Source organism: Somniosus microcephalus, chromosome 19 (assembly GCF_052327205.1).
Source record: "Somniosus microcephalus isolate GS21.2 chromosome 19, FLI_Smic_1.0, whole genome shotgun sequence".
NCBI classification, from domain to species: Eukaryota; Metazoa; Chordata; class Chondrichthyes; order Squaliformes; family Somniosidae; genus Somniosus; species Somniosus microcephalus.
In genome coordinates, this window is record NC_141005.1 from 83628638 (window position 1) to 83700726 (window position 72089).

Consider the following 72089-nt stretch of genomic DNA (forward strand, 5'->3'; position numbering starts at 1 on the left):
AGGGGTACAGGGGGCGATGTGTGTGAGGGGAGAGGGGTTACGGGGGCGATGTGTGTGAGGGGAGAGGGGATACAGGGGGCGATGTGTGTGAGGGGAGAGGGGGTACAGGGGGCGATGTGTGTGAGGGGAGAGGGGGTACAGGGGGCGATGTGTGTGAGGGGAGAGGGGGTACAGGGGGCGATGTGTGTGAGGGGAGAGGGGGTACAGGGGGCGATGTGTGTGAGGGGAGAGGGGGTACAGGGGGCGATGTGTGTGAGGGGAGAGGGGGTACAGGGGACAATTGGTGTGATGGGAGAGGGGGTACAGGGGGCAATGGGATTGAAGTCTCTCAGAGGGAGGGCACGGATATGATGAACCGATTCTATGTTGACAGAGTTCTGCTGTGTCCCCAGGGTGTGATCTTCAGACAGACGCACCTGAAATATAATTACAGTTCCACTGCTTACGATTTGAGCCCTGAGACTATTGCTCGACTGCAGCACACAACAACCATCGCTTAAATTAACAAGAATCCTGCTTGTACAATGACTGCTCATTCCACACGCAAACCTCTTTCCCCATTACACTCGCTTGCTCAATTTCCAAAATTTTAAAACAGGAGCACATTTTATATTTTCTCAGCTTTAACCACTTTTGCTTCTCTGAATTTTCCTTGTGTCGTCAAGGTCAGGGTTAGAGTTAGTGTTACAATCGCCTTGTGCCGATAAGGTCAGCTCGGGTTAGGGTCAGAGTTAGTGTTACAATCGCCTTGTGCCGATAAGGTCAGCTCGGGTTAGGGTCAGAGTTAGTGTTACAATCACCTTGTGCCGATAAGGTCAGCTCGGGTTAGGGTCAGAGTTAGTGTTACAATCGCCTTGTGCCGATAGGGTCAGCTCGGGTTAGGGTCAGAGTTAGTGTTGCAATCGCCTTGTGCCGATAGGGTCAGTTCGGGTTAGGGTCAGAGTTAGTGTTACAATCGCCTTGTGCTGATCGGGTCAGCTCGGGTTAGAGTTAGGGTCAGTTCGGGTTAAGGTTAGGGTCAGTTCGGGTTAGGGTTAGAGTTAGTTAGGATTAGAGTTAGGGTCAGTTCGGGTTAGGGTTAGGGTGGTTATGGTTAGGGTAAGGTGGTTAGTGTTTGGGTTAAGGTTAAGGTTAGGGTTAGGGTGGTACTGACTGAACTCTAATCCGTGATCCCAGCAAATATCAACAGCCATTTTCTCCAGGTCATTAAACAGTCAGAAGTTTATAAGAATGACCCAAAAAACTCACTTTATTCCTTTTGCAATTTTTAGGAACAAGTTCAGCTGTAATTTAACGGAGACATTCAAGGGGATTCCAGACAACTGAAAGAGAAAAAAAACAAATCACCTTTAAAACATTTTGGCGTAAAAATTCATTGTAGCCACTTTTGGGGCGGTAAAGTCGGGCGGCCGCTAAAGTTTGCGCCCGCCGCCAAATCGAGGCCACTTCTCCGATATTCATTAGCTTCGCCCTAAGAGTTTGCTCGAGCGCTAAAACTGGCGCTGGACGCCTCTCTTTAGGCGCTAAGCCGGAGGTGCTGAGCGAGAGCGCCGAGGCCAGGCGCAGCGCAGGTGCGGCCATCTCGTGATGGACAGCAGACACCCTGGCGCCGGCCAGCTCTTAAGGGGTCGACTTGGCCTGCTGCCACGCCCTGGATAGTGGAGCCCTCCAGCTAGGCCTGAACACTGCTGCTGGACCCAAATAGCGCCTGAAGCCATGCAGAAGGCCCGTGAACGAGCGCAGCGCTTCTCAGAGCGTGATCTGAGTGTGCTGGTTGGTGGTGTGGAGAAGAGGCGCCATATTTTGTACCCGGACAATGGCAGGAAGGTGCCGGTCCGCGTCTACCAGAGAGCCTGGAGGCATGTCGCCAGCAAGCTGTCAGCAAACAGCGAGGTCCCCAGGACCGGTGTCCAATGCCGTAAAAAGTTTAATGACCTCACTCGGATTGTCAGGGTGAGTACCCTTTCCAGTGATCTCCTCATCCTTGCATGTGCACCTCACATTATGGGCAAAGGGACCTGAAAGCCCTAATGGCCAGCCCTCATCCAGCAGCTATGGGACAGGCATGAACATCAATTGCACATTCTGCACTTAACACACTGGCCAGGCTATTCCACCATGGGAGGCAGTGCACACAAGATCAGGGCTACACACTGTACTTAGAGGCCGTCCTTTCTCTTGCAGGCCAAGCTGGCCAATAACAAGAAGAGCCGGACTGCGACCGGGGGAGGCCAACCCCAGATCCAGCCGCTCACCGAGCTGCAACATTGCGTGGAGCGCATCATGGGTGGCCGGGTGATTGGCCCCGTTGCATGTGGAGATGCCGACCCTGTTCTGGGCACCAATGGTAAGGACATCACCTTTTGGACCTCTCTCGTCCCACTTGCGCATCAGATCTACATCCTTTGCCACTGTCCGACCAATTCGCTGAATGCCACCACTCATGCATCCCTCGCTGACGCCCTCTCCTCACTCTAAAGCTACTCTTGTGCCTTCCTGCTTTCAGATGGTGAGGAGGAGGTCCCTGAACTTGCCAGTGACAGCCCCTCAGAAGAGGAGGAGGAGGAGGAGCAAGAGGAAGGCGGCCCATCAGGGGAACCCTCAGCCGCGGCAACCCATGCGAATGTAGGGGACACGTCTTCCCTGGAGGGGAGCATGGCGGAAGTGTCGGAGGGGAGGGGAGCTCATGGGACCTGCGGCCTGCAGAAACGCGGGAAGGGGGTGGAAGCTCGGCGGCCTTCTCCCCAGAGGGGGGGAAGGGTCGGAGGGGAGTCCAATTGCTGGGCCCAGCGGCGTCCAGCAATGCAGGAAGGGTCGGCCAGCTCGGCCGCCTTCTCCCCAGAGGGAGAGTCCGGCCTCCAGTCCGGAGATGGTCTTCGCCGAGGAGATGGAACACCTCGAGGACTTGTCCGCGGACTCGGTGCGCCGGCACACGGAGCTCATGGGTGTAGTGGCACGGTTGCCTGAGGCCATCGAGTCCCTCTCTCAGAGTGTGACCGACGTCGGGGCCTCATAGGCCATCAGTTTGGCAGAATTCGGGGCAGAGCAGGCAGCGAGTTGGGCGGCATTCGGGGCAGCTCAGGCAGCGAGTGGGCAGCTGATCAGTGGTGCCGTGCAGTCACTGGGTGCTCTGATGAGGTCACTGAACATGTCAACACGGGCACTCACTGCTGCCACACTCGCTGTGTCAGCCAGGCATCGCCAGGGCACCCGGCGCGCTGCAGCAGCACAGCGGTCTGCCCCTCGGCAGATTGCTGCGCATGCTGCAGTGCTGGCCCGGGCGAGTGCCAGTGTCTCAGGTGACCAGCGAGCACCTGCCATCCGCCAGCTTGCCCCCATTCCTCCAGCCGCCACTGCCACTCCCCCAGTGGAGCTGGTAGGAGCTGCTGCAGCGACTGATGCTGGCCAGCTACATCTGCAGCATTCAACAGCCGCCCGCTCGACGGCCAGACCTCGACTAGGCCGACCCCCAAGGGCATCTGCCGTCATGACATGTGCCCCTCAGGAGCCTGCCCCCAGCCTTGCAGCAGCCAATGGCCTTACTTTGAGGAGGAGCAGCAGGGCGGGCAGGGGCCACACAAAGATGGCCAAGGCATCGCCCTAGCGGACCAAAAAATCAAATGTGTGGCCAGTTGTGTTTGTTTTTTGAGGCCGAGAATTGGATGTTTGTTTTTTGAAGGCCGAGAATTGGATGTTTGTTTTTTGAAGGCCGAGGATGTGATGTTTGTTTTTTACGAAGGCCGAGGATGACGGCCATTTTAGTTGCACTGTTTTGTTAATCCTCTCCAGGTTGTGGGAGCGAGTAATGTGTTTGAGTGTTTTTTGGGGGTTTCGTCTGTTTTTGGTTTTCATGTGGGAAGGGCCCTGAGTTTGTACAATAAAACATTTTGGCCTAGAAATTCGGTTGGGTTAGCGCCCAATTAGGGGCGGTATCGCTGCGCCCGAAATTGTGATGGGCCCTAACATCGGCGTTACCCGGTAGCGCTGCGCCGGCACTGCAGTGGTAATCCGGCCCGATGGCCAAATTCAGTTGCGGCCGCCTCGCCCGTGGCAGCCGCAAACAACGATTGTGGAACGGGATGTTGCAGCACCGTAAGGCCGGCGCATAAAGGTGGAGCGGCGGCCGGCCGCTTTCCCGGCGGCCGCCTGCCCGCACCTCCCCCCCGGACTCCTGCACCACCCCCACGCGGCACTGATGTGTGTGTCCCGCGAGCCCGGCACTTCTCCGAGGTGCCGGGCTCATTTGTCGGGGGAATCCATCGGTCAGCTGTCGGCTGCATGCAGCTCCTCCTTAAGCGAAGGAGGAGGCCTGCAGTACCCCAGCCTGCCGCAGCACCGCATCGGGTGCCGCAGCGGGGGATTAGCGCCTGAAACCTGCATTCAACGCCCATAGCGAGGCGCTAAAACCCTCCATTAGCGCCCGCCGCCGTCTGGGCCCGGGGCAACTGAATTTTAGGCGGGCGCAGCGGCAATTATGGCGGGTGCAAAATTTCGGGCGCTAAAGCCCTGGCGGACTCAAACCGAATTTCTAGGCCTTTATTTATTAACATTGTCCATGTTTGATCTTTGAAGTGTTTGTTGCCTTAACCGGCTGAGGGCTTGCGGAGCGGCTGCAATCATGTTCTTTCATTGGCACAAGCCATTCCCTGACAGGGGGCCTAGAAGTGACGTTCAATAAGCCGCCGACGGGCGGCCCTTGGACCTTGTGCCTCCCTCCTGGGCTGGTACTCCTCGTCCTCCTCCTCATGCTCCTCCTGCTCCTCCTCCTGAGGTGGTGGTCCAACGTGAGGTGGCAGTGCCTGAGTCCTGCGGATAGCCAGGTTGTGCAGCATGCAGCAAATGACGACGAATTGGGAGACTCGCTCCTGCGAATACTGGAGGGCTCCCCCGGAGCGATCGAGACAGCGGAACCGTTGCTTGAGGACGCCGATTGTTTGTTCTATGATGTTCCTCGTCGCTTGATGGCTCTCGTTGTATGCCTCTTCAGCAGGGGTCGTGGGCGCGCGGAGCAGGGTCATGAGCCAGGTACACAAAGGATAGCCTTTGTCCCCAATAAGCCATCCTCTTGGGGGAGGCTGTGCCTGGAACATGTCAGCCACAGTTGTCTGTCGCAGGATAAAGGCATCGTGGCTGCTGCCTGGAAAGCGGGCATTGACAGCTAGGATGTGCTGCTTGTGGTCACACACCAGCTGTACATTGAGGGAATGGTAGCCCTTCCGGTTGCGGTAATCCTCGGCATGCTCCAGAGGTGCCCGCAAAGCCACATGCGTGCAGTCAATGGCGCCCTGCACCATGGGGAAGCCCGCTATTCTTGCAAATCCCACTGCACGCTGCTGCTGCTTGTCCAGGGTCATGGGGAAGGAGATGAATTGATGTCTCCTTCTGAAAAGGGCTTCGGTCACCTGGCGGATGCAATGCACGGCGAACTGGGAGATGTTAGCGATGTCCCCAGCAGCGGATTGGAAGGAGCCGGTGGCATAGAAGTTGAGAGCCACCATCACCTTCACTGCCACCGACAGAGACGTCCTGCGCATCAGCTGTGGCTGCAGATCTCTGTGAAGCAGCTGGCAGATGTCTGCAACCACCTCCCTTCTGAATCGCAGCCTCCTAACACACATCACGGCAGACATGGTCAGATAGGAGGACTGCTGGCGGTATACCCTGGGTGGGTAAGGCCTCAGTTGGCGACGCCTGTTGCCCCCTCTGCGTCTAGCCAGGGCTGCCACTCTCTCACGGCGTCTGTAAGCCCTTCTGGCATAAGGCTGAAAGTCAGCGTTGGCACCCAATGCAGCCCCCATTATATGCTGGCAAACACTGAGCTCTCAATGAAGGCAAAGATAATTGCTAAGCTCTGGCCTGAGCCAAAAATACCTGTCCTAGTGTTGGTCCAAACCAGTAAGCTCTCCTCCTTGGTCTCTCTCCAAAAAACCGTTGCACAAGAGTGAATGCTGCAAAATGGCTGGCCTTTATAGTGCAGGGTAAGTGCCCTTTAATTAGCGCTCCCCGCGGCCCGCCTTGGCTGTGTACCGTTCCACTTCACAGTCGTTAGGGCCGCCCGGCGCACAATGGCCCGGCACGAGTGAAGTTCCGGTTCGGGGCGCACAAAGGGCGTTGCACTAGTAAATGACGTCATGATCTGCACGCGCAGCAGGGCGCACGCTAAGACTTTGCGCCGGCGCTAAATGCGTACTGAAGTTGGGGCGAGGCGCAGATCGCGCTGCGCCCGGGTGCTAAGCGCCTAGCGCTCGAGATCTACTCCTCCTAAGGCGCTAACGGCTGGTGCGCCCAACTGAATTTCTAGGCCTTTGTTTGCCATGTCCAATGGTTTACCAAGCTCAGTAACTGATCACGTTAAACAGCACCATCCTCTCCTTACACTTCATCAGTTCATCCTGCACTCGGTTGGCTCATTTAACAGTCAATTCGATCACTTAGTTGGACATAACTTTCACCCTCCCTTTTTCATATAAATCTGTGCCCCAGGACAAGCTGCTCAATGAAACTCGGACTTTAGCAGATGGAGCAATCCCAAATTTACTGTGCATCTTTCAAAATGTAGAGAGTTCCATTGATGAGCACAATTCATACTCCCGACACAAGACTTGCACTCACACCGTGCAATGTGACAGTGCTCACACTCGCTACTCACACTCCGATAGAGTTCACACTCAGTGGGGGGTATTGGAGCGGGTTAGTGGGGGGGAATTGGGAAGGGTCTGTGGGGGGAATCGGAGGGGGTCAGTGGGGGGGGTGCAAATTGGGAAGGGTCTGTGGGGGGGAGTGGAGAGGGTCGGAGGGGGCGTGAATTGGGAAGGGTCTGTGAGGGGAATCGGAGGGTGTCAGGGGGGGTGAATTGGGAGGGGTCTGTGGGGGGAATCGGAGGGGGTCAGTGGGGGGGTGAATTGGGAGGGGTCTGTGGGGGGAATCGGAGGGGGTCGGGGGGGTGAATTGGGAGGGGTCTGTGGGGGGAATCGGAGGGGGTCAGTGGGGGGTGTGAATTGGGAGGGGTCTGTGGGGGGAATCGGAGGGGATCAGTGGGGGGGTGCGAATTGGGAAGGGTCTGTGTGGGGGAGTGGGGAGGGTCTGTGTGGGGGAGTGGGGAGTGTTTGTGTGGGGGAGTGGGGAGGGTCAGTGGGGGGGTGAATTGGGAAGGGTCTGTGTGGGGGAGTGGGGAGGGTCAGTGGGGGGGTGAATTGGGAGGGGTCTGTGGGGGGGAGTGGGGAGGGTCAGTGGGGGGAATCGGAGGGGGTCAGTGGGGGGGTGCGAATTGGGAAGGGTCTGTGGGGGGGAGTGGGGAGGGTCAGTGGGGGGGTGAATTGGGAGGGGTCTGTGGGGGGAATTGGAGGGGGCCTGTGGGGGGTGAATTGGGAAGGGTCTGTGTGGGGGAGTGGGGAGGGTCTGTGTGGGGGAGTGGGGAGGGTCTGTGGGGGGGGAGTGGGGAGGGTCAGTGGGGGGCAGTGTGGAGGGTTAGTGGGGGGGGTCAGTGGGGGAGTGGGGAGGGTCTGTGTGGGGGAGTGGGGAGGGTCTGTGTGGGGGAGTGGGGAGGGTCAGTGGGGGGGAGTGGGAAGGGTCTGTGTGGGGGAGTGGGGAGGGTCAGTGGGGGGAGTGGGAAGGGTCAGTGGGGGGGAGTGGGGAGGGACAGTGGGGGAGTGGGGAGGGTCTGTGTGGGGGAGTGGGGAGGGTCTGTAGGGGGGAGTGGGGAGGGTCAGTGGGGGGGAGTGGGGAGGGTCAGTGGGGGGGGAGTGGGGAGGGTCAGTGGGGGGGAGTGGGGAGGGTCAGTGGGGGGGAGTGGGGAGGGTCAGTGGGGAAAATGCTAGCCAAGGCACTGTAGAGCAGGAGGCAGTGCAAGGGAGCGGGGAGGAATGTAATAGAAAGGTTGTAATTTGAGGGGATTTGATCATTAGTGGGATAGAGGGTACCTCCTGCAGTGGTGCTCGAGAGTCCAGGAGGGTGTGTTGCCTACCCAGTGCCAGGGTGAGGGATAACTCAAAGCAGCTGGAAAGGAACGTGGAAAGGGAATGGGAAGAATGAATTGCCATGATCCTTGTCGCAATGGGGAGTGTCCCTGCTAAGGAAGTATCAGGAGGTTGGCACTAAATTAAAAACCAGGACCTGTTAATGGGAAATGAACCGGAGCAGATAAGAGAAGTGAGTGTGGGGGTGCATCAAGGCAGTTGTGATCACAACATAATGACTGAGAGAGATAAATAATACAAAGACCAAAGCAATAGATTGGAAAAAAGCTAACTACTCCATTAATTTCAGCCAAACCCCTTATCTTGCTGAACTTTGCCTGATTTATGTCTAGCACCCTGATTTTTGACTCTTCCTTACCCTTTCTGTTCTTATATTGAACCTAACTAGTTATGGTCACTATTGATTTACTCTCACATCAGCTAGTTGCAATGCTCCATCTCCATGGGCGCACAGATTGCAGTTTTAGTGGCAGCAGGGAAAATAATAGATAGCACCCTGCACACTAGTTTCCAGATTATGGAGGCTGTGATGAAGGTTCCTGTTGTTCAGGGCTTTTAGGATCTGAAAGTTACCAATAGACCAGTCATCCTGCTGATCAGTGGGGCCACAGATCCAGAGCCAAGTCAAATGCTGGAGTCAACCTACCAGAGATGGCTGTCTCTCAGGACAACAACAAATACCACGGGCAGGATTTTCATTGGGCCATGGAGGTGGGATTGGAGGCGTGTGGGGGGGTTAAAATCTCAAAATCGGGTGGCACGAACCCATCACGCCCCCCAACCCGCCTCCAAGCCAGTTTCAAAGGAGGCGGATACCCAACCTGTGCTGGGAGCCGCCTCCCCGAGACGGGAAGGTGATTAGTGCCAATTAACCGCCTGTTAACAGGCAGTTTTTAGCCGAATCCCTATTTTTATTGCTGAAGTGTGGGATTCCCGATGGCTCCAAACCACGCGAGGCCGACCGTCGGGCTGAAGGGTTCGAGATGTCCGGTGTTCAGGTGAGTGGTGTGTGCATGAGTGCAAAGGTAAGTGTGTTTGGTGTGTGTAAAGTGTTTAAAGAAGTTTTACTTACCTTTACAGCCTTCCTTCCTTCAGGTCTCGGGAGTCCCTCATCTCACCGGCACAGAAAGCAGAATGGCCGCGAGCTGTCAAAAGTTGCAGCATTCTGCTTTCTGTTCTGGAGAGATCTCTAAATCAGCCTGAGAGGAAGGAATTAACTTAGAGTACAGATTGTCAGTGTTTGACAGCTTCAAAGAGCTGTCAAACACTGATATTTCATCTGTCAAAAGCTCTTGACAGATGAAATGTCAATCTGTGACGTCACCTGTCGCCGGGTGGCCCATAATTGGCCTGCTGAGCCCACTGGGCGGGCTCAACAAGGTCAATCAAGTGAAAATCGCATGGGTTGGCCACAACTCGATGGAGGCGGGACTACAACCCAAAAAGTGGGAGACCCGCCTCCATCACGCCTCCAGTATCAAAATCCAACCCGTGGTCTCTGGCCTTCCAGCTCAGAACATCACCCCAGTGGAATGTAGGAGGCGTCACCAGACTGTCCAAGCATCAGCTCTAGAGATGCAGTCTTCTGTGGCTCCCTTCCAGGAGCACGTTGCCATGAAAAAGTCACCTCAATCCCATGACCCTTCTGTAGCAAGCAGTCAGCTGTGGCTCCTTAGTATTGACCTGGTGATGGGTGTAGCGGGGACATAAAATCAGAATCTGCAGATGATACAAAAATAGAGCGAGTGGGTAATGGAGAAGAGGACTATAAGTCTTATCAAGAGGACATCGCTAGACCAATAGTTTGGGCAGATAGGTGTCAGATGAAATTTAATGCAGAGAAATGTAAGGTGATAATTTTGAGATGAGACTAAGGAGAGGAAATACAGCATATGCTAAATGATAAAGTTTAAAAGGAATACAGCAACAGAGATATTTAGGGGTTCAGATCAGTAAATCTTAAAAGCTATAAAAAAAAGCAAATGGTGGTTCCGAGGTTTTATAAATAAGGGCATCAAGAACAAAAGTGGAAGCTAATGTTAAATCAAATCATTGGTTCGGCCGCAGTTAGAATATTAAGTCCAGTTCTGTGCACCTTGCTTTAAAAAGGAAGTGAAGGTCATGGAGCGGGTTGTGAATATTCACCAAGATGATTCCAGGGATGAGAGGCTTTAGTTACGAGGAAATACTAGGGAAACTGAGGAACTATATTGCATTGGAACAGATAAGGATAAAAGATCTAACAGAGGTGTTCAAAATTAATTATTCCTTGCTGGGACTACAATAACTGCTCCGTGATGGGACCACAATAACTGCTCCGTGATGGGACCACATTAACTGCTCCATGCTGGGACCACATTAACTGCCCTGTGCTGGGTCCACATTATTTGCTCCGTGCTGGGACCACACTATCTGCTCCGTGCTGGGACCACATCAACTCCTCCATCACCATCCCCGAGTATGTCCGGTCCCACCAGCAGGATAGACCTACCAGGGGTGGCGGCACAGTGGTATACAGTCGGGAAGGAAACATAGAAGATAGGAGCAGGAGTAGGCCATTCGGCCCCTCGAGCCTGTTCCGCCATTTAATGAGATCATGGCTGATCATCCGAATTCAGTACCCTGTCCCTGCCTTCTCTCCATATCCCTTGATCCCTTTAGCCTTAAGAAGTATATCTAACTCATTCTTGAATATATTTAATGAATTGGCCTCAACTGCCTTCTGTGGTAGAGAATTCCACAGGTTCACCACTCTCTGGGTGAAGAAATTCCTCCTCATCTCTGTCCAAAATGGCTTACCACTTATCCTTAGACTGTGACACCTGGTTCTGGACTCCTCCGCCATTGGGAACATCCTTCCTGCATCTAGTCTGTCTAGTCCTGTTAGAATTTTATAAGTTTCAATGAGATCCTCTCTCATTCTTCTAAACTCTAGCGAATACAAGCCCAATCGACCCAATCTCTCTTCATATGTCATTCCTGCCATCTCAGGTATCAGTCTGGTGAATCTTCGCTGCACTCCCTCCATGGCAAGGAGTGGCCCTTGGAGTCCTCAACATTGACTCTGGACCCCATGAAGTCTCATGGCTTCTGGTCAAGCATGGGCAAGGAAACCTCCTGCTGATTACCACTTACCACCTTCCCTCAGCTGATGAATCAGTACTCCTCCATGTTGAACACCCCTTGGAAGAAACACCGAGAATAGCAAGGGAACAGAAGGTACTCTGGGTGGGGGACTTCAATGTCCATCACCATGAGTGGCTTGGTAGCACTACTGACTGAGCTGGCTGAGTCCTGAAGGACATAGCTGCCAGTCTGGGCCAGTGACAGATAGAGTCATAGAGTTTTACAGCACAGAAAGAGGACCTTCGGCCCATCGTGTCTGCGCCGCTCATCCATCCCTGTCCAGTCTAATCCCATTTTCCAGCATTTGGTCCATAGCCTTGTATGCAATGGCATTTCAAGTGCTCATCCAAATGCTTCTTGAATGTTGTGAGGGTTCCTGCCTCTACCACCCTTTCAGGCATTGAGTTCCACATTCCAACCACCCTCTGGGTGAAAAAGTTCCTCCTCAAATCCCCTCTAAATCTCCTGCCCCTTACCCTGAATCTATGCCCCCTTGTTATTGACCCCCCTACTAAGGGGAAAAGTTCCTCTTTATCTACCCTATCTATGCCCCTCATCATTTTGTACACCTCAATCAGGTCCCCCCTCAGCCTTCTTTGCTCCAAGGAAAACAACCCCAGCCTGTCCAGCCTCTCTTCATAGCTGAGGCGCTCCATCCCAGGTAACATCCTGGTGAATCTTCTCTGCACCCTCTCCAAAGCAATCACATCCTTCCTATAGTGAGGCGACCAGAACTGCACACAGTACTCCAGCTGTGGCCTCACCAGCGTTTTGTACAGCTCCATCATAACCTCCCTGCTCTTATATTCTATGCCTCGGCTAATGAAGGCAAGTATCCCATATGCCTTTTTAACCACCTTATCTACCTGTTCCGCTGCCTTCAGGGATCTATGAACATGTACACCAAGGTCCCTCTGACCCTCTGTACTTCCTAGGGTCCTACCACCCATTGTGTATTCCCTTGCCTTATTTGTCTGTCCAAAATGCATCACCTCACACTTTTCAGGGTTAAATTCCATTTGCCACTTTCCCGCCCATCTGACCAACCCGTTTACATCGTCCTGTAGCCTGAGGCTTTCCTGCTCACAATTTACCACCCCACCAATTTTCGTGTCATCTGCGAACTTACTTATCACACCTTTTACATTCTCATCCAAATCATTTACGTAGATCACAAACAACAAGGGACGCAGCACCGATCCCTGAGGTACCCCACTGGACACAGGCTTCCAGTCACAAAAGCAACCTTCGACCATCACCCTCTGCCTCCTGCCACTCAGCCAGTTTAGGATCCAACGCGCCAAGGCACCCTGGATCCCATGGGCTCTTACCTTCTTGACCAGTCTCCTATGCGGGACTTTGTCAAAAGCTTTACTGAAGTCCATGTAAACCACATCCACAGCATTTCCCTCATCCACCCCCCTAGTCACCCCCTCGAAAAATTCAATCAGATTTGTCAGACATGATTTACCCTTGACAAAGCCATGCTGACTATCCCCGATTAATCCTTGCCTCTCCAAGTGGAGACTAATTTTGTCCCTCAGAAATTTTTCCAATAATTTCCCTACCACAGATGTTAGGCTCACTGGCCTGTAATTCCCTGGTTTATCCCTGCTACCCTTCTTGAATAATGGTACTACGTTAGCTGTTCTCCAGTCCTCTGGTACATCCCCTGTGGCCAGAGAGGTTCTGAAAATTTGTGTCAGAGCCCCTGCAATCTCCTCCTTTGCCTCCCACAGCAGCCTGGGATACATCTCGTCCGGGCCTGGGGATTTATCCACTTTTTGGCCTGCTAAAACCGCTCGCACCTCCTCCCTCTCGATGCTAATATGTTCAAGTATGTCACAGCCCCCTTGCCCGATTTCTATGTCTGCATCGTCTTTCTCCATAGTGAACACAGATGCAAAAAATTCATTTAAAACCCCGCCTACATCATCTGGCTCTACACACAGATTGCCACTTTGGTCCCTAATGGGCCCTACCCTTTCCCTGGTTATCCTCTTGCCCTTAATATACTTATAAAACATCTTAGGATTTTCCTTTATTTTGCTCGCCAGTGTTATTTCATGGCCCCTCCTCGCCCTCCTAATTTCTTTTTAAGTATGCCCCTGCATTTTTTATACTCCTCTAGGGCTTCTTCCGTCTTTAGTCTTTTGTAACTGCCAAAAGCCCCCCTTTTATTTCTAATGCATTTTTATATATCCCTTGTCATCCAAGGTTCCCTTTGCTTGTTGGTCCCACCCTTGACCTTTACAGGAACATGTTGGCGTTGTACTCTCTCTATTTCCCTTCTGAAAGTCTCCCACTGTTTTGATGCGGATTTTCCTATAAGTAGCTGCTCCCAGTCCAATTTGGCCAGATCCTGCCTTATGATATTAAAATCGGCCTTCCCCCAATTTAGAACCCTTATTTCCGGGCCGTATTTGTCTTTTTCCATGACCATCTTAAATCTCACCGAATTGTGGTCACTGTCGCCAAAATGCTCTCCTACTGACACTTCCACCACTTGCCCGGCTACATTCCCCAGAATTAGGTCCAGTACCGCCCCCTCTCTTGTAGGACTTTCTACATGTTGGCTCAAAAAGCTCTCCTGGATGCACTTTAAGAATTCTGCACCCTCTAAGCCTTTCACACTCTGACTATCCCAGTTTATATTGGGGAAGTTGAAATCCCCCACTATTATTACCCTATTATTTTCGCACTTTTCTGAGATTTGCCTACACATCTGTTCCTCTATCTCCCCCTGACTGTTTGGGGGCCTATAGTACACTCCCAGCAAAGTGCTTGCCCCCTTTTTGTTTTTAAGTTCTACCCATATGGCCTCATTAGAGGAACCCGCTAATATATCATCCCTCCTTACAGCAGTAATTGACTCCTTAATTAATATTGCAACACCCCCTCCCCTTTTACACCCCCCTCTGTCTCGCCTGAAGATTCTATACCCCGGAATATTGAGCTGCCAGTCCTGACCCTCCCTCAACCATGTCTCCGTGATAGCAACAATATCGTACTCCCATGTGTTCAACAACAACTTCAGTTCATCCACCTTATTTGCAAGACTCCTTGCATTAAAATAAATGCCTTCCAGCCCTGCCATATTCTCTTTTGCCTTCACATATTTGCTTTGCCTTCCCAGCTGACTTGTTTTTCCCTCTGTATTTGGCTGTAAATCACCCCCTACTATAGCTCCACTCTGTACCCTATCCCCCTGCCAAGTTAGCGAGCAAAATAAAGGAAAATCCTAAGATGTTTTATAAGTATATTAAGGGCAAGGGGATAACCAGGGAAAGGGTAGGGCCCATTAGGGACCAAAGTGGCAATCTGTGTTTAGAGCCAGAGGATGTAGGCGGTGTTTTAAATGAAATTTTTGCATCTGTGTTCACTATGGAGAAAGACGATGCAGACATAGAAATCGGGCAAGGGGACTGTGACATACTTGAACATATTAGCATCGAGAGGGAGGAGGTGCCAGCGGTTTTAGCAGGCCAAAAAGTGGATAAATCACCAGGCCCGGACGAGATGTATCCCAGGCTGCTGTGGGAGGCAAAGGAGGAGATTGCAGGGGCTCTGACGCTAATTTTCAGAACCTCTCTGGCCACAGGGGATGTACCAGAGGACTGGAGAACAGCTAACATAGTACCATTATTCAAGAAGGGTAGCAGGGATAAACCAGGGAATTACAGGCCAGTGAGTCTAACATCTGTGGTGGGGAAATTATTGGAAAAAATTCTGAGGGACAAAATTAATCTCCACTTGGAGAGGCAAGGATTAATCGGGGATAGTCAGCATGGCTTTGTCAAGGGTAAATCATGCCTGACAAATCTGATCGAATTTTTCGAGGGGGTGACGAGTGGGGTGGATGAGGGAAATGCTTTGGATGTGGTTTACATGGACTTCAGTAAAGCTTTTGACAAAGACCCGCATAGGAGACTGGTTAAGAAGGTAAGAGCCCATGGGATCCAGGGTGCCTTGGCGCGTTGGATCCTAAACTGGCTGAGTGGCAGGAGGCAGAGGGTGATGGTTGAAGGTTGCTTTTGTGACTGGAAGCCTGTGTCCAGTGGGGTACCTCAGGGATCGGTGCTGGGTCCCTTGTTGTTCGTGATCTACATAAATGATTTGGATGAGAATGTAAAAGGTATGATCAGTAAGTTCGCAGATGACACGAAAATTGGTGGGGTGGTAAATTGCGAGGAGGAAAGCCTCCGGCTACAGGACGATATAAACGGGTTGGTCAGATGGGCGGAAAAGTGGCAAATGGAATTTAACCTTGAAAAGTGCGAGGTGATGCATTTTGGAGGGACAAATAAGGCAAGGGAATACACAATGAGTGGTAGGACCCTAGGAAGTACAGAGGGTCAGAGGGACCTTGGTGTACATGTACATAGATCCCTGAAGGCAGCGGAGTAGGTAGATAAGGTGGTTAAAAAGGCATATGGGATACTTGCCTTCATTAGCCGAGGCATAGAATATAAGAGCAGGGAGGTTATGATGGAGCTGTACAAAACGCTGGTGAGGCCACAGCTGGAGTACTGTGTGCAGTTCTGGTCGCCTCACTATAGGAAGGATGTGATTGCTTTGGAGAGGGTGCAGAGAAGATTCACCAGGATGTTACCTGGGATGGAGCGCCTCAGCTATGAAGAGAGGCTGGACAGGCTGCGGTTGTTTTCCTTGGAGCAGAGAAGGCTGAGGGGGGACCTGATTGAGGTGTACAAAATGATGAGGGGCATAGATAGGGTAGATAAAGAGGAACTTTTCCCCTTAGTGGGGGGGTCAATAACAAGGGGGCATAGATTCAGGGTAAGGGGCAGGAGATTTAGAGGGGATTTGAGGAGGAACTTTTTCACCCAGAGGGTGGTTGTAATGTGGAACTCAATGCCTGAAAGGGTGGTAGAGGCAGGAACCCTCACAACATTCAAGAAGCATTTGGATGAGCACTTGAAATGCTATTGCATACAAGGCTATGGACCAAATGCTGGAAAATGGGATTAGACTGGACAGGGATGGATGGGCGGCGCAGACACGATGGGCCGAAGGGAATCTTTCTGTGCTGTAAAACTCTATGACTCTATGACTCTATGACTCTAAACCCCCCCCAGCAGTGCTAGCAAACCTCCCCGCAAGGATATTGGTTCCCCTCTGGTTCAGGTGTAAACCGTCCGACTTGTACAAGTCCCACCTTTCCCAGAAGCAGACCCAGTGATCCAGGAAACTAAAGCCCTCCCCCCTGCACCATCCCTTTAGCCACGCATTCATCTGTTCTATCTTCCTATTCCTATACTTACTAGCACGTGGCACCGGGAGTAATCCAGAGATTACAACCCTTGAGGTCCTGCTCTTTAATCCTTCACCTCGCTCCCTAAATTCTTGCTGCAGGACCTCATCCCTCTTTTTACCTATGTCGTTGGTACCAATGTGGACCACGACCACTGGCTGTTCACCCTCCCCCTCCAGAATGCCCTGCAGCCGCTCAGTGACATCCTTGACCCTGGCACCAGGGAGGCAACAAACCATCCTGGATTCACGTCTACGGCCACAGAAACGCCTATCTGTTCCCCTACCACTATTGCTCTCCGACTCTTTTTCCCCCCTTCCTGGGCAGCAGGAGCACCGCCAGTGCCAGGAAGTTGGCTGCTGCTGCCTTCCCCTGGTGAGTCATCCCCCTCAACAGTATCCAAAGCGGTATACTTGTTTGAAAGGGGGATGTCCGCAGGGGTTCCCTGCACTACCTGCCTGCCTTTGTTGCTCCGCCTGAATATCACCCCCTGTGCTGCCCTACCTGGCGAGAGAAACAACACAAGGGAAAAACCTATGTGACCTCGTCCTCACCAATCTACCTGCCGCAGATGCATCTGTCCATGACAGTATTGGTGGCAGTGACCACCGCACAGTCACTGTGGAGACAAAGTCCCATCTGCACCCTCGATTGTGTTGTGTGGCACTACCACCACGCTAAATGGAATAGATTCAGAACAGATCTAGCAGCTCAAAACTGGGCATCCATGAGGCGCTGTGGGCCATCAGCAGCGGCAGAATTGTATTCCAGCACAATCTAACCTCATGGCCCGGCATATCCTTCACTCTACCATTACCATCAAGCCAGGGGACCAACCCTGGTTCAATAAGGAATGTAGAAGAGCATGCCAGGAGCAGCACCAGGCGTACCTAAAAATGAGGTGCAAACCTGGGGAAGCTGCAACACAGGACTCTCTTCTTAAGAACTACATGCATGCTAAAAAGCAGAAGCAGCATGCTATAGACAGGGCTAAGCAATCCCACAATCAATGGATCAGATCAAAGCTCTGCAGTCCTGCCACATCCAGTCGTGAATGGTGGTGGATCATTAAACAACTAACTGGAGGAGGAGGCTCAATGAATATCCCCATCCTCAATGATGGTGGAGCCCAGCACGTGAGTGTAAAAGACAAGGTTGAAGCGTTTGCAACCATCTTCAGCCAGAAGTGCCAAGTGGATGATCCATATTGGCCTCCACCATCACAGAAGCCAGTCTGCAGCCAATTCCGATTCACTCTACGTGATATCAAGAAACAGCTGAGCGCACTGGATACAGCAAAGGCTGTGGGCCCCGACAACATCCCGGCTGTCGTGCTGAAAACTTGTGCTCCAGAACTAGCCGTGCCTCTAGCCAAGCTGTTCCAGTACAGCTACAACACTGGCATCTATCCGACAATGTGGAAAACTGCCCAGGTATGTCCTGTCCACAAAAAGCAGGACGAATCCAATCTGGCCAATTACCGCCCCATCAGTCTACTCTCCATCATCAGCAAAGTGATGGAAGGTGTCACTGACAGTGCTATCAAGTGGCACTGACTCACCAATAATCTGCTCACTGAAGCCCAGTTTGGGTTCCGCCAAGACCACTCAGCTCCCGACCTCATTACAGCCTTGGTCCAAACATGGACAAAGGAGCTGAATTCCAGAGGTGAGGTGAGAGTGACTGCCCTTGACATCACGGCAGCATTTGACCGAGTGTGGCATCAAGGAGCCCGAGTAAAACTAAAGTCAATGGGAATCGGGGGGAAAACGCTCCACTGGCTGGAGTCATACCTAGCACAAAGCAAGATGGTTGTAGTGGTTAGAGGTCAATCATCACAGCCCCAGGACATCATTGCAGGAGTTCCTCAGGGCAGTGTCCTAGGCCCAAACATCTTCAGCTGCTTCATCAATGACCTTCCCTCCAACATAAGGTCAGAAATGGGGATGTTCGCTGATGACTGCAGTGTTCAGTGCCATTCACAACTCCTCAGATAATGAAACAGTCCATGCTTGCATGCAACAAGACCTGGACGACGTTCAGGCTTGGGCTGATAAGTGGCAGGTAACATTCATGCCACACAAGTGCCAGGCAATAACTATCTCCAACAAGCGAGAGTTTAACCACTGCCCTTTGACATTACCATCGCCGAATCCCCCACCATCAACATCCTGGGGGTCACCATTGACCAGAAATTTAACTGGACCAGCCACAAATACTGTGGCAACAAGAGCAGGTCAGAGGCTGGGTATTCTGCGGCGAGTGTCTCACCTCCTGACTCCCCAAAGCCTTTCCACCATCTACAAGGCACAAGTAAGGAGTGTGATGGAATACTCTCCACTTGCCTGGATGAGTGCAGCTCCAACAACAGTCAAGAAGCTCGACACCATCCAGGACAAAGCAGTTCACTTGATTGGCACCCCATCTACCACCTTAAACATTCACTTCCTCCACCACTGGCGTACCGTGGCTGCAGTGTGTACCATCTACAAGATGCACTGCAGCAACTCGCCAAGGCTTCTTCAGCAGCACCTCCCAAACCCGCGACCTCTTCCACCTGGAAGGACAAGGGCATCAGGCACATGGGAGCACCACCACCTCCAAGTTACCCACCAAGTCTCACACCATCCTGACTTGGAAGTATATTGCCGATCCTTCATCGTCGCCGAGTCAAAATCCTGGAACTCCCTCCCTAACAGCACTGTGGGAGCACCTTCACCACATGGACTGCAGCAATTCAAGAAGGTGGCTCACCACCACCTTCTCAAGGGCAATTAGGAATGGGTAATAAATGCTGGCCTTGCCAGCGACACCCACATCCCATAAACGAATATTTTAAAACCTGCTCCGTGCTGGGACCACACTATCTGCTCCATGCTGGGACCACATTAACTTATCATAGAGTCATTCTTGAGATGTCAGCTATCTTGAAGCTGTTGGTTAGCTTTGCTAGTTTTCTCAGCTGGGCTGTCTGTAATGATCTTACTTACAGGGTGGATGTCAATGAAAAGTGCGTGATCTTTCTCATTGGGATTTAATCCACCGATAGCCTCCCACAGCTCCGGGTCACCGTTGTAGAAGTGTGGGTGCGAGATGAAGATTTGAGCATCTGAAGATGAAGAATTTACAATAAGCATAAAATAAACTGCTGCTGTACTTCACAGCTGATTCATAATTATAGATGCGAGACAAAGCACGTACGCAACTGAAACAGAAATCCATTCCTGTAAAATGGTGAAGAAAAGATATTTGGTGAGCATTTCAACTTATATTGAGGAATGTTAGAACTCATCGTCATCACCATCACCATTATAATCTTTTGTCCAAAATGGATGACCTCACATTTACCTGCATTGAAATCCATTTGCCACAGTTTCACCCACTCACTCAATGGCCTCGATTTCCATTGAGTCGTGGAGTCAGGATTGGAGGTGTGCGGGGGGTTAAATTCCCAAAATCGGGGGTCCCGACCGCATCCCACCCCCCAACCCGCCTCCATGCCAATTTCAAAGGAGGCGGGTACCCGCCCCGCACTGGGACCCGCCTACCCGAGGTGGGAAGGGATTAGTGCCAATTAACAAGCAGTTTTTAGCCTAATCCCTATTTTTAAGCTTGAACTGTGGGAATCCCGACGGCTCCAAACCACGCTAAGTTAGAGGAGGTAGGCCGTCGGGTTGAAGGACTTGGAGGGGTCGAGATGTCGGTGTTCAGGTGAGTGATGTGCGCGTGAGTGCAAAGGTAAGTGTGTTTGGTGTGTCTAAAGTGATTAAATAAGTTTTACATACCTTTTCTTACCTTTTCAGCCTTCCTTCCTTTAGGTTCGGGGAGTCCCTCATCTCACCGGCACAGAAAGCAGAATGGCTGCGATCTGTCAAAAGTGACAGCCTGCAGCTTTCTGTGCTGGAGAGATTTCTAACTCAGTCTGTGGAGAAGGACTCATGTTAGAAGTAAGACTGTCAGTGTTTGACAGCTTCAAACAGCTGTGAAACACTGATATTTCATCTGTCAAAACGTCTTGACAGATGAAATTTCAATCTGTGACGTCACCTGTTGCCGGGTGGCCCTTAATTGGCCTGCTGAGCCCGTTGGGCGGGCTCAACAAGGTCAACCAAGTTAAAATTGCATGGATTGGCCACATCTCGATGGAGGCGGGACTACAACCCCGAAAGTTGTAGTCTGCCTCCTTCCCGACTTCTGAATGAAAATCACCCCCAATGTCTCTTTGTAATGTTATGCTCCCGTCTACACCAAACTTTGTGTCATTGACAGACCTGGATATATGGCTCTCTATTGTGTTATCTAAGTCATTAATAAATATAGTGACTAGTTAAGGCTCCAGCACAGATCCTTGTGGGACACCGCTAGTCACTTCCTTCCAATTCGAGTACATACCCATTGTCCCTACTCTCCGTGTTCTACCGCCTAACCAATCTCCTAACCAGGTCAATAATTTTCCTTCAATTCCATGAGCTTTAACTTTAGCTAACAGACTCTTATGTGGAACCTTGTTGAATGCCTTTCGGAAGTCCATATAAGCTACATCCATAGACATTCCCCTGTCTACTACTTTAGTTACTTTATCAAAAATTGGTTCGTTAGATGTGACCTATCCATTACAAATCCATGTTGGCTCTCTCTCAAGGTTCTTGAAATGCTCAGTTACTTTGTCCTTAATTATAGATTCCAATAACTTCCCCACAACAGATGTTAGACTAACAGGTCTATAAATTCCTGGCTTCTCTCTCTCAACTTTCTTAAATAATGGAGTTACTTTGGCAATTTTCCAATCTTAAGAGACAATTCCTGAATCAAGGGAGCTTTGGAAGATTATGGCTAAAACATCTGCAATTTCCTCACCTTCCTTTAAAATCCTGGGATAGAAACCATCAGTCCTGGGGATTGTCTTTAGTGCCTTTGGGGGAGAAATTCATTACCGCCCAGGAATGGGCGCTAACTTTGGAAAAGTTAGAGATTTAGCGCCGGGCGCAAATGAATCTCGCTGTATGCAAAATTCAGTGTCATCGCTGAGAGAAGGATTGGAGTGTTAAATCAAACGCTAACGGCCTCGCTCAGTGGCATTACACTCAAAACGCTAACCAATATCAGGTGCAGCCTAATCGCAAGTCATCATTGCCACAGGCTATTTCCAGTTCTTAAGGGGAAGGTTCATTCATGCTGCAGAATCTCATTCTCAGCATTGCTGGCTGTGGACCTGTCAGCAAGTAGGAGCAGGCCAAGCCCAAGGAGCCGGATGACTCAACCAGCTGTATTCATGGCAGATCCACACCGCAGGGAGAGAGCTTGCAGATTTTCGGACCAAGCATTGGAGGAGTTGGTGCCCGCTGTGAAGATTCGGAAGGCGGTGCTATACCCGGCAAGTGGCAGGAGGCCCTCGCTGCACGCCATGTGGAGGGAGGTTGCCCATCAGGTCTCAGGCAGCACTGTAGTCCCCAGGACCCACACACAGTGCAGGAAGAAATTTAACAACCTCACTCAGGTGGTCAGGGTGAGTCAATGCCTCAACAAATGCTATATACCACCATCTGAACCTCAGTCTGCACACACTGGCCAAAGCACCGCACCCCCAGCACTCACCCACCAACAATCACTACCTACCAACACTCACACCCACATCTCACACCTTGCACACAATGACAGCTATAAGAACATAAGAAATAGGAGCAGGAATAGGCCAATCGGCCCCTCGAGCCAACTATGGCAGGCACATCACCCAAACACATTGCTCCACACTCACTCACACACTTTCCTTTCTCTTGCAGGCCAAGGTGGCTCACAGCAGGAGGGAGCAGGAGCGCACAGGCGGGGGACAAGCCGACACCCAACCACTGTCTGCGCTGGAGCAGCGAGTGCTGATGATTATTAGGAGGCCAGGTGGTGGGCACCGTGGCCACCGGTGACGTTGACCCCCTTGGGGACAACAACGGTATGTTCATCACTACTCCTTCTTCTCACATCCCACTTACCCCTCACCCCACAAGCCTTTCGCACTTTCCAGCTAATCATGTTCTATGCATGCATTTCTCCCTTCCTGCCCCACTCCCCTCACCTTAACCTGTCTCTTGTGCCTTTATGCTTTCAGATAATCAGCAAGCACCAGAGCAGCCTGTGCCAAGAGCACATTAGAGTGTGATGCGGGAGAAGGAGGAGGAAGAACACACTGCATCACTGCATGTCTCACCCGCAGGCACCAGCTCAGATACTGACACTACGCGTTCATTAGAGGTTAGTATAGTAGTGGGATCTGCACAGGGTGATGCACCAGGAACGAGTGGGCTGCAGCAAGGCCAGGGGGAAAGGGTAGCTCAGGGGCCAGCTCCCCAGAGAGCGAGTTTGCACGCGAGTTCTGCTGCACAGGACTCAGATGAGGACCTCGATAGGGAGGCCTTTAGAAGAAGGGTGATAGCCATTCACACCGAGATGATAGGTGCAATGGCAAGGGTGCCAGAGAGCCTGTCAGCAATGGTAAGGAGCGTGGAGGAGTCCACCTCCAACAGAGCTCTGTGCACACCATGGAGCCCATCATTTCCAGTCTGCAAAGGATGGCAGACTCCCAGAGAGACCGTGGCGACCCAGACCTGATGCCGCATATGATGGGCGATCTGGCAGCTTCCATTGCAGCACAGACGGAAGCAACGCAACGTCTTAGTGCTGTAATGCAGTCTATGGTTGTTGCCGTTCAATCTCAGACTGCTCTCATGCAGTCTCAGCTTGATGCCACGCAAGCTCTGACAGCTGCCATCATGGCTGGGTCAACCACCGTCGACCGGGGTTTTCACAGTGTCACAGCACGCCAGTAATCTGTGCTGCAACAGATTGCTAGGGATGCTGAGGTGATGCCCCAGGGGAGTGGCAGAAGGTCAGTGGAGCAGGAACCTGCTGTCCTCTCTCAGGATGACAGCATTCTTGCTCCCATCACTGCCACTCCGCCATTGCCCTTGTCGCTGCCTGTCATCCAGCCAGCCCTGACTGCTACCATCCATCCTGAGGTGGTACAGTCTACAGCCGGGCCTTCCAGGCCCAGAGCTGGTCGAGGGCGTCCTGCGAGGCCATCTGAAGTCTCCCACATGGACACTCTGCAGCCTTCCACCAGCCGTGCAGCAGTCACTGGGCCAACACTTTGTAGGAGCACTAGAGCAGGCAAAGGCACAGTAACAAGAGGCACTAAGGGATCACACAAGGATGAATAGTAAAAATTGTTGTTGTAAAGATGTGTTCACTGATTATTGATAAATTTATTAAATCACTTCAGATAATTTTGTACTGTCTCTCATTTCAGTTGTGCGCTGTGATATGGCCTGCGAGAGGGATGGAATGATGGGGATGTGGTGAGCAACAGGGATCTGGGGTTGAATTTACTGGAATCGCAGCCTGATGAGACGCTCAAGGACCGCCCTTCTGGAAGGCCGATTGAGTGGCTGCCCCCTCCCTTGCTCCTGTTCCTCCTCCTCCTCTCCTCCTGAAGTGGTCCTGCAATCCCTGCTGGCAAGGGCTGGGCCCTCATGATGGCCAAATTGTAGAGCATGCAGCACACCACAATGAAATGGGACATCCGCTCTGCCGAGTACTGGAGGGCTCCTCCCGAGTGGTCAAGGCAGCGGAACTGTTGCTTCAGCAGGCCGATGTTCCTGGTGACAGCATGGCTCTCATTATATGACTACTGTGCAGAAGTGTTGGGGTTGCGGAGTGGAGTCATGAGTCAGGTGGAGAGCGGCTACCCCTTGTCTCCGACCAGTTAGCCACGAGCTTGATGTGTTCCAGCACACTTCCAGCCACCATCAGTCTGGCGCAGGATGAAGGCATCGTGGCTGCTGCCAGGATAGCGGGCATTCACATTGAGGAATCGCTGTCTGTGGTCGCACACCAACTGGACATTAAGTGAATGGTAGCCTTTGCCGTTATGGAAGACCTCAGGATTGTTATATGGTGCCCGCAAAGCCATGTGGGTGCAGTCAATGGTGCCCTGCACCATGGGGAATCCCACTATCCTGGCAAAGCCACATGCACGCTTGTCCTGCTTCCCTCTAGTGGTGGGAAGGAAATGTGGTCCCTTCTCCTACTGCAGAGAGCCTCTGTGACCTCCCGGATGCAGCGATGGATGGCGAACTGCGATATGTTAGCTATAACTCCTGTTGCAGACTGGAAGGATCCACTGGTGAAGAAATCGAGGGCTGTGGAGGCTCATGCGTTGAGTATATTCAAGACAGACATCGATAGATTTTTGAATATTAAAGGAATCAGTGGATATAGGGATAGTTCAAGAAAGTGGAGATGAGGTAGGTCAGCCATGATCTTATTGAATGGCGGAGCAGTCTCAAAGGGCCAAATGGCCCACTCCTGCTCCTATTTCTTATGTTCCTCTTAACCTTCTCTACTCAAAGGAGAACAATCCCAGCTTCTCCAGTCTCTCCCCATAATGGTATCATCCCTGGTACCATTCTAGTACCATTCTAGTACCCTCTCCAAGGCCTTGACATCCTTCCTAAAGTGTGGTGTCCAGAATTGGACACAATATTCCAGCTGGGGCCGAACCAGTGTTTTATAAAGGTTTAGCATAACTTCCTGGCTTTTGTACTCTATCCTCTATTAATAAAACCAAGGATCCCGTATGCTTTTATAACAGCCTTCTCAACTTGTCCCACCACCTTCAATGATTTGTGTGCATTCACCCCCAGGTCTCTCTGTTCCTGCACCCCCTTTAAAATTACACCATTTAGTTTATATTGCCTCTCCTCAATCTTCCTACCAAAATGTATCACTTCATACTTCTCTACGTTAAATTTCATCGGCCATGTGTCTGCCCATTTCACTGGTCTGTCTGTGTCCTCCTGAAGTCTGTTACTATCTGCCTCATTGTTTACTACATTTCTGAGTTTTGTGTCCTCTGCAAACTTTGAAATTGTGCCCGGTATACCAAAGTCCAGGTCATTAATAGATATCAAAAGGAGCAGTGGCACCAACACCAACCCCTGGGGAACACCACTGTATACTTCCCTCCAGTCTGAAAAACAACTGTTCACCACTACTCTCTGCTTTCTGTCCCTTAGCCAGTTTTGTATCCACGCTGCCACCGTCCCTTTAATCCTAAGGGCTTCAACTTTGCTAATAACATCATTACTCTCAACATCATCATAAAAGTAAATCTCAATGAAAAGAAAGGAAAAACTGAAATATGAATATGATTCAGTGTTTATTTTTTGTATCTATGATTTGTGATTGTTTAACTATGCGTTATATAGATTCAGATACTCACGGTCTCGGCACGTGCTGACGTTCAGCACCCCCGACTGTCTGCACGGACAGAAGCCTTCATTGGGGGGATACACCGTTCCATTCGCAAACATGGTCTTGGGAGCAATGTACCGGAAAGAAGGTAACCCAAAGGTCCTGCCTGATCTTTGGTAAACTAATTCCAATGACCTGTTCAAATTTAAAAGTGAAATTGCTTAAGAATCAGTTTCCTGCCAATTTTATAACTGCTAAGTGAAAGAATTACCGGCTGTGTTACCCTGTTGGTGCCTGTTCATTGCACAACATATTTATTGCCACTTGTATCATGTTAGCACAGTGTAGGCCAAAGGCCATGGAAGTGACAACATTCTACAAAACATTAAATGCAGTCAGGTGGGGTACCATATCTTCAATAAACTATTCTAAATCTGATGGCAGAAATTTGTGTGAACATTTACTAAAACCTTGAAGAAGCCCCCACTTATGACCTGGAGGAAGCCCCCCATTTACTGTGAGGTGTATGGGGGTGGCGTGACTTTATCCTTTTCTCTTTTGCTCCGTGCCGCTGCTTGCGATCAGGAACTGAAGGTAGAATCACAACATTTTCCAGTCCCATCTTGTGCCACATTGGAAACTCTTGCCTCTGAGAAGGAAATTATTAGGATCAGGAGGAGGACATTCAGCCTCTCGAGCCTGTTCTGCTATTCAATGAGATCATGGCTGATCTATATCCTAACTCCATCCACCCGTCTTGGCCCATATCCCTTAATACCCTTGACTACTGATCTCAGATTTAAAGTTATTAATTGAGCTAGGATCTACTGCTTTTTGTAGGAAAGAGTACCACACTTCTACCACTCTTTGCATGAAGAAGTGTTTCATAACTTCTCTCCTGAATGGCCTGGCTCTGATTTTAAGGATATGTCCCCTTGTCCTAGACCCTCCACCAGAGGAAGGGTAGGTGTTATTTATGATTCTGCATTTGTGATTAGTGTCTGGAGACAGACAAGAAACAGTTCCCATCCCATGTTTGTCATCTTTAAGCCTCTCCCTTTGGTAAATAATCTCAATTTAAACGAGTACTTTTTGACTCCCTCAATTGCATTTCACTCCTGCCCCCACCTGAACCCCCTTTACAATATGGACTTGTACCATTTACCAAACACTCATTGTATTTGTGGCTCACAAATCTTTGTTGATTCGTACCGACAGGCATCGGGGCTAAAAAACTTTGACGTGTCTGATGGATCCATGAACGGTGGCCACATTTCACCCGCTGTTCCATTCAACATGTTGCACTGGTCAGAATGCCAATAGTTTACCTAGAATATGTGAAGTATATTTATATTAAGTCACATTTCATGATATACAAAATAAAGGTTTCAAATATGGTGCTTGATCGACCATGGAATCATAGGAATACAGAAACCACGATGGAGCCTGGGTTCCGCCACACCCCACACCCCCTGCACCCCGCCCCCCCACACTATAAACGGTTCACTCCCCATCCCAAGGACAGGGACTGTACCCCCATGCACCCCACCCCCCCCACACTATAAACGGTTCACTCCCCATCCAGAGGACAGGGACTGTACCCCCGCAACCCACACCCCCCCACACGCCCTCCCCACACCCCACGCTCCCCCCACACCCCACACCCGACACCTCCCCACCTCCCCCCACATCCCACCTCCCCACACCCCCCCACACCCCACCCCCTCTCATGCCTCCCCACACCCTCCCCCACCTCTCCACACCCCCCACACCCCACGCCCCCCACACCTCTCCACACCCCCCCCACACCCCACACACCCCTCCACACCCCACGCCCCCCACACCTCCCCACACTATAAATGGTTCATTCCCTATCCCGAGGACAGGGACTGTACACCCACACCCCAACCTCCCGCACCACACCCGCCCCCCCCGCACCACATACCCAACAACCCCCGAACCCCGCCCCCCCCACACTATAAACGGTTCACTCCCCATCCCAAGGACAGGAACTGTACCTTTTTAACACCATTCCATCTGCTCACTTTCTGAACTTTATTAATGTTATCAACTCCTGTATTAATTGTGAATAATCCAGTGTCTGTGTTGTTGAACTGTAACAGAATCAGAGTACAGGCTGTTAGATCATTTAGTCTTCACATGAAAGGGAATTTACAATTCACTTACCCTCAGAGTAAAGCCAGTCACATTGTGACAGGGAGTTAGAACTGATTTCGACACCGCATCTCCCACCTTTAGCAGCGAGTGGCGGGGGAGTGAGCTAATCAACCCCATCTCCATTTTATAACGTGCAACAAGCCCCATAAAATGCTTTGCTCACTTCCTGCACTGTGGGGACATGGGGTTCAGGGGTGCCCATCACACTGTGGGCAGCAGAATAATGTGGAGCAGGACACAGGACCTTGCATCAAGATGTCACTACGAAGATTGGGGTCAGAGTTTTTGGGGGTTACTGGGGGTTTTGGCCTCCTACAGGATCTGGCATGCGAACCAGGACCACTCGGTGCCGCAAAGGTCTTCCTCACCTCGAGGAAGAAACATTCAGTAGGTTTACTTTGATGTGGGAGAGGCATGTTACAGGAGCCAGTGGCCAAAGAACAATATACAAGCAGCTTATCATTATCCTCACCATCACTAATACTGCTTTACTGTGATGGATTGCTGTATTCTGATCTACACTAGGAAATAACTACCATACCTCCAACTGACTGCAACGAGGACCCAAGGTTTTTGCAGGACTTATTTTTTCTAATTAATTCTCAAGATGTGGGGTATTCACTGATAATTGCATGGTGTTCAGTTCCATTTGCAACTGCTCAGATAATGAAGCAGTCTATGCCTGCATACAGCAAGACCTAGATGACATTCAGGCTTGGGCTTATAAGTGGCAGGTAACATTTGCGCCACACAAGTGCCAAACAACGACTATCTCCAACAAGCGAGCATCTAATCACCGCCCCATGACATTCAACAGCATTACCATCGCTGAATCCCCCACCATCAACATCCTGGGGGTCACCATTGACCAGAAACTTAACTGGACCAGCCACATAAATACTGTGGCAACAAGAGCAGGTCAGAGGCTGGGTATTCTGCAGCGAGTGTCTCACCTGTCTCCACAAAGCCTTTCCACCATCTACAAGGCACAAGTGAGGAGTTTGATGGAATACTCTCCACTTGCCTGGATGAGTGCAGCTCCAACAACACTGAAGAAGCTCGACACCATCCAGGACAAAGCAGCCCGCTTGATTGGCACCCCATCCACTACCTTAAACATTAACTCCCTCCACCACTGGCGTACCATGGTTGCAGCTTCTTCGACAACACCTCCCAAACCCATGACCTCTTCCACCTAGAAGGACAAGGCCAGCAGGCGCATGGGAACATCAAGTTCCCCTCCAAGTTACACACCATCCTGACTTGGAAATATATCGGCTGTTCCTTCATCATCACTGGGTCAAAATCCTGGAACTCCCTCCCTAACAGCACTGTGGGAGTACCTTCACCACACGGACTGCAGCGGTTCAAGAAGGCGGCTCACCACCACCTTCTCAAGGGCAACTAGGGATGGGCAATAAATGCTGGCCTTGCCAGCGATGCCCACATCCCAGGAGAGATCACTAAATCAGCCTGAGAGGAAGGAATTAACTTTGTGTACAGATTCAGTGTTTGACAGCTTCAAAGAGCTGTCAAACGCTGATATTTCATCTGTCAAAAGCTCTTGAGAGATGAAATGTCAATCTGTGACGTCACCTGTTGCTGGGTGGCCCTTAATTGGCCTGCTGAGTCCACTGGGCGGGCTCAACAAGGTCAATCAAGTGAAAATCGCGTGGGTTGGCCACAACTCGATGGAGGCGGGACTACAACCCCGAAAGTTGTAGTCCCGCCTCCTACACGCCTCCAGAATCAAAATCCAGCCCAGAGAGTTGAAGACTTAGAGCCTGCCTCTGAAGAATCGCTTTGCCCCTTTACAGCGAATCTATCATCCCATTTGAAAGTTCAATTTTTATACCTTTTTGCAGTGGTATTTCCTTTGAAGTTTTCTGCTGATGTAAGCTAATTACCTCTAGTCATTTTTCTGCTGACCCCTGCTATTTTTACAGTTAGATCAGCTGGTAGCATTAAGCATTATGTCTCTACCCTAGGTGTTTGAAGCTTATCATAAAAAACGGTGTGGAACAGGTGCATCTTCACAGCAATCACAGCAACCCCACAGTGCAGATAGAGGCCATTTCGGCCCATCGAGCCTGCACCAACACATATCCCACCCGATCCCCGTAACCCCTACATCAACACAAATCCCACCCTATCCCCGTAACCCCATGTATTTAATCCCCCTAACACTAAGGGTCAATTTATCATAGCCAATCAACCTAACCCGCACATCTTTGGCCTGTGGGAGGAAACCGGAGCACCCGGAGGAAACCCACGCAAACACGGGGAGAATGTGCAAACTCCACACAGACAGTGTAAATAAAAACACCTCAACTCGGGTGATCTATGCAATTCTTATTTACCTCAGCTGGTTGCAACACAGACTCGTGCCTCCTGTGTTTCATTTGATGTCATTTTTACGAAGGCATATGTTTCTTAATTTTCTGTGTTTCTTTCCAAAGTGTTGGTTTAGGACACCTTAACAGGGTGTACCATTGTGTTCTTTCCAAGGCTTCAGACTTTCAGGAACCTCCAACCTCCTGTTTCAATAAGGTTATTGATTCAGTGTCAACAACTTATCTTATCTCAATAGCCTGTATGCTGTTTACAGCTTCTCCATTGTTGAGGCTTTTAGATTTCCAGACCTAGTATGTCATGTTACAAAGGTCAGAATTCTTTCATAGAATGGTGTATTTTTCTGAATATAGCTTATTCCTTCACATCATGTCTGGGTCTGTTGTAGACTCATTGATAGAGATTGATCGCTGTGATTAGTCAACAACCCCATTATCATTGGATCATGTGACTACCAGGATGGGAGAAGGCGAACTCGATGGACTTTGGTCATTTTTCGTCCAGCAATTCCTATATTCCGTGTTTGCTCATTTTACTTAATTTTGAAAGCTACAAATTCTTCCTACCTGTACCTGCAAGTAATACTCACATCTGCAAACAAACCAAACTTGTTCTTAAAGGGGAGGAGGTTTGGGAAGAGTTTTTTAAGGAAGTTAATAAGTTCATCATCATATCCCCACATTATCTCCTGTACAGTCTTTTTGAAGAAAGCAGTCTGATTAAACTCCTTCATGGCAACATTGTATATGAGCTTCATCGATGGAGGGAGTTTCTCGGCCACGATCGCCATCCCCTAAAGTTAAAACAAACAACAATTTAAAAAATATTAGTAGATGATAAGAAACGTTTGTTCAGACCAGCAGTGAATTTGGTGCATGTGACTCTGGATTCTAAAGAAAATGCACAACTATAAGGCGGCATTTAGTTTTAGGTTGTGAAGGAGAATGTATTTTAAATACCGTATCACATGCATTGAAAGGAAGAATGTGCATTTATATAGCATCATAATAATGTGGAAATAACCCAATGCATCAGACAGGAGGAGGACAGACAATTGTGGGTTGCACTTACAGCAGGCATCCTTAGGGTGCCAGAAATACCCCATAGCCTTGATTTTTTTCCCTTCAAGTATTTATCCAATTCCCTTTTGAAAGTTACTATTGAATCTGCTTCCACCGCCCTTTCAGGCAGCGCATTCCAGATCACAACAACTCGCTGCGTAAAGAAAAATTCTCATCTCCCCTTTTGCCAATTACTTTAAATCTGTGTCCTCTGGTTACCGACCCTCCCGCTACTGGAAACAGTTTCTCCTTATTTACTTGATCAAAACCCTCCATGATTTTGAACACCTCTATCAAATCTCCCTTTAACCTTCTCTGCTCTAAGGAGAACAACCCCAGCTTCTCCAGTCTATCCACGTAACTGAAGTCCCTCATCCCTGGTGTCATTCTAGTAAATTTCAGCGGCCATGAATATATCATCATTTTCAAAAATCCTCATAGTTTGTCCACTTGCATGTAAATTTATTGAGGTTTGTGAACCTGTAATCAACAACTGCATTGCCTGCTGCAGCTGCCTTGATTTAATGCTAATGTAGCCTGGCGAGGGGAGACCTACCAGTGCGAGTATGTTGGGCAAGACCAGCTCGTCGCTCTCATTCCCAATCGACCGTTCAGGAACAAAATGAAACTGGCGATATACACGATACACGTGTAATTCTCATTAAAGGTTATGTTGCTTTTTGGCCTGTACTCTCTGTAAAATGAGAAACATGTCAATGATTACAAAATTTAATTTTAAATTTTAATTTCTGTCATCAGTGTATGCAAAGACTGCAATACCATTCACCATATACAGGTAGAACGTCCCGAATCAGGCAACCTCAGGACCGAGGCCGAGCCGGTTTTGGGGTTTGTCTGGACTTCAGAACATGTTTCTGATGTCCGAAGTCCGGAAACGCCCAAGCCCAGCTTGCGATATTTCCAGACTTTGGACATCAGAAACACTTGCCAAGTCCGGAAATGCCTGGGCCCAGATTGCGCTTTTGGTAAGATAGCAAAATACTGCAGATGCTGGAAATCCGAAATAACAACAGAAAATGCTGGAAAATCTCAGGCCAGGCAACATCCGTGGAGAGAGAAAGAGAGTCAACGTTTCGGGTCGAAACCCTTTGTCAAGACTGAAGAAGCACAGGAAATGAAACAGATTAAAAGGCCAGGCTAGGAGAGAACAAAAAAGAGAAGTGAAGAGACATTAAGGTATTCAAAACCAGACGAGATGGTGATAGGACTAGTTTAGTGTCCCTCTTAATGTCTCTTCACTTCTCTTTTGTTCTCTCCCAGCCCCCAAACTGTCCTTTTAATCTGTTTCATTTCCTGTGCTTCTTCAGTCTTGACAAAGGGTTTCGGCCTGAAACGTTGACTCTATTTCTCTCTCCACGGATGTTGCCTGGCCTGCTGAGTTTTTCCAGCATTTTCTGCTGTTATTACGGTTTTTGGTAAACCTCCCTCAGGGTGTCCGGATTCCGGAACATTTTATGGATTCCAGACCCCTGCCACCAATTGTCCCAGAGTCCGCATTCTGGAACTCTGGATTTGGGACGCTCAATCTGTACAGGGTAACAATCTCTCTGTGTTCCCCTGTACTCACCATAATAAGTCATCAAAAAGCCTAATGAGAACTTCTAATCCTTCTTAGATGTTTGATTGGTGTTGATGTGTGATGTGTGTGAGGGTCTCTAGCTCACAAATTAACATAATTTACCATATTGCTCCTGAAACAAAGTCAGGTTTTTAAGAGGCAATGATGATGAAGACTTCAGTTTACAGACTATGTACAGATGCTTCACGGGTAACATTGAATCCCAGAGATTTGATGTCCTCAGTTCATGCAGTCTGATTACCCAATGAAGACATCAAACCTTTTTGTATATTCATTCTCACGATGTGGGCTTCGCTAACAATGCCGGCATTTATTGCCCATCCCTAGTTGCCCCGCGAAGGCAGTGGTGGGCCTTCTTCTTGAACCGCTGCAGTCCGTGTGGTAAAGATGCTCCCACAGTGTTGTTAGGAAGGGAGTTCCAGGATTTTGACCCAGTGACGATGAAGGAACGGCGATATATTTCCAAGTCAGGATGGTGTGTGACTTGGCAGGGTACTTGGAGGTGGTGGTGTTCCCATGCCCCTGCTGCCCTTGTCCTTCTAGGTGGTAGAGGTCGCGGGTTTGGGAGGTGCTGTCAAAGAAGCCTTGGCGAGTTGCTGCAGTGCATCTTGTAAATGGTACACACTGCAGCCACGGTACACCAGTGGTGGAGGGAGTGAATGTTTAAGGTGGTGGTTGAGGTGCCAATCAAGCTGATTGCTTTGTCCTGGATGGTGTTGAGGTTCTTGAGTGTTGTTGGAGCTGCACTCATCCAGGCAAGTAGAGAGTATTCCATCACACACCTGACTTGTGCCTTGTAGATGGTAGAGAGGCTTTGGAGAGTCAGGAGGTGAGACACTCGCCACAGAATAACCAGCCTCTGGCCTGCTCTAGTAGCCACAGTATTTGTGTGGCTGGTTCAGTTAATTTTCTGGTCAATGGTGACCACCAGGATGTCAATGATTGGGGATTCAGCAATGGTAATGCCGCTGAATGTCATGGGGAGGTGGTTAGATGCTCTCTTGTTGGAGATAGTCATTGCCTGGCATTTGTGTGGCATAAATGTTACTTGCCACTTATTAGCCCAAGCCTGAATGTTGTCTAGGTCTTGCTGCATGCGGGCACGGACTGCTTCACTATCTGAGGAGTTGCAAATGTAATTGTCAAAACAGCCCCAGTTCTACCTTATGATGGAGGGAAGGTCATTGATGAAGCAGCTGAAGATGGCTGGGCCTAGGACACTGCCCTGAGGAACTCCTGCAGCGATATCCTGGGGCTGAGATGATCGACCTTCAGTCACCACAACCATCTTCCTTTGTGCCAGGTTTGATGAGACAGTTACAGATTTACAGGAAGATGAGCTGAACTTCAAATACTTGCTCCCTTAGTTGGGCTTTTCTGCAAACAGTGTCCTTCAGGGCAGTGATCATTCTCGCTTTACAGACAAATGCAGCGATTTGGATTCAGGAAGCTCGGTTTGTGTAATGCTTGTGAGTATCACAATTTGGGTTTTTAATAGATCCCTTTTACAGGGCTCTTCCCACTTAATGGTTGAACAGTCCTTTCCATAAACAGAACTTATTTTATTTTTATTCGTTCATGGGTTGTGGACGTCGCTGGCAAGGCCGGCATTTATTGCCCATCCCTAATTACCCTCGAGAAGGTGGTGGTGAGCCGCCTTCTTGAACCACTGCAGTCCGTGTGGTGAAGGTGCTCCCACAGTGTTGTTGGGGAGGGAGTCCCAGCATTTTGACCCAGCGACGATGAAGCAACGGCCGATATACTTCCAAGTCAGGATGGTGTGTGACTTGGAGGTGGTGGTGTTCCCATCATCAGAATCATAGACATTTACAGCACAGAAGGTGGCCATTCAGCCCATCCTGTCCATGCCGGTAGACAAATAGCTCTCCACCCTAATCCCACTTTCCAGCACTTGGTCCGTAGCCTTATAGGTTACGGCACTTCAAGTTCATATCCAAGTACTTTTTAAATGTAATGAGGGTTTCTGCCTCTACCACCCTTTCAGGCAGTGAGTTCCAGACCCCACCACACTCTGGGTGAAAAAAAATTCTCTTCAAATCCGCTCTAAACTTCTGACCAATTACTTTAAATCTAAGCCCCCTGGTTATTGACCCGTCTGCTAAGGGAAATAGGTCCCTCATAATTTTATACACCTCAATTAGGTCTCCCCTCAGCCTCCTCTGTTCAAAAGAAAACAACCCCAGCCTGTCCAATCTTTCGTCATAGCTAAAATTCCCCAGCCCAGGCAACATCAAGGGCAGCACGGTGGCACAGTGGTTAGCACTGTTGCCTCACAGCGCCAGGGACCCGGGTTCGAATCCGGCCTCGGGCGACTGTCTGTGTGGAGTTTGCACATTCTCCCCGTGTTTGCGTGGGTTTCCTCCGGGTGCTCCGGTTTCCTCCCACAGTCCAAAGATGTGCGGGTTAGGTTGATTGGCTATGACAAAATTGACCCTTAGTGTTAGGGGGATTAAATACGTGGGGTTACGGGGATAGGGGTGGGATATGTGTTGGTGTAGGGGTTACGGGGATCGGGTGGGATATGTGTCGGTGCAGGCTCGATGGGCCGAAATGGCCTCTATCTGCACTGTGGGGTTTCTGTGATTCTGTGATTCTGTGAACATCCTTGTAAATCTCCTCTGTACCCTCTCTAGTGCAATCACATCCTTCCTATAGTGAGGCGACCAGAACTGCACGCAGTACTCTTGCTGAGGCCTAACTAGTGTTTTATACAGTTCAAGCATAACCTCCCTGCTCTTATATTCTATGCCTCGGCTAATAAAGGCATGTATCCTGTATGCCTTCTTAACCACCTTATCTACCTGTCCTGCTACCTTCAGGGATCTGTGGACATGCACACCAAGGTCCCCCTGATCTTCAGCATTTCTCAGTGTCCTACCATTTATAGTGTATTCCCTTGCCTTGTTAGCCCTCCCCAAATGCATTACCTCACACTTCTCTGGATTGAATTCCATTTGCCACTGTTCTGCCCACCTGACCAGTCCATTGATATCTTCCTGCAGTCTGCAGCTTTCTTCTTCATTATCAAACACACAGCCGATTTTTGTATCATCTGCAAACATCTTAAATCATACTTCCTACATTCAAGTCCAAATCATTGATATATACCACAAAAAGCAAAGGACCCAGTACTGAGCCCTGCGGAACCCCACTGAAAATAGCCTTCCAGTCACAAAAACACCCTTTGACCATTACCCTTTGTTTCCTGCCTCTGAGCCAATTTTGGATCCAACTTGCCAGTTTGCCTTGGATCCCATGGGCTTTTACTTTCCTGACCAGTCTGCCATGCGGGACCTTATCAATAGCCTTGCTAAAATCTATATAGCCTACATCAAACGCACTACCCTTATCGACCCTCCTTGTTACCCTCCATCACACTCCTGACTTGTGAAGGTGGAAAGGCTTTGGGGAGTCAGGAGGTGAGACACTTGTCACAGAATACCCAGCCTCTGACCTGCTCTTGTTGCTACAGTATTTATGTGGCTGGTCCAGTTAAGTTTCCAGTCAATGGAGACCCCCAGGATGTTGATGCTGGGGGATTCGGCGATGGTAATTTTGTTGAATGTCAAGGGGCGGTGATTAGACTCTCGCTTATTGGAGATAGTCATTGCCTGGCACTTGTGTGGTGCAAGTGTTACCTGCCACTTATCAGCCCAAGCCTGAATGTTGTCTAGGTCTTGCTGCATGCAGGCACAGACTACTTCATTATCTGAGGAGTTGTGAATGGCACTGAACACTGTGCAGTCATCAGCAAACATCCCCACTTCTGACCTTAGGATGGAGGGAAGGTCATTGATGAAGCAGCTGAAGATGGTTGGGCCTAGGACACTGCCCTGAGGAACTCCTGCAGCGATGTCCTGGGGTTGAGATGATTGACCTCCAACAACCACAACCATCTTCCTTTGTGCTAGCTATGACTCCAGCCAGTGGAGAGTATTCCCCCTGATTTCCATTGACTTCAGTTTTACTAGGGTTCCTTGATGCCACACCTGGTGAAATGCTGCCTTGATGTCAAGGGCAGTCACTCTCACCTCACCTCTGGAATTCAGCTCTTTTGTCCATGTTTGGACCAAGGCTGTAAGGAGGTCTGGGGCCATGTGGTCCTGGCGGAACCCAAACTGAGCATCAGTGAGCAGGTTATTGATAGCACTGTCGATGACTTTGTTTTGCTTTTTTCCTCCATCTAATTGCCGCTCTTTCTGCACTATTCTGTTGCTGTTAGTCCCTCCTAGTTTTCTCTGCACCTTGTCTCTCCTCTCTGCTGCTGCGGCCTGGTTCCCCTCCCCTTGCCAAATTAGTTTAAACCGTCCCCCACAGCACTAGTTAACCTCCTCACGAGGACATTTGTCCCCATCCTGTTCAGGTGCCACCCATCCGGCTTGTACTGGTCCCTCCTGCCCCAGAACTGGTCCCAATGCAGTAGGAACCTGAAGCCCTCCATCCAGCACCATTTCTCCAGCAACGCATTTACCTGCACAATCTTCCTATTCCTGCATTCACTAGCACGTGGCACTGGGAGTAATCCTGAGATTACTACCTTTGATGTCCTGTTCTTCAATCTTTTTCCTAGCTCCTGAAACTCTGCCTGTTGGACCTCAACCCTTTTTCTACCTATATCATTGGTTCCAACAAGGACCATGGCTTCTGGCTGTTCCCCTTCCCCTCGCAGAATTTGCGGCACCTGTTCAGTGATGTCCTTTACCCTGGCACCAGAGAGGCAACACACCATGTGGGATTCACATCTGCAGTTGCAGAAACGCCTGTCTATCCCCCTGACTATCGAATCCCCTATACCAACTGCACTGCTACACTTTCTTGTGCCCCCCGTGCAGCCGAGTTGCCCACGGTGCCGTGGATTTACATAGAAACACAGAAGATAGGAGCAGGAGTAGGCCATTCGGTCCCTCGAGCCTGCTCCACCATTCAATGAGATCATGGCTGATCGTCCAAATTCAGAACGCTGTCCCTGCTTTCTCCTGACAGCACTCCCCTGAGGCGTCATTAGCCTCACTGGTACTCAACACTGAATACCGGTTTGTGTGAGTGCCACACTCCCAGGGGATTCCCACACTGCCTGCCTCTTCCATCCAGTCTGCTTGGTGGTCACCCAATCCCTCACCCACCCTGAACCCTCTGTAGCTGCGGGGTGACCACCTCCTGAAACCTACTATCCACAAAACTCAGTCCATTCCACACTCGCTGCCCTGGTCAGTCCATTCCACACTCACCGCCCTGGTCAGTCCATTCCACACTCGCTGCCCTGGTCAGTCCATTCCACACTCGCTGCTCTGGTCAGTCCATTCCACACTCGCTGCCCCGGTCAGTCCATTCCACACTCACTGCCCCAGTCAGTCCATTCCACACTCACTGCCCCGGTCAGTCCATTCCACACTCACTGCCCCGGTCAGTCCATTCCACACTCACTGCCCCGGTCAGTCCATTCCACACTCACTGCTCTGGTCAGTCCATTCCACACTCGCTGCCCCGGTCAGTCCATTCCACACTCGCTGCCCCGGTCAGTCCATTCCACACTCACTGCCCCGGTCAGTCCATTCCACAATCACTGCCCCGGTCAGTCCATTCCACACTCACTGCCCTTGTCAGTCCATTCCACACTCGCTGCTCTGGTCAGTCCATTCCACACTCGCTGCCCCGGTCAGTCCATTCCACACTCACTGCCCTGGTCAGTCCATTCCACACTCACTGCCCTGGTCAATCCATTCCACACTCACTGCCCTGGTCAGTCCATTCCACACTCACTGCCCTGGTCAGTCCATTCCACACTCACTGCCCCGGTCAGTCCATTCCACACTCACTGCCCCGGTCAGTCCATTCCACACTCACTGCCCCGGTCAGTCCATTCCACACTCACTGCCCCGGTCAGTCCATTCCACACTCACTGCTCCGTCAGTCCATTCCACACTCACTGCCCTGGTCAGTCCATTCCACACTCACTGCCCCGGTCAGTCCATTCCACACTCACTGCCCTGGTCAGTCCATTCCACACTCGCTGCCCCGGTCAGTCCAATCCACACTCACTGCCCTGGTCAGTCCATTCCACACTCGCTGCTCCGGTCATTCCATTCCACACTCACTGCTCGGGTCAGTCCATTCCACACTCACTGCCCCGGCCAGTCCATTCCACACTCACTGCCCCGGTCAGTCCATTCCACACTCACTGCTCGGGTCAGTCCATTCCACACTCACTGCCCTGGTCAGTCCATTCCACACTCACTGCCCTGGTCAGTCCATTCCACACTCGCTGCCCTGGTCAGTCCATTCCACACTCACTGCCCTGGTCAGTCCATTCCACACTCGCTGCCCTGGTCAGTCCATTCCACACTCGCTGCCCTGGTCAGTCCATTCCACACTCGCTGCCCTGGTCAGTCCATTCCACACTCGCTGCCCTGGTCATTCCATTCCACACTCACTGCCCTGGTCAGTCTATTCCACACTCGCTGCCCCGGTCAGTCCATTCCACACTCGCTGCCCCGGTCAGTTCATTCCACACTCACTGCCCCAGTCAGTCCATTCCACACTCCCTGCCCTGGTCAATCCATTCCACACTCACTGCCCTGGTCAGTCCATTCCACACTCACTGCCCCGGTCAGTCCATTTCACACTCACTGCCCTGGTCAGTCCATTCCACACTCATTGCCCCGGTCAGTCCATTCCACACTCGCTGCCCCGGTCAGTCCATTCCACACTCGCTGCCCTGGTCAGTCCATTCCACACTCACTGCCCTGGTCAGTCCATTCCACACTCGCTGCTCTGGTCAGTCCATTCCACACTCGCTGCCCCGGTCAGTCCATTCCACACTCGCTGCCCCGGTCAGTCCATTCCACACTCGCTGCCCCGGTCAGTCCATTCCACACTCACTGCCCCGGTCAGTCCATTCCACACTCACTGCCCCGGTCAGTCCATTCCACACTCACTGCCCCGGTCAGTCCATTCCACACTCACTGCCCCGGTCAGTCCATTCCACACTCACTGCCCCGGTCAGTCCATTCCACACTCACTGCCCCGGTCAGTCCATTCCACACTCACTGCCCCGGTCAGTCCATTCCACAGTCACTGCCCTGGTCAGTCCATTCCACACTCACTGCCCCGGTCAGTCCATTCCACACTCACTGCCCCGGTCAGTCCATTCCACACTCACTGCCCCGGTCAGTCCATTCCACACTCGCTGCCCTGGTCAGTCCATTCCACACTCACTGCCCTGGTCAGTCCATTCCACACTCACTGCCCTGGTCAGTCCATTCCACACTCGCTGCTCTGGTCAGTCCATTCCACACTCGCTGCTCTGGTCAGTCCATTCCACACACACTGCCCTGGTCAGTCCATTCCACACTCACTGCCCCGGTCAGTCCATTCCACACTCGCTGCTCTGGTCAGTCCATTCCACACTCGCTGCTCTGGTCAGTCCATTCCACACTCGCTGCTCTGGTCAGTCCATTCCACACTCGCTGCTCTGGTCAGTCCATTCCACACTCACTGCCCTGGTCAGTCCATTCCACACACACTGTCCTGGTCAGTCCATTCCACACTCACTGCCCTGGCCAGTCCATTCCACACTCTCACCACCATCTGTGTAAAGTAGTTAATCTAAATGGTCTGTGCACCTTCCATGTTCTAATCTTGATTGTAGAGTTTTTGACAATCTAGAATGTATTATTAGGCTCAATTTTTTTATTATTTTAATAACAGGAGGTGAGGAAATATAAACTAAATGGTACAATTCCAAAGTGGGTGCAGAAGCAGAGAGACTTGTGGGTGTATGTACACAAATCTTTGAAGGTGGCAGGACAAGTTGAGATGGCTGTTCAAAAGGCAAACGGGACCTTTGGCTTTATTAATAGAGGCATAGAGTACAAAAGCAAAGAAGTTATGCTGAACCTTTATAAAACACTGGTTAGGCCTCAGCTGGAGTATTGTGTCCAATTCTGGACACCACACAAGAGAAACTGTTTCCAATGGCAGAAGTGTCGGTAACCAGAGGACACAGATTTAAGGTGATTGGTAAAAGAACCAGAGGGGAGATGAGGAGAATTTTTTTTTACGCAGCAAGTTGTGATCTGGAATGTGCTGCCTGAAAGGGCGGTGGAAGCAGATTCAATAATAACTTTCAAAAGTGAATTGGATAAATACTCGAAGGGGAAAAATTTGCAGGGCCATGGGAAAAGAGCAGGGAAGTGGAATTAATTGGAGAGAATCTTTCAAAGAGCCGGCGCAGTAATGATGGGCTGAATGGCCTCTTTTTATCCTGTAAGATTCTATGATTCTATGAATAAACCTTTTTATGAAAAAAATCTTCTGATCTCCCCCTTTGTTTCTTTTAATGGGAATCCTTGGTTTCGGCCACAGTCTGTGATTTGCAGGTTCACCAGCTGTGTTGTGAATGTTGGCACATGAGCCACCAGACAAAAATAACCAGCTTCGCTGCTGTATATAAGTTGCACTGAGTACCCCAGCTTATATCCCAGAGCGCCAGGCACAGATTCCTCCTTCGCAGCAGTCCATTTTATGCTCAATAAGTTAGTGTATTTTGTGTTTGCTTTCCCTGCTCCCAAATCCTGTAGTAATGAATACAAACATCAACAATTCCTGGGACAATAACATTTAGATTTGGAATAAAGGGAATATTTCCTAAATAACATACCTGTAAACATATGGTCCTTGCTGTGCAACAACAGGTTTCTCTCCACGGAGAATTGCCTCTGGATTCACGATATGAAAGAAATAGACGGATATGTAGAATGGAATAGGCATGTCTCGCCACACTGAGTAAGCAAACCCATTGCTGGGGTCAATCTGAACATTCTAAATCCAAAAACAAAACACAGATTAACTTAGAAATTACAATACGGAAACAGGATGAGGATGAGGAAGAAGAGGAGGAAGAAGAGCAGGAGGAGGAAGAGGAGGAGGTGGAAGAGCAGAGCAAGGGGAGGAAGAGGAAGAGGAGTAAGAGGAGGATGTGCAGGGAGCAAGGGCCACCAGTCTCATCAGCTGCCAGATAATTGAGGCAGAAAGTTATTGAGAGGTTCAGCTGAATCACCGCACACAATGGACCAGCAGTCCTGCCAAGCATCGAAACAAAGGTCCTCACGCCCACCATCTGAGCATCCTGAAATCATCCCATTTCATGGATGTTGCTCTTACAAAACTAAGAATATTAAGATCACAGAAATCTAAGAGAAAAAGGATGACTGCACCAAGATACTTCATCACTCTTCATGTTGCAACTGTTTATACCAAACATAGAGAACTAAAAATCACTCATACAAGTCCTTATTGCCTGTCTTTGGTACTCGGTTATGATATGCTCCTACGATGCGCTTCCCCAGGGGCTGCAGCAAGGGAGACTAATGGGGTGCCACAGGGATCGGTGCTGGGGCCTCAACTATTTACAATCTACATTAATGACTTGGCTGAAGGGACCGAATGTAATGTAGCCAAGTTTGCGGATGATACAAAGATGGATGGGAAAGCAAGTTGTGCATAGGACTCAAAGAATCTGCAAAGGAATATAGACAAGCTAAGTGAGTAGGCAAACATTTGGCAGATGGAGTATAATGTGGGAAAGTGCGAGGTTATCCACTTTGGCAGGAAAAATAAAAAAGCAAATTATTATTTAAATGGAGAGAGATTACAAAATGTTACAGTTCAGAGGGACCTGGGAGTCCTTGTACATGAAACACAAAAAGTTAGCATGCAGGTACAAGAAGTAATCAAAAAGGCAAATGGAATGTTAAATATAGAAGAAACATAGAAGAAAGGAGCAAGAGTAGGCCATTCGGCCCCTCGAGCCTGCTCCACCATTTAATGAGATCATGGCTGATCGTCCAAATTCAGTACCCTGTCCCCGCTTTCTCCCCATATCCCTTGATCCCTTTAGCCTTAAGAAATATATCTAACTCCTTCCTGAATATATTTAATGAATTGGCCTCAACTGCCTTCTGTGGTAGAGAATTCCACAGGTTCACCACTCTCTGGGTGAAGAAATTTCTCCTCATCTCTGTCCTAAATGGCTTACCCCTTATCCTTAGACTGTGACCCCTGGTTCTGGACTCCCCGACCATCGGGAACATCCTTCCTGCATCTAGTCTGTCTAGTCCTGTAAGAATTTTATAAGTTTCAATGAGATCCCCTCTCATTCTTCTAAACACCAGCAAGTATAAGCCCAATCGACCCAATCTCTCCTCATACGTCATTCCTGCCATCCCAGGTATCAGCCTGGTGAATCTTCGCTGCACTCTCTCCATGTCAAGAACATCCTTCCTCAGATAAGGCGACCAAAACTGCACACAATACTCAAGGTGTGGTCTCACCAAGGCCCTGTACAACTGCAGCAAGACATCCTTGCTCCTGTACTCGAATTCTCTCGCTACGAAGGCCAACATACCATTTGCCTTCTTAACTGCCTGCTGCTTCTGCATGCTTACCTTCAGTGACTGGTGCACAAGGACACCCAGGTCTCGTTGCACTTCCCCTTCTCCCAATCTATTGCCGTTCAGATAATAATCTACCTTCCTGTTTTTGACACCAAAGTGGATAACCTCGCATTTATCCACATTATACTGCATCTGCCATGCATCTGTCCAATCACCCAACCTGTCCAAATCATACTGGAGTTTCTCGGCATCCTCCTCACAGCACACATGCCCACCCAGCTTTGTGTTGTCTGCAAACTTGGAGATATTACATCTAGTTCCCTTGTCTAGATCATTAATATATATTGTGAAATAGCTGGGGTCCCAGCACCTATCCCTGCGGTACCCCACTAGTCACTGCCTACCACTCGGAAAAAGACCCGTTTATTCCAACTCTTTGCTTCCTATCTGCCAACCAGTTCTCTGTACCTTACCCCCAATCCCACGTGCTTTAACTTTACACGCTAATCTCTTATGCGGGACCTTATCGAAAGCCTTCTGAAAGTCCAAATACACCACATCCACTGGTTCTCCCTTATCTATTCTACCAGTTACATCCTCAAAAAATTCCAGTAGATTAGTCAAGCACGATTTACCTTTTGTAAATCCATGTTGACTTTGTCCGATCCTATCACTGTTTTCCAAGTGCTCTGCTATTACATCTTTTATAATGGCCTCTAGCATTTTCCCTACTACTGATGTCAGGCTTACCGGTCTATAATTCCCCGTTTTCTCTCTACCACCTTTTTTAAATAGTGGGGTTACATTAGCTACCCTCCAATCCATGGTAACTATGCCAGAGTCGATAGAATTTTGGAAGATGACCAGCAATGCATCCACTATTTCTAGGGCCACTTCCTTAAGGGCCCTAGGATGTAGATTATCAGGCCCTGGGGATTTATCAGCCTTCAATCTCGTCAATTTCCCTAAAAATATTGATTTCATTCAGTTCCTCCCTCTCAGTAGACTCTATGGGCTAAAAATTCGGTGGCACCCCAAGCTCCCCTGGGCGCCGGAAGTCCCGCCCCGGAAGGAGCCGGGAGCACCAGCGGGATAGTCAGTTTGAGCGCCCCAAACGGAAGCGGGGCGCTGCTCGAGGCGCCCCGCGTCCCTCTTGGGGCACTGAAACTGAATATCGCAGCGCAACATGCCGCAGAGCCACATGCTGCGGTACTGCAGGCCTTCCTCCCCTTCTTAAAGGGGCGGGGCCTGCACCAGCGCGAGCTCTGATCGCGAGTGCCGGCAAAAGAGCCCGGTGCCGAGGAGACGTGCCGGGCTCTTGGGACACAGCCGGCACTGCCCGGTGGGGGGGTGGGATCAGGAGGCCGGGGATGGCGGTGCGAGGAGCTGCTGGCAGGCAGCCAGCGAAAAAAATGGCCGCCCCCCACCTCCCCTTTCATTAGCGCCACTACCGCCACAGGTAGGCCCCCCTGAACCGGTCGCGATTTGCGACCGGTGCTACGGGGGGGCTTGACCCAATATCGCGTTCGGGGCGGTAGCGGGGTGCTGCGCACACCGATGACGTCATCGGTGGTGGCGCAGCGCTACAGGCAAACGCCGCCATTAGCGCCCCGCTAAATTTCGCGGGAGGTGTGGCCAGTGGTGCTAAAACCACTAGGTGCCCTCTTTAGGTGCTAACTGGTGGTGCAGCCCACCGAATTTCTAGGCCTATGTTCCTTGACATCTCTGGGAGGTTATTTGTGTCCTACTTTGTGAAGACAGAACCAAAGTATGTATTTAATTGGTCAGTCATTTCTTTGTTCCCCATTATAAATTCCCCTGATTCAGACTGCAAGGGAGCTATGCTTGACTTCACCAATCTTTTTCTCTTCACATATCTATAGAAGCTTTTACAGTCAGTTTTTATGTTCCCTGCAAGCTTCCTCTAATACTCTATTTTCCCCCTCTTAATGAATACTTTTGTCCTCCTTTGCTGAATCTTAAACTGCTCCAAATCCTCAGGTTTGCTGCTTTTTCTGGCCCATTTATATGTCCTCTCCTTGGATCTTATGCTATCCCTAATTTCCCTTGTTAGCCACAGTTGTGCCACCTTTTTTGTTTTATTTTTATGCCAGACAGTGATGAACAAATTCTGTAGTTCATCCATGTGATCTTGAAATGTTTACCATTGCCTATCCACCTTCAACCCTTTAAGTAACATTCCCCAATCCATCCTAGCCAACTCGCACCTCATACCATCGCAGTTTCCTTTATTTAAATTCAGGAACCTAGTCTGTGAGTCAATTACTTCACTCTGCATCTTAATGAAGAATTCGATCATATTATGATTGTTCCTCCCCAAGGGGCCTCGCACAACACGATTGCTAATTAATCCTTTCTCATTACATAATACCCAGTCTAAGTTGGCCTGATTTCTAGTTGGTTCCTCGACATATTGGTCTAGGAAACCATCCTGTATACACTTTAGGAATTCCTGCTCCATAGTATTGTTACTAATTTGGTTAGCCCAATCTATATGTAGATTAAAGTCACCCATGATAAATGCTGTGCCCTTATTGCACGCATCTCTAATTTCCTGTTTAATGCCATCCCTAACCTCAGCATTACTGTTTGGGGGTCTGTATACAACTCCCACTAATGTTTTCTGCCCCTTGGTATTTCTCAGCTCTACCCATACAGATTCCACATCATCAGAGCTAATATCCTTCCTTACAATAGTGTTAATCTCCTCTTTAACCAGAAATCCTACCCCACCTCCTTTTCCTGAATATTGAATACCCCTGGATGTTGAATTCCCAGCCTTGGTCAACCTGGTGCCATGTCTCCATAATCCCAATTATATCATATCCATTTACATCTATTTGCGCAGCTAATTCATCCACCTCATTACGAATGCTCCTTGCATTAAGACAGAAAGCCTTCCGGTTTGTTTTTTTAACACTCTTAGTGCTTTTAGAATTATTATTTACTGTGGCCCTGTTTGATTTACACACTTGATTTCTCCCTTCCACTTTTGCTTTTCTCCTTCCTGTCTTTTGCTTCTATCCTTGCTTCCCTTTCCTCTGTCTCCCTGCACAGGTTCCCAACCACCTGCCATTTTAGTGTAACCCCTCCCCAACAGCACTAGCAAACACTCCCCCTAGGACATTGGTCCCGGTCCTGCCCAGGTGCAAACCGTCCAGTTTGTTCTGGTCCCGCCTCCCCCAGAACCGGTTCCAATGTCCCAGGATTTTCAAACCCTCCCCCTTTCACCATTCCTCTAGTCACGTATTCATCTGAAATATCCTTCTATTTCTACTCTGGCTAGCACGTGGCACTGGTAGCAATCCTGAGATTACTACCTTTGAGGTCCTAAGTTTTAATTTACCTCCTAACTCCCTATATTCAGCTTTTAGGACCTCATCCCATTTTTTACCTATATCATTGATACCTATATGCACCATGACAGCTGGCTGTTCACCCTCCCCCTCCAGAACGCCCTGCAGCTGCTCCGAGACACCCTTGACCCTTGCACCAGGGAGGCAACATACCATCCTGGAGTCTCGTTTGCGGCCGCAGAAACACCTATCTATTCCCCTTACAATAGAATCCCCTATCACTATAGCTCTCCCACTCTTCTTCCTCCCGTCCTGTGCAGCAGAACCACCCATGGTTCCAGGAAGTTGGCTACTGCTGCCTTCCCCCAATAAGCCATCTCCCCCAACAATATCCAAAGTGGTATATCTGTTTGAGAGGGGGATGGCCACAGGGGACCCCTGCACCACCTGCCTGCACCTACTACTCTGTCTGGCGGTCACCCATTCCCTTCCAGCCTGTGCAGCTTTTACCTGCCGTGTGACCAACTCCCTAAACATGCTATCACGATGTCCTCAGCATCGCAAATGCTCCAGTATGTATCCATTCACAGCTCCAGCGGTCTGCCAGTAGCTGCAGCTGGATACACTTCCCGCACACATGGTCGTCAGGGACACAGGAAGTGTCCCTGATTTCCCATATAGTGAAGGAGGAGCATGCCATGGGGCCGAGCTGTGCTGCCATGGCTTACGCTTTAATTAATTTAAATTAAATTAAATCAAATCAATACCACTAATTACACTACAATTAAATGCTATACTCAAGGGCCCTTGTTTACTCGCACTCCCCACTACACAACAGAGACCCTAGAATCTATAAACCACAAAAATTAAGTTTGGCCTTTATTGCAAGGGGGTTGGAGTATAAAAGCAGGGAAGTCCTGCTACAACTGTATGGGGTATTGGTGAGACCACGTCTTGAGTACTGCATACAGTTTTGGTCTCCTTATTTAAGGAAGGATATAATTGCATTGGAGGCAGTTCAGAGGCGATTCACACGGTTGATTCCAGAGATGAGGGGGTTGACTTATGAAAAAAGCTTGAGCAGGTTGGGCCGATACTCATTGGAATTTATAAAAATGAGAGGTGATCTTATTGAAACATATAAGATTCTGAGGCGGCTCGACAGGGTAGATGCAGAGAGGATGTTTCCCCTCGTGTGGAAATCTAGAACTCGGGGGCATAGTTTCAGAATAAAAGGTCACCCTTTTAGAACTGAGATGAGGAGGAACTTATTCTCTCAGAGGGTCGTAAATCTGTGGAATTCTCTGCCGCAGAGAGCCGTGGAGGCTGGGTCATTAAATACATTTAAGTTGGAGATAGACAGATTTTTACAAGATAAACTGGACCCTGGACTTCCTAACAAACAGACCCCAGTCCATCAAATTAGGTAACCAAACCTCCCCCCCCTGACCCTGAACACGGGGGCCCCACAAGGATGTGTGCTGAGCCCCCTCCTCTACTCCCTCTTCACCCACGACTGTGTGGCTGTTAATGGTTCCAACACCATCATCAAGTTTGCAGATGACACCACGGTAGTAGGCCAGATCACCAACAACGATGAGTCAGCCTACAGGGAGGAGGTCCAGCATCTCGTGAAGTGGTGCGCCGACAAGAACCTGGCCCTTAACACCAAGAAAACAAAGGAAATAATCGTGGACTTCAGTAAGTCCAAAGACGGAAGTCACACCCCCATCCACATCAATGGGGCGGAGGTGGAAAGGGTGGCCAGCTTCAAGTTCCTCGGAGTCCACATCACGGAAGACCTCTCCTGGTCCCTCAACACCTCCTCTCTGGTGAAGAAGGCCCAGCAGCGCCTATATTTCTTGAGGAGGCTGAAGGGATGTAATCTGTCACCCCCGATCCTCTCTTACTTCTACCGCTGCACTATAGAGAGCATCCTGACAAACTGTATCACGTTATGGTACAGCAGCTGTAGCTCCCATGACCGGAAAGCCCTGCAGCGGGTAGTCAAAACTGCCCAACGCATTACCGGCACCCGGCTACAGACCATAGAACATATATATCAGAAACGCTGCCTACGGAGGGCACGGTCCATCATCAAAGACCCTACCCACCCCAGCCACAGTCTGTTCGCCCTCCTACCATCTGGAAGACGCTACAGATGCATTCGCACCCGTACGACCAGATTTAGGAACAGCTTCTTTCCCAGGGCTGTCATCCTACTGAACTCCACAAATAAACACTGAAGCCTGCACATCTGCCGATGCACTTTATTATGATCATATTTATGCTAATATATATGTACAAATGTATGTTGAAATGTTTAAGTGTCCTAATCCAAATTGTACACTCTCGGGAGCCGCAAGCCTACATTTCGTTGTACTGCACTTGTGCACTAACAATGACAATAAAAGTTGATTTGATTTGATTTGAAGGGTTATAGGGAGCGGATGGGGTGCCAGTCAAGTGGGATGCTTTGTCCTGGATGGTGTTGATATTCTTGAGTGTTGTTGGAGCTGCACTTATCCAAGCAAGTGGAGAGTATTCCATCATACTCCTGGCTTGTGCCTTGTAGATGGTGGAAAGGATTTGGGGAGTCAGGAGGTGAGTCACTCGCCGCAGAATACCCAGATTCTGACTTGCTCTTGTAGTCACAGTATTTATGTGGCTGGTCCAGTTAAATTTCCGGTCAATGGTGACCCCCAGGATGTTGATGGTGGGGGATTCGATGGTGGTAATGCCGTTGAATGTCAAGTGGAGGTGGTTAGACTCTCGCTTGTTGGAGATAGTCATTGCCTGGCACTTGTGCGGCATGAATGTTACTTGCCACTTACCAGCCTAAGCCTGAATGGCGTCCAGGTCTTGTTGCATGCGGGCATGGACTGCTTCATTATCGGAGGAGCTGTGAATAGAACTGAAGTCTATGCAGTCATCAATGAAAATCCCCACTTCTTATGATGGAGGGAAGGTCATTGGTGAAGCAGCTGAAGATGGTTGGGCCTGAAACACTGCCCTGAGGAACTCCTGCAGTGATGTCCTGGGGCTGAGATGATTGGCCTCCAACAACCACAACCATCTTCCTTTGTGCTAGGTATGACTCCCCCCGATTCCCAGTGACTTCAATTTTATTAGGGTTCCTTGATGCCACACTCGATCAAATGCTGCCTTGATGTTAAGGGCAGTCACTCTCACCTCACCTTGGAATTCAGCTCCTTTGTTCATGTTTGGACCAAAGCTATAATGAGGTCAGGAGTCGAGTGGTCTTGGTGGAACCGAAACTGAACATCAGTGAGCAGGTTATTGGTGGGTAAGTGCTGCTTGATAGCACTGTCGACGACACCTTCCATCACATTGCTGATGATCGAGAGTAGGCTGATGGGGCGGTAATTGGCCAGATTGGATTTGTCCTGCTTTTTGTGGACAGGACATACCTAGAATAGAATCATAGAATGGTTACAGCACAGAAGGAGGCCATTCGGCGTGTCGAGCCCATGCCTGCTGTCTGCAAGAGCACTTCAGCGAGTCCCACTTCCCTGGGCAATTTTCCACATTGTTAGGTAGATACCAGCATTGTAGCTCTACTGGAACAGCTTGGCTAGAGGCATGGCTAGTGCAGGCGTGATGAGATGCTCTTGAAGCCCCGTCCTTTGAAAGCCAGAGGAGATGCTGAACCTTCGAGCCAATATGGTAGCTGTCGGAGCTGCCACCAGAGTCAATGTTCCTGAAGGTCCCACCAGAGGCAGTGTTCCTGGAGCTGCCACCAGAGGCAGTGTTCCTGGAGCTGCCACCAGAGGCAGTGTTCCTGGAGCTGCCACCAGAGGCAGTGTTCCTGGAGTTGTCCACCAGAGGCAGTGTTTCCGCAGTTGGCCACTTGCTCTATGGGTGACTGCATGGTCTCACTGCTGTTAACAAGACCCCACACAAGTTGAAGCTCAACTCCGTTATAATGCTTGCCATCTCACTGGCAGGTAGTCAATGTTCCTGGTGTACAGCAATCAGTCTCCTTCTGTAGCAGCTTCAGTGTGTCATGTAGAGTGAGATTGCTGTAAGGTGGGAAAAAGTGGGCAAGTCATGTAGAAACTCTGTGGAACATGGCCTCCAGCCTCCCCTGCCCATAATGTCCTGGCCTCCTCCTTGAGTAGGGATAGGATGTGACCACTCCTCGTCTGATCCCACGTATTGTGCGCCAGCTTGTCCTGCAAGAATGAAGGCTCGGTTGTGTGAATCTTTAATGCTGTTGTAATGTCTATGGCAGGAGCTGTCCATGTTCCACATGTAGTCTGCAGCAGATGGGACAACGCTGGCAGCCTAGGCGGCACAGACTAGGAATGTCAGCCTAGATTTTATGCTCAAGTCTCTGGAGTGGGACTTGAACGATTTTCTGACTCAGAAGCAAGAGTGCTGCCCACTGAGCCACGGCTGACACCTTGTGGCTATGTGTAAGTTCTATAACTCCCTGCTCGCATCATGGTAGAACTTAATGGCCTCGTCATTCTGCTGTTGAGCAGAGCTTTGCTCAATGGCCACTCTATCCTAAATTGGTATTTGAGGTCTTGATTCAGTCACCTGCTGGTCACCAAGTGCTGGGTTTCAGTTTCTGCCACAAGGCTCGAAATCACCCCACAGAGTTACCATCACACAATCGACTCTTGAACGTATCATTTAACTTGACACAATTGCATTGGGCTTTCTTATCTTTAAATAACTGAACCCCACAGACGTGGATCATGTACAAAATTTGGTCTGCAATAAAGTTTATAGTAATCACAATGATAAGAGTCATTAAACTTTACACAAGACATTAAACCTTATGTCATTGAAGGATAAATAAGCTGTGGAAAATCCTTACAGTACTAAGGTTAATTTCTGTCTTACACAATAAGTTGGTGCAGCCTTGCACACGCGAACACTTGTACATTGATTGTGAAATAGGAGCAGAAACCCAGGCCTGTTCTACCATTTTGTTATCCATGGCAGCTTAAATCTTTTGGATTTTCATTCCCTGCATTCTCTCCATCACCCTTAACACGCTTATCCCTGAAGCAAGTATCGGACTTTGTATTGGATTTGTATCTATGGCCTGCCTGGGCACCGAGTTCCACATTCTCACAACTCTTTGTGTGAAGGTTTTTCTGGATTTACTTTTAACGAGTTTAGTTTGAATTCTAAGATCAGATCCCCAAGACATCTGATGAGCCAAAAGCTACAAATGTCCTTGGATAAAAGCAGAAAATGCTGGAAATACTCAGCAAGTCAGGCAGTATCCGTGGAGAGAGAAACAGAGTTAACGTTTCAGCTCGATGACCTTTCGTCAGAACTGGAAAAAGTTGGAGATGTAACAGATTTTAAGCAAGTACAGGGACAGGGAAAGGGGGAGGGAAGGAAAGAACAAAAGGGAAGGTCTGTGATAGATTGAAAGGCAGGAGAGATTAAATGACAAAAGGGGTGATGGTGCGAGGCAAAAGGGGATGGTAATGGGAAAGCAAAGAAACAAAAGATGGGTCTAGAGGAGGTGAAAATGGGTATATCAGAATTATTACCAGCAACTGCTGCCTGAAAAAATGGGAGCAGAGGTTATGGTCTGAAATTGTTGAACTCGATGTTGAGTCCAGAAGGCTGTAAAGTGCCTAATCGAAAGATGAGGTGCTGTTCCTCAAGCTTACGTTGAGCTTCATTAGAACAGTGTAAGAGGTTGAGGTTAGAGTGGGAGTGGGGTGGAGAATTAAAGTGACAAGCGACTGTGTTTGGTCTCCCCAATGTAGAGGAGACCGCTTTGTGAGCAGCGAATATAGTACACTAATTTGAAAGAAGTACAAATAAATCGCTATTTCACCTGGAAGGAGTGTTTGGGGCTCTGGACAGTGGGAAGGGAGGAGGTAAAAAGAGCAGGTACTGCGTCTCCTGCGTTTGCACGGGAAGGTGCCATGGGAAGGGGAGGAGGTGTTGGGGGTGATTGAGAAGTGGACTAGGGTGTTGCGAAGGGAGCGGTCCCTACGGAATGCTGAAAGGGGAGGTGAGGGGAAGATGTGTTTGGTGGTGGAATCACGCTGGAGGTGGCGAAAATGACAGATGATGATCCGTTCAATGTGGAGGATGATGGGGTGAAAGGCGAGGACACGGGGAACCCTATCGTGGTTCTGGGAGGGAGGGGAAGGGGTGAGAGCAGAAGTGCGGGAAATGGAACTGACATGGTCGAGGGCCGTGTCAACCACGGTGGAAGGGAATCCTCGGTTGAGGAAAAAGGAAGACATAGCGGAATCATTCGTATGGAAGGTGGCATCGTCAGAACAGATGTGACAGAGACGGAGAAACTGGGAGAATGGAATAGAGTCCTTACAGGAAACGGAGTGGGAGGAAGTGTAGTCCAGGTAGCTGTGGGAGGCAGTGGGCTTACAGTGGATGTTTGTCGATAGCCTATCCCCAGAAATGGAGACAGAGAAGTCAAGGAAGGGAAGGGAAAAGTTAGAGATGGACCATGTGAAGGTGACGGAAGGGTGGAAATTGGAAGCAAAGTGAATGAAATACAGTCATCAATGTACCCAGAAAAAGAGGTGAGGGAGGGGACCTGAGTAGGACTGGAACAAAGAACAAAGAATTTTCCACATATCCCACGAAAAGGCAGGCATAGCTAGGTCCCACGCGGGTTCCCATAGCAACACCTTTAATTTGGAGGAAGTGAGTGGAGTCAAAGGAAAGGTTGTTCAATGTGGGAACAAGTGCAGCCAGGCGGAGGAGGGTGGTGGTGGAAGGGGATTGGTTTAAAGATGCGGAGAGTCCTCAGGCTGTCCTGGTGCTTTTGTAACTGTCCTTAGATCCTCTGTTGAGGGGTGGCGAGGAGGAGGGAGGCCTAGACTGCTCCAATCCTCTTCTTTCTCCTCTGCCAGAGTGCAATTCTCAGGATCACCCCATGAAGAAATAATTGCAGTTCCTAAAGTCCCTCTAGTGTTCTGGAGCCTTCTTCAACTGCTGCAGTCCGTGGGTCGAGTTCAGGAGCTGCAGCATTTCTAAAACACTATCGAATACTAGCAAAATGTCTCCTAAAACTTTCCGCAGTTTTACCGGAGGATCCCTTTAAATATCGCAGAAAATGTCTGCATCCCGATTTGGGCAGAATCGGAAATAGGACTGGGGGCTGTAATTTGACTCCAATTAGCATATATTAATGAGACTCTCGCCTGATTCCCGCGGGACCTCTGACCACCTGGAAACCAGCGAGGGGAAGGCTGCACACTCACTCCGCATTTCCTTGTACTCGCTAGTTTGGTTCCATGACCACCCTGATTATATGCGAAGTGGTCGGGACATGGAAATGGCTGTCTCATGTCTGACCAGAAAAATAGGGGTAAGGAAACCTTTTAAAAGGGAAGTGAATAAATATTTGGAAAATAAAAATTTACGTGTGTAGGGAAAGGACAGAGAATGGGACTGAGCAGATAGCTCTTGGAGTGCCAGCAGAGACATAATGGGTCAATTGGCTTCCTGCTGTGCTGTAAAATTATATGATTCTAGCAACATAGGAACAGGAGGAGGCCATTCAGTCCCTCGAGCCTGTTCTGCCATTCAGTGAGATCATGTCTTATCTGCGATCTAACTCCATATCCCCATCTTTGGCCCATATCCCTTAATACCTTTGACTAACAAAAATCTATCAATCTCAGATTTAAAATTAACAATTGGCCTAGCGTCAACTGCCATTTGTGGAAGAGAGTTCCAAGCTTCTACCACCCTTTGTGTGTAGAAGTGTTTCCTAACTTCACACTTGAAAGGTCTGGCTCTAATTTTTAGGCTGTGTCCCCTGTCCTTCACTCTCCAACCAGCGGAAATAGTTTCTACCCTGTCAGTTCCCCTTAATATCTTGAAAACTTCGATCAAAATCATACCTTAACCACCTAAATTCCAGGGAATACAACCCTAATTTGTGTAATCTCTCCTCGTAATTTAACACTTGGAGTCCAGGTATCATTCTGGTAAATCTACACTGCACTGTTCCAGTACAGCTACAAAACTGGCACCTACCCGACAAAGTGGAAAACTGCCCAGGTATGTGCTCTCCACAAAAAGCAGGATAAATCCAATCCGGCCAATTACTGCCCCATCATTCTACTCTTAATCATCAGCAAAGTGATAGAAGGGGTCATGAACAGTGCTATCAAGAGGTACTTACTCACCAATAACCTGTTCACCGACGCACAGTTTGGGTTCCGCCAGGGCCACTCAGCTCCACACCTCATTACAGCCTTGGTCCAAGCATGGACAAAAGAGCTGAATTCCAGGTGAGGTGAGAGTGACTGCCCTCAACATCAAGGCAACATTTGACCAAGTGTGGCATCAAGGAGTCCTAGTAAAACTGAAGTCAATGGGAATCAGGGGGAAAATTCTCCACTGGCTGGAATCATGCCTAGCACAAAAGAAGACGTTTGTGCTTGGCCACTATATCCTTCCTACGGTGTACTGCCCAGAACTGCTCAAAGTACTCCAGCATAACTTCTACCCCTTGTATTGTAGTCCTCTAGATATAAAGGCCAGAATTCCATTAGCCTTTTTGATTATTTTCTGTACTTGTACAAGACATTTTAATTATCTATGTACCTGGACCCCGAAGTCTCTTTGGGCCTCACTGTTTCTTCCTTTTTACTATTTAGAAAGTACCCCGTTCTATCATTTTTAGGCCCAAAGTGGTTGACCTCACAGTTGCCTACATTGAAATCCATTTGCTGCAGTTTTCCTCCATTCACTTAATCTATTAACATCCCTTTGTAGATACACTGCTTACAGTGCCACCTATCTTTGTTTCATCAGCAAAGTTGGATATGTGGCTCTCTTTCCCCATCATCTAAGTCATTCATAAATACAGTGAATAGTTGAGGCCCCAACACAGATCCCTGCAGGACACCAATAGTCACATCCTGCCAATTTGAGTACCTGCCCATTATCCCTACTCTCTGTCTCCTGCCGCTGGGCGAATCTCCCAACCAGGTCAATAGTTTGCCCTCAATTCCATGGGCTTCAACTTTAGCTAACAATCTCTTATGAGGGACTTTATTGAAGCCTTCTGGAAGACCATGGCCCAGATATTCCGATCGCAGGCCTCCCACGGGCGGAGGACTGCAATCTGGAAAAATCTGTGCCCTTACCTGAGGGCTCCCGGAACGCGCACAATTCCGATGCTGGGCCTCTCCAAACTGCCAGTGCGCAGGGCCCACGTATCCCAGAGGCGCAGGTAGTTCGCAGCATCCCTGGGATCACGTGGGCCATGGGGAGCCAATCACAGAAGGGACTCTCCATTCATACATTTGACAGGAAGACCTCTAGCAATTTCCCCACAACAGATGTTAGGCTAACTGGCCTATAATTCCCTGGTTTCCCTCTCTCGCCATTCTTAAAAAGCAGAGTGACATGTGCAATTTTCCAATCTAAAGGAACAGTGCTGAATTGAGAACACTGGAATATTTAGCTCCCAGTCATGCTCAGCTTGTAGCCAGGCCTCTATGATGGCTATTACATCATACCCTTTAAACTGAATTTGTGCTTCTAATTCACTTGTTTTATTCCTTATATTTGTGTATTTGTGCACAGAACTCAGATCTGGGAAACTGTCCCCACCCTGTCCAAATTTCCTGACGGTGTATTTCTCACTTTCTGTACTCTGACCTTTGCTCTCAAGCCTTCTTTTTTTTATCTTCAGTTAATATTATTTCTACCCAAACCCTCCACCCACCTGCAGCACCTGCTGGGATATCATCCCAGTGCATGAACATGGTTTTGATTCTCTGCAAATGTCTTTCTTTTCCATCACCCCCAACACCCTCTCCCCTTTCCACAGCACCTTCCCGTGCAAGCGCAGGAGATGCAACACATGCCCTTTTACCTCCCCCCTTCCCACTGTCTAGGGCCCCAAACACCCCTTCCAGGTGAAACAGTGATTTACTTGTACTTCTTGCTATTTAATATACTGTATTCGCTGCTCACGATGCGGTCTCCTCTACATTGGGGAGACCAAACGCAGATTGGGTGATAGCTTTGCAGAACACCTCCGGTCAGTCCACAAGCGTGTCCTTGAGCTTCCGGTTGCTTGCCATTTTAATTCTCCGCTCCATTCCCACTCTGACCTCTCGGTCCTCGGCCTCCTACACTGTTCCAATGAAGCTCAACGTAAGCTCAAGGAACAGCACCTCATCTTTCTATTAGGCACTTTACAGCCTTCTGGACTCAACACTGAGTTCAACAATTTCAGACCATAACCATTGTTCCCATTTTTTCAGACGGCAGCTGTAGTGGATGATTCTGATATTCCCATTTACAGCTCCTCTAGGCCCATCTTTTGTTACTTAACTTGTCCCATTACTATCTTCTTTTGCCTTTCACCATCATCCCTTTTGTCATTTAATCTCTCCTGCTTTCCACCCTATCTCAGACCGTCCTTTTGTCCTTTCCTCCCCTCCCCCGTTCTTTGACCCTACACTTGCTTAAAAACTGTTACATCTCTAACTTTTTCCAGTTCTGACAAAGGGTCATCGACCTGAAGCGTTAACTCTGTTTCTCTCTCTACAGATGTTGCCTGACCTGCTGAGTATTTCCAGCATTTTCTGCGTTTCTTTCTTTTAAATGCCAGCCTCATGAGATTTGGATTCGAGGTTACTCAGGTGATTCTGACGACTGCCAACACTCCAACCATTTTGCACCTCCTGGCCTCGTGTTCAATGCATTCCTTGTGCACTTCCCTCAATCTCACTAACTAATCCTCACTGGGTGTCTCTAGGCTGTGCTTGGGAGGGTGACATTAAATCACAGGGGTGGAGGAGAGACGTGGGAGCTTTGCAGAAGCAGAGATGGATGAGTGCTACTGTCACCTGGACCCCCGGCACCCCACCTGGACCGCCGGCACCCCCACCTGGACCGCCGGCACCCCCACCTGGACCTCCGGCACCCCCACCTGGACCCCCGGCACCCCCACCTGGACCCCCGGCCCCCCACCTGGACCCCCGGCACCTCCACCTGGACCCCCGGCACCCCCACCTGGAACCCCGGCACCCACAGCTGGACCCCCGGCACCCCCACCTGGACCCCCGGCACCCTGACACTGTCAACTGTATACAGTAAACTGCAGCAAATATCAAATTTTGGACCAAATGCAACATAAGCCGAGGAATAGCACAACACTACAGTCAAAACACTGAACAGCTGCATTTTAAAAATGAAAGTAAATTCCTTTAAAGCATCGCTCGAGGTTGTAATAAATGAAACGTCATTATTTTAAAGTAATTCTCACAGGTTTAAACAATCTGTTCACTTCACGATTCAGACTCGGTGTTTGTCCCGGACTCTCGCTTACCTTAATAACCTGATCCCGGATAATGACCGGCCCGACAAAGATCAGCACTACTCCGAGTCCGGCGAACAGGAGTCCGACCACCAGCACCAGCACCAGCACCGATCTCCTCACCGTCACCCTCATCGCCACAACTCGGGAACAGCCGGCACTTGAGCAACAACCGGCACCTGGAGGAGTGGCCAGCAATTAAGGGAGGGGCGGCGCAGCACTTGTTAATAATCTAAAGAAACCGAGATTCCCAACACCTGGCCAGTCATACCGCCCAACACCTGGTCACTCACACCTCCCTACACCTGGCCAGTCACAGCTCCCAAAACCTGGCCAGTCACAGCTCCCAACACCTGGCCAGTCACAGCTCCCAACACCTGGCCAGTCACAGCTCCCAACACCTGGCCAGTCACAGCTCCCAAAACCTGGCCAGTCACAGCTCCCAACACCTGGCCAGTCACAGCTCCCAACACCTGGCCACTCATACTGCCCAACACCTGGTCACTCACACCTCCCAACACCTGGCCAGTCACAGCTCCCAACACCTGGCCAGTCACAGCTCCCAACACCTGGCCAATCACAGCTCCCAACACCTGGCCAGTCACACCTCCCAACACCTGGCAGTCACAGCTCCCAACACCTGACCAGTCACACCTCCCAACACCTGGCAGTCACAGCTCCCAACACCTGGCCAATCACACCTCCCAACACCTGGCAGTCACAGCTCTCAACACCTGACCAGTCACACCTCCCAACACCTGGCCAGTCACACATCCCAACACCTGGCCAGCCATACCGCCCAACACCTGGTCACTCACACCTCCCTACACCTCGCCAGTCACAGCTCCCAACACCTGGCCACTCGCACCTCCCAACACCTGGTCACCCACACCTCCCAACAACTGGCCAGTCACACCTCCCAACACCTGGCCAGTCACAGCTCCCAACACCTGGCCAGTCACACATCCCAGCACCTGGCCACTCATACCGCCCAACACCTGGTCACTCACACCTCCCAACACCTGGCCAGTCACAGCTCCCAACACCTGGCCACTCACACCTCCCAACACCTGGTCACTCAAACCTCCCAACACCTGGCCAGTCACACCTCCCAACACCTGGCCACTCATACCGCCCAACACCTGGCCAGTCTCAGCTCCCAACACCTGGCCAGTCACAGCTCCCAACACCTGGCCAGTCACAGCTCCCAACACCTGGTCACTCACACCTCCCTACACCTGGCCAGTCACAGCTCCCAACACCTGGCCACTCGCACCTCCCAACACCTGGTCACTCACACATCCCAACACCTGGCCACTCACACCTCCCAACACCTGGCCAGTCACACCTCCCTACACCTGGCCAGTCACACCTCCCTACACCTGGCCAGTCACAGCTCCCACACCTGGCCACTCACACCGCCCAACACCTGGTCACTCACACCTCCCAACACCTGGCCATTCACAGCTCCCAACAACTGGCCAGTCACAGCTCCCAACACCTGGCCAGTCACAGCTCCCAACACCTGGCCAGTCACACCTCCCAGCACCTGGCCACTCATACAGCCCAACACCTGGCCAGTCACAGCTCCTAACACTTGGCCAGTCATACCGCCCAACACCTGGCCAGTCACAGCTCTCAACACCTGGTCACTCACACCTCCACACACCGGGCCAGTCACAGCTCCCAACACCTGGCCAGTCATACCGTCCAACACCTGGTCACTCACACCTCCCAACACCTGGCCAGTCACAGCTCCCAACACCTGGCCACTCGCACCTCCCAACACCTGGTCACTCACACCTCCCAACACCTGGCCACTCACACCTCCGAACATCTGGCCACTCACATCTCCCAACACCGGGCCAGTCACAGCTCCCAACACCGGGCCAGTCACAGCTCCCAACACCTGGCCAGTACCCACCTCCGAACACCTGGCCAGTCACACCTCGCAACACCTGGCCACTCGCACCTCCCAACACCTGGCCACTCACACCTCCCAACACCTGGCCAGTCACACCTCCGAACATCTGGCCACTCACACCTCCTAACACCTGGCCAGTCACACCTCCCAACACCTGGCCACTCACACCTCCCAACACCTGGCCAGTCACACCACCCAACATCTGGCCACTTGCACCTCCCAACACCTGACCACTCGCACCTCCCAACACCTGGCCAGTCACACCTCCCTACAGCTGACCACTCGCACCTCCCAACATCAGTCCGGCCACACCTCCCAACACCTGGCCACTCACACCTCCCAACATCTGACCACGCGCACCTCCCAACACCTGGCCACTCACACCTCCTAACATCTGGCCACTCACACCTCCTAACATCTGGCCAGTCACACCTCCCAACACCTGGCCACTCACACCTCCCAACATCTGGCCACTCACACCTCCCAACACCTGGCCACTCACACCTCTTAACATCTGGAGTCACACCTGCCAACACCTGGCCACACTCACCTCCTAACATCTGGCCACTCACACCTCTTAACATCTGGCCAGTCACACCTCCCAACACCTGGCCACTCACACCCCCTAACATCTGGCCAGTCACACCTCCCAACACCTGGCCACTCACACCTCCCAACATCTGGCCACTCACACCTCCCAACACCTGACCACTCACACCTCCTAACATCTGGCCAGTCACACCTCCCAACACCTGGCCACTCACTCCTCCCAACACCTGGCCACTCACACCTCTTAACATCTGGCCAGTCATACCTCCCAACACCTGGCCACACACACCCCCTAACACCTGGCCACTCTCACCTCGCAACACCTGGCCACTCACACCTCTTAACACCTGGCCACTCACACCTCCCAACACCTGGCCAGTCACACCTCCCAACACCTGGCCAGTCACACCTCCCAACACCTGGCCACTCACACCTTGCAACACCTGACCACTTGCTCCTCCCAACACCTTGCCAGTCACACCTCCCAACATCTGGCCAGTCACACCTTCCAACAACTGGCTACTCACACCTCCCAACACCTGGCCACTCACACCAGCAACATTTGGCCATTCACACCACCCAACACGTGGCCACTCACACCTCCCAACAGCTGGCCAGTCACAACCCCCAACACCTCGCCACCACACCTCCCAACACCTGGCTGGTCACACCTCCCAACATCTGGCCAGTCACACCTCCCAACACCTGGCCACTCGCACCTCCCAACACCTGGCCACTCGCACCTCCCAACCCCTGGCCAGTCACACCTCCCAACACCTGGCCAGTCACAGCTCCCAACACCTGGCCAGTCACACATCCCAACACCTGGCCACTCATACCACCCAACACCTGGCCAGTCACAGCTCCCAACACCTGGCCAGTCACAGCTCACAACACCTGGCCAGTCACACCTTCCAACACCTGGCCAGTCACACCTCCCAACACCTGGCCACTCACACCTTGCAACACCTGGTCACTTGCTCCTCCCAACACCTGGCAACTCACACCTCCCAACATCTGGCCAGTCAAACCTTCCAACAACTGGCTACTCACACCTCCCAACACCTGGCCACTCACACCAGCAACATTTGGCCATTCACACCTCCCAACACGGGGCCACTCACACCTCCCAACAGCTGGCCAGTCACAATGCCCAACACCTCGCCACCCACACCTCCCAACACCTGGCGGGTCACAACTCCCAACATCTGGCCAGTCACACCTCCCAACACCTGGCCACTCGCACCTCCCAACACCTGGCCACTCGCACCTCCCAACACCTGGTCACTCACACCTCCCAACATCTGGCCACTCACACCTCCCAACATCTGGCCACTCGCACCTCCGAACACCTGGTCACTCGCACCTCCCAACACCTGGTCACTCACACCTCCCAACATCTGGCCACTCACACCTCCCAACACCTGGTCACTCGCACCTCCCAACAACTGGTCACTCACACCTCCCAACATCTGGCCACTAGCGCCCCCCAACACCTGGCCAGTCACACCTCCCAACAATGGCCACTCACACCTCCCAACACCTGACCACTCACACCTCCCAACACCTGGTCACTCACACCTCCCAACATCTGGCCACTCGCACCTCCCAAAACCTGGCCACTCGCACCTCCTAACACCTGGCCAGTCACACCTCCCAACACCTGGCCACTCACAACTCCTAACATCTGGCCACTCAAAACCTCCCAACACCTGGCCAGTCACACCTCGCAACACCTGGCCACTCAAACCTCCCAACACCTGGCCACTCACACCTCCCAACATCTGGCCACTCGCACCTCCTAACACCTGGCCAGTCACACCTCCCAACACCTGGCCACTCACAACTCCTAACATCTGGCCACTCAAAACCTCCCAACACCTGGCCAGTCACACCTCGCAACACCTGGCCACTCAAACCTCCCAACACCTGGCCACTCACACCTCCCAACATCTGGCCACTCAAACCTCCCAACACCTGGCCAGTCACACCTCGCAACACCTGGCCAGTCTCACCTCCCAACACCTGGCCACTCAAACCTCCCAACATCTGGTCACTCACACCTCCCAACATCTGGCCACTCGCACCTCCCAACACCTGGCCACTCAAACCTCCCAACACCTGGCCACTCACACCTCCCAACATCTGTCTACTCATACCTCCCAACACCTGGCTAGTCACAGCTCCCAACATCTGGCCAGTCACACCTCCCAACACCTGGCCACTCACACCTCCCAACACCTGGCCACTCACACCTCCCAACACCTGGCCAGTCACACCTCCCAACAGCTGACCACTCGCACCTCTCAACATCAGTCCGGCCACACCTCCCAACACCTGGCCACTCACACCTCCTAACATCTCGCCATTCGTACCTCCCAACACCTGGCCATTCACACCTCCCAACATCGGGCCACTCACACCTCCCAACATCGGGCCACTCTCACCTCACAACATCTGGCCAGGCACACCTCCCAGCACCTGGCCACTCACACCTCCGAACACCTGGCCAGACACACCTCCCAACATCTGGCCGCTCACATCTCCCAACACCAGGCCAGTCACACCTCCCAACATGTGGCTAGTCACACCTTCCAACACCTGGCCACTCACACCTCCCAACATCTGGCCAGTCACACCTTCCAACAACTGGCTACTCACACCTCCCAACACCTGGCCACTCACAGCTCCCAACACCTGGCCACTCAAACCAGCAACATTTGGCCAGTCACACCGCCCAACAACTGGCCACTCACACCTCCAAACACCTGGCCAGACACACCTCCCAACATCTGGCCGCTCACATCTCCCAACACCAGGCCAGTCACACCTCCCAACATGTGGCTAGTCACACCTCCCAACACCTGGCCACTCACACCTCCCAACATCTGGCCACTCACACCGCCCAACATCTGGCCACTTGCTCCTCCCAACACCTGGCCACTCACACCTCCCAACATCTGGCCAGTCACACCTTCCAACAACTGGCTACTCACACCTCCCAGCACCTGGCCACTCACACCAGCAACATTTGGCCAGTCACACCTCCCAACACCTGGCCACTCACACCAGCAACATTTGGCCAGTCACACCGCCCAACACCTGGCTGGTCACACCTCCCAACACCTGGCCAGTCAAAACTCCCAACAACTGGCCACTCGCACCTCCCAACACCTGGCCGGTCACACCTCCTTACACCTGGCCACTCGCTCCTCCCAACACCTGGCCAGTCACACCTCCCAACACCTGGCCACTCGCACCTCCCAACACCTGGCCGGTCACACCTCCCTACACCTGGCCACTCGCACCTCCCTACACCTGGCCAGTCACACCTCCCAACACCTGGCCAGTCACACCTCCCAACACCTGGCCGGTCACACTTCCCAACACCTGGCCACTCGCACCTCCCAACACCTGGCCACTCACACCTCCCAACATCTGGCAACTCACGCCTCCTAACACCTGGCAACACACACCTCACTAATGCCCTATTACCTCTGTTAAGCTTTCTGGCCCTTCCTGACCCACTCTGCTTATCTTTAGCCAGATCACTGCTCTGCTCTACAGCCTTAACATTTCTCTTACTGCTTTTAGTAACATAGAAAGATAGAAGATAGGAGCAGGAGTAGGCCATTCGGCCCTTCGAGCCTGCTCCGCCATTCAATGAGATCATAGATACATAGATACATAGAAGATAGGAGCAGGAGTAGGCCATTCGGCCCTTCGTGCCTGCTCCGCCATTCGATGAGATCATGGCTGATCCTTTAATTCAGTATCCCGTCCCCGCCTTCTCTCCGTAACCCTTAACCCCTTTTGCCCGTAGAAATATATCTAATTCCCTCTTAAATATATTTAATGAGCTGGCGTACACTGCCCTCTGTGGCAATGAGTTCCACAGGTTCACCACTCTCTGAGTGAAGAAATTCCCCCTCATCTCTGTCCTAAATGGTTTAGCCCTTATCCTTAAATTATGTCCTCTAGTTCTGTTCTCACCCGCCAAGGGAAACATTCCTTCTGCATCCAGTCTGTCTAGACCTGTCAGAATTTTATACACTTCTATGAGGTCCCCTCTCAATCTTCTAAACTCCAGTGTGTACATCCCTAAACTACATAGTCTCTCCTCATAGGTCATTCCCGCCATTCCTGGTATCAGCCTGGTGAATCGCCGCTGCACCCCCTCCATGGCAAGAACATCCTTCCTCAGATGAGGCGACCAAAACTGTACACAGTACTCGAGGTGTGGTCTCACCAGTGCCCTGTACAGCTGCAGCAAGGTATCCCTGTTCCTGTATTCTAACCCTTTTGCTATGAAGGCCAGCATACCGTTTGCCTTCTTGACCGCCTGTTGCACCTGCATGCTCGCCTTCAGTGACTGGTGTACAAGAACACCCAGGTCTCTCTGTACTTCCCCCTCTCCCAATCTATCATGGCTGATCATCCAAATTCAGTACCCTGTCCCTGCCTTCTCCCCATATCCCTTGATCCCTTTAGCCTCAAGAAATATATCCAACTCTTTCTTGAATATATTTAATGAACTGGCCTCTACCGCTCTCTGTGGCAGAGAATTCCACAGGTTCACCACTCTCTGGGTGAAGAAATTCTTCCTCATTTCAGTCCTAAATGGCTTTCCCCTTATCCTTAGACTATGACCCCTGGTTCTGGACTCCCCAGCCATCAGAAACATCCTTTCTGCATCTAGTCTGTCCAGACCTGACAGAATTTTATAGGTTTCGATGAGATCCCCTCTCAATCTTCTAAACTCCAGTGAGTATAAGCCCAATTGACACAATCTCTCCTCGTACGTCATTCCTGCCATCCCAGGTATCAGTCTGGTGAATCTTCGCTGCACTCCCTCCATGGCAAGAATGTTCTTCCTCAGGTAAGGTGACCAAAACTGCACACAATACTCAAGGTGCGGTCTCACCAAGGCCCTGTACAACTGCAGCAAAACATCCTTGTTCTTGTACTCGAACCCTCTTGTTATGAAGGCCAACATACCATTTGCCTTCTTAACCGCCTGCTGCACCTGCAGCGACTGGTGCACAAGAACACCCAGGTTTCTTTGCACTTCCCCTTCTCCCAATCTATTGCCATTCAAATAATAATCTGCCTTCCTGTTTTTGCCACCAAAGTGGATAACCTCACATTTATCCACATTATAGTGCATTTGCCATGTTTCTGCCCAATCACCCAACCTGTCCAAATCGTACTGGAGTTTCACAACATCCTCCTCACAGCATACCCTCCCACCCAGCTTTGTGTCGTCTGCAAATTTGTAGATATTACATCCAATTCCCTCGTCCAGATCATTAATATATATTGTGAACAGCTGGGGTCCTAGGACTGATCCTTGCGGTACCCCACTAGTCATTGCCTGCCACTCGGAAAACGACTCGTTTATTCCAACTCTTTGCTTTCTGTCCGCCAACCAGTTCTCTATCCAAGTCAATACCTTGCCCCCAATCCCATGTGCCTTAATTTTGCATGCTAACCTCTTATCACAGAATCACAGAAACCCCACAGTGCAGATAGAGGCCATTTCGGTCCATCGAGCCTGCACTGACACATATCCCACCCGATCCCCGTAACCCCTAAACCAACACATATCCCACCCTATCCCCTTATGCGGGACCTTATTGAAAGCCTTCTGAAAGTCCAAATACACCACATCCACTGGTTCTCCTTTATCTATTTTACCAGTTACACTTTCAAAAAATTCCAGTAGGTTAGTCAAGCATGATTTACCTTTTGTAAATCCATGTTGACTTTGTCCGATCCTGTCACTGCTTTCCAAGTGCTCTGCTATTACATCTTTTATAATGGACTCTAGCATTTTCCCCACTACCGATGTCATGCTTACCGGTCTATAATTCCCCGCTTTTTCTCTGCCACCTTTTTTGAATAGTGGGGTAACATTAGCTACCCTCCAATCCATGGGTACTGTTCCAGAGTCTATTGAGTTCTAGAAGATGACCAGCAATGCTTCTACTATTTCTAGGGCCACTTCCTTAAGTACCCTGGGATGTAGATTATCAGGCCCTGGGGATTTATCGGCCATCAGTCATTTTCCTAACACCATTTCCCTACAAATACTGATTTCTTTCAGTTCCACCCTTTCATCAGACCCTATGTTCCGCGGTATTTCTGGGAGGTTATTTGTGTCCTCCTTTGTGAAGACAGAACCAAAATATGTATTTAGCTTGGTCTGCCATTTCTTTGCTCCCAATTATAAATTCCCCCGATTCTGACTGCAAGGGGCCTACGCTTGACTTCACCAATCTTTTTCTCTTTACATATCTTTAAAAGCTTTTACAATCAGTTTTTATGTTCCCTGAAAGCTTACTCTCATATTCTATTTTCCCTTTCTTAATTAATCCCTTTGTCCTCCTTTCTTTGAATCCTAAACTGCTCCCAATCCTCAGGATTATTGCTTTTTCTGGCCAATTTTTATGTCCTCTCCTTGGATCTTATGTTATCCCTAATTTCCCTTGTTAGCCACGGTTGAGCCACCTTTTTTGTTTTATTTTTATGCAAAACTGGGATGAACAACTTCTGTAGTTCATCCATTCGGTCTTTGAATGTTTGCCATTGCCTATCCACCGTCAACCCTTTGAGTGCCATTCCCCAATCAATCCTACCCAACTCGCTCCTCAGACCCTAGTTTTTGAGTCAACTACTTCATTCTCCATCTTAATGAAGAATTCGATCATATTATGATCGCTCCGACCCAAGGGGCCTCGGACAACAAGATTGCTAATTAATCCTTTCTCGTTACTTAATACCCAGTCTAAGATGGTCTGATCTCTGGTTGGTTCCTCAACATATTGGTCCAGGAAACCATCCCGTAAACACTCCAGGACTTCCTCCTCCACAGTATTGTTACTAATTTGGTTAGCCCAATCTATATGCAGATTAAAGTCACCCATGATGACTGCTGTGCCCTTATTGCACACTTCTTTAATTTCCCTTTTAATGCCATCCCCAACCTCCGCCTTACTGTTTGGAGGTCTATATACCACTCCCACTAATGTTTTTTTCCCCTTAGTATTTCTCAATTCTACCCATACAGATTCCACATCATCAGAGCTAATATCCTTCATTACAATTGAGTTAATTCCTTCATTAACCAGTAATGCTACCCCTCCTCCCTTTCATTTTTGCCTATCTTTCCTGAATATCGAATACCCCTGGATGTTGAGTTCCCAGTCTTGGCCATCCTTGAGCCACGTTTCCGTAATCCCAACCAAATCATATTTGTTTACCTCTGTTTGCGCAGCCAATTCATCCACCTTATTACAAATGCTCCTCGCATTAAGACACAAAGCCTTCAGGCTTGTTTTTATAACGCTCTTAGACCTATTAGAATTATTATTTACTGTGGCCACGTTTGATTTAAACCGTTGATTTCTCTGACTGCCACTGTTGTTTTTCTCCTTCCTATCTTTTGCTTTTATCCTTGTTTCCCTTTCCTCTGTCTCCCTGCTCAGGTTCCCAATCCCCTTCCATTTTTGTTTAAACCCTCCCCCACAGCACTAGCAAACACTCCCCCTAGGACATCGGTTCCAGCCCTGCCCAGGTGCAGACCGTCTGCTTTGAACTGGTCCTGTTGTGTATGTACCTTTAAGAGAATAACTGGTCTCAGACTGCAATACCGGCAGTGACCACCCCTGGATAAAAGGCGCTAGTGAGCCTCTGTGTTTTTAGTTTCACTATTGACTTCCACCAGTAAAGACTTATTTTGTTCCACTCCTGCAGTCCGTGTCTCAATTATTCACGGACGTAATACTGGCAACGAGTAAGAAACGAACTTACCTGCAACTCGGCAGCACCTCAGACGACGTTATTGAAGGTCGAAGCCAGAAGAAAGAAAAAAAAAAATAATAAAATCCAAAGAAACTCGAGAAAAGGGCGTCGACCGTGGGCAACCGCCCTCCAAATCGTCGGATTGAAAACTTGCAGGAGAGACTGTCAAGAGCCAGGCTTGGTTCCCCGGTCTGTGGTTTCCCAGCTAATCGGGCTGGTGGCAGGTAGTGCACTGATCCTTCCTGGGCTGCGGCGGGCTAGAGCTCGATCGGGTGGCTTTTCAACGGGGCCGGGCAGCGAGTCGGGAAGCAAAGAGAGAGAGAGAGGGTGGAGCACACAGGGCGCGGCTGGTGCTTCGAAGTCGGGCAGCGTTCGGACCTAAGAGGAGGGAGGGAAGTGTCCCAGAGGGTCCACTCCACGATGGGAAAATAATAAAGAAAAAATATTAAACGCGCAAGAAACCATGGAAAGCAGCGCTAACAACAGCGGGGAAGAAGGCAAAGCGCGGGAGGCGCCATTTTGTTAAATTGGGGAAGAAGGCAAAGCGCGGGAGGCGCCATTTTAGATTTGCAAGATGCCGAAGACTGGCTGTATCACTGCTTTTGATAATACAATAGAGGACGGGACCACGTATGTGGAAAGAGTCGAGGTATATTTCGAGGCAAACGAAATAGCAGAGGAGAAAAAGGCATCGATATTGCTAAACTTAATGGGCGCTAGAACGTACGGCCTATTGTGGGACCTGATTACTCCAGCCAAACCGAAGGCGAAGAGTTTTAACGAAATTGTTGCTGTCCTACAGGCACACCTAAACCCTGCACTGCTGTTGATAGCAGAAAGATTTAAATTCCACAGGAGAACTCAGCACAAAGATGAGAGCAATGCTGAGTATCTTACGGAACTATGTAAGCTATCAAAGCACTGCCAGTTCGGAGCAGGACTGGCAGATACCCTATGGGACAAATTTGTCTGTGGACTCCTGAGTGAAGGAACCCAGAAGAGGTTACTCTCAGAGAAAGAGCTGACGCTAGATAAGGCTTTCAGCGTGGCAGTATCGTATGAAGCAGCAGCCAGGGGAGCTGCAGGAATTCAACAAAAACCACAGGAATACGGCACCCACGAAATGACACGGGGATTTGCAAAATGTTATCGCTGCGGCAGAACTAACCATGACCAGAAGGTCTGCTGCTCCAAAGACAAAATATGCAGGCAATGCGGGAAGATGGGACACATTGCACGAGTTTGCAGGTCTGGGAAGAAGACCAGCGACAACAAAAAGGCTACTAAGGAACCGTACAAGAAAGTACAAAAGATGACGGACAGTAGTTCCGAAGACCAGATGAGCGATAGTGAACCCGGGAACAGGAGAGTAAGCTGTCTCAAACTTCACAATGTAATCGCAAAAGAGGATCACCGAACCATTTGGGTCACCCTCACGATAGCAGGGTCCCAAGTTAAAATGGAATTGGATACAGGATCAACGCTAACCATCATGAATCGACGAGACTATGAGTGGCTATTTTCACACATACCCTTGAGAGAGACATCCATCGTCTTGACGACGTATACAGGGCAAAAGGTATACCCCAGAGGAAAAATAAGAGTGCCTGTCGAATACAACGGCAAGAAAATACGGAAATTGTATCTCTACATACTGCCAAATGGTGGACCACCGTTATTGGGACGGGAATGGATCAGGAAGATAAACTTAGATTGGCACTCCATTCATGCAATGATGGTGGATGGTAAAAAAGATGAAGACGTCACTCCTGGACGATTGTCAACAATCTTAGCTAACGCCAAAGAGGTATTTCAACAAGAAGTGGGCACGCTTAAAGGCGTAACCGCCTCGATAAAAATAGAAGAGAATGCAGTTCCCAAGTTTTTCAAAGCAAGACCGGTACCATATGCAATTCGCCCAGCCGTCGAGGCAGAGCTGGAGAATCTGGAGAAGGCGGGCGTGTTGTCTAAGGTCGACTGGAGCGAGTGGGCGACACCCATCGTTCCTGTCATGAAGAAAATGTTAAGCAATGAGTCCGGGGAGCCAAGGAAGATTCGCATCTGTGGGGATTTCAAGGTGACGGTGAACCCAGTCCTTCACACAGTACAATATCCTCTTCCAAGGATAGAAGACATCTTCGCCTCACTGTCTGGAGGGAAGCGTTTTACAAAAATTGACCTAGCACAAGCATATTTGCAGATGGAGGTTGAAGAGTCCTCTAGGAAGTATCTCACGATAAACACTCACAAAGGTCCTTACCAGTATCATCGATTGGTATTCGGAGTAGCATCGGCTCCGGCGATATGGCAAAGAGCGATGGAACAAGTCCTGCAAGGGATTCCGGGGACTCAGTGTTACTTGGACGACATCCTTGTGACAGGTGAAGGTGACAGTGAACACCTTAACAACCTAGAACAGTTGCTCACTAGACTACGGGAACATGGGCTGTGAGCCAACCGCCCCAAGTGCGATTTTTTTAAGAAACAGATATCGTATTGTGGCCACGTGATTGATGAAGATGGGTTACATAAGTCCCCTGACAAAATTGAAGCGGTTGTTAAGGCCCCAGCGCCTGAAAATGTGTCGCAACTGAGGTCATTCCTCGGATTGGTGAATTACTATCATAAGTTTTTGCCGAATTTGTCGACAATTTTGCACCCACTGAACGCCCTGCTACGAACGGGGGTAGCATGGAAATGGAGCGATGATTGTAAGCGTGCTTTTCAGAAGAGTAAGGACTTAATCACTTCAAGGGAAGTATTGGCTCACTACAACCCAGCACTGCCGTTCAGATTGGCGTGTGATGCGTCTCCCTACAGCATTGGGGCGGTACTGTCACATAAATTCCTTGATGGTTTAGAGAGGCCGATAGCTTTTGCGTCATGCTCGTTAACTTCTGCCGAGCGTAACTACGCTCAGATTGACAGAGAGGCCCTCAGCCTAGTGTGGGGGGTGAAGAAGTTCAATCACTACCTGCACGGTCAAAAGTTTACTCTACTAACCGATCATCAACCTCTTGTCCCCATTTTCAACCCTCAGAAGGGCGTACCGATAATGACAGCGCAACGGCTGCAGAGATGGTTCCTTTTCCAAGGGGCACACCAATATGACATCGAGTACAAAGGAACTAAACAGCATGGAAATGCTGATGGATTGTCACGCCTACCGTTGCCGACGGTGGAAGAAGACCTTGCAGTGGATCCAATGGAGTTATTCCACTCGACCATAGTCGAATGTCTCCCTGTGACGAATGCAAACATAGAAAAGGAAACACGGAATGACCCGACACTATCACGGGTCTATAATTTAACGGTGAAGGGATGGCCAGCACATGGCGAACCACTGCTGCCAGCATTCTCGCCGAGAAGAGAGCAGCTGTCAGTGTGCAGAGGAACCTTGATGTGTGGATCCAGAGTAGTAATTCCACCTAAGTTGACGGATAGAGTGCTCAATGAGCTTCATGAGGGTCATCTGGGTGGGGTAAAAATGAAGAACTTAGCCAGAGCGTTTGTGTGGTGGCCGGGAATCGATAGAGAAATCGAAGAGCTGACCAAGAGCTGTGCAGGATGCCAGAAGGTCCAAAACGCCCCACCACAAGCTCCTCTGCATCCATGGGAGTGGCCCTCATCTCCATGGCAAAGGGTGCACATTGACTTTGCTGGTCCCTTCATGGACTCGATGTTTTTAATTGCGGTGGATGCACATTCAAAGTGGCCAGAGGTAATAAAAATGTCCTCAACCACCACGGAAAAAACTATCACAGTTTTACGAACCATATTCGCCAGGAATGGGCTGCCTGAACAGATTTGCTCTGACAATGGACCACAGCTTGTGTCTGAAGAGTTCCGGAGGTTCTTAAAGAACAATGGTGTTAACCACTACACATCTGCCCCATATCATCCAGCCACTAATGGATTGGCCGAGAGGTTTGTCCAAACATTCAAGAAGGCTA

At 50.0% G+C, this 72089-nt stretch overlaps 1 pseudogene across 1 annotated transcript; it reads right to left on the reverse strand.

Moving 5' to 3' along the window:
• Nucleotides 1-1264: 1264 nt before the first annotated feature.
• On the reverse strand, nucleotides 1265-57995 carry LOC147104966 (scavenger receptor class B member 1-like; annotated as a pseudogene). Its single transcript, XR_015072383.1, has 8 exons — nucleotides 57873-57995; nucleotides 41489-41649; nucleotides 31765-31902; nucleotides 30737-30940; nucleotides 27636-27731; nucleotides 26830-26945; nucleotides 25646-25812; nucleotides 1265-1322 (listed from the first exon to the last, which is right to left on the reverse strand). The product of XR_015072383.1 is annotated as a scavenger receptor class B member 1-like (transcript).
• Between the last annotated feature and the right edge of the window lie 14094 nt (nucleotides 57996-72089).